Genomic DNA, 71,551 nt, shown 5'->3' with positions numbered 1-71,551 from the left:
AAAATTATGTTTTGCTATGAAACCCTGAGTACAAGCCACTTGCTACAAAATAATCCATAATTTCTCTTAACCTAGTGATATCAGCTTGGAGTTTTCCTTTTCTCCCCCCTTCCTAATTGGGTACAATGTTCCCAATTGTATTAGTTATTTAAAAAAAAAAAAAGAAAAGGAAAAAACCCCACAAAAGCCATGCACAGTCATTTAAAATAATTCTCTTCTTGACCTAGTTGGTTCCATCTGGTGTTCTGGATGAAAGAAGTGCCCTCAAATGAGCTTTATTCTCTGCAGGTTACTTACTCTGATGCCAAAGCCACACATCTGGTGCGTGGCAGACAGGAAAGTTTGCCCCAGGATAAGTCAAGTGGGGACGATTCATATAACCCAAGGGTGATGTCATAGTCCAAGGTCAACTGAAACTTGCTTAGGCAAAGGAGGAATTCATTGTATCTCAGAGTCGAACCATGAGAGGACAGGGATGTGGCTGGACTTTAGGGGTGAAGGGGATGAGGACTCAACCATCATAAACCTCCGTCCCTCCATCCCTGGCCTCTTCTGTTCTCTCCTTTTTGCTTCCATTCTGCCTGACAATGTCCTCCTGACAGCTGGAAATAAGACCAGCAGAAGCAACCAACCCACGCAGCTCATAGCTTAGGTCCAGTGTTCACACCCAAAACTGGTTGACATTGATGGTAGCTATTTTAAACCACATGAATAGAATGGAGGAAGGGATTATCTCCCAAAGATAAGAAATGCTGTTCATAAAAGAAGTGCAGAAAGGAGCTGTGTAGATTCCAAATAAATGATACTATAAATGGTTATGGGAATCACACATAAATGATGGTAAAGCAGGTTATTTATGCATTACATGTATTCTTGAAATATAGTTTTCCAAAAAAATTTGATTTGTAGCATCTAAAATTCCCACTATTTTATATTACTGAAATAGAAATATGAATGAACAGAAAATTTTTATTTTAAATACATAATAAAGCTACACTTAAAGAATTTTGACTCACACATTTTAAAGACTGACAGTTTTCAGATGGCAAATAACTCTAAAAAAGAACTTTTGAAAAATAATAGTAATGAGGAAGAACTCAAGTAATGAAATATTTATTCACCTATCATTTTTCCTTAAGTATATACAATGTAACTGTAAAAGAAGGAAACAAACAAACAAAAAGTGACAGGCACGCTGGAACCTTAAGCCAATAAGTTTAAAATGTAGTCATTTTGTTGATATAATAACAACTAATATTTACTGAATGTTTATTAAGTGTTGGTAACTATTAAAAACTTTTATTGGCATTATCTGAATTAATGCTCAAAACAAGTAGTTGCTAAACTAATGCCTGTGGCCAAATCCAACCTACCATCTGTTTTCGTAGAGAGTTTTATTGGAACACAGCAGCACCCATTCATTTATGCATTGTCTATGGCTACTTTCACACTACAGAACTGAGTAGTTGCAGCAGACTGTGTGGGCTGCCTGAAGAATCCATCAACTGATCCTTTATAGAAAAAGTTGGTGGATTCTTGAAAAACAATCCTAAAAAGTATTCACTACTATTATCCCCACTTGATGCCAAGGTCACATACTGGTATTGTCAGGGTGGTGATTCAGACTCAGTTCTGTCTGAATATAAAGTCTATAATCTTTTTAGATATTTTCACAGCAGAGAACACAGGTCCTAGAGTCAGACTGTTGGGGTTCAAATCATACTCCACCACTTAGTAGCTGCATGTTGGACATTTTGCTTAATGTCCCTGTGTCTCAGATTTCTCCACAGCTCTTCCAGCTGGTAACAGATGTTGCTGGTCATCCTTGACATCAGCAGAGCCCTTGGACCCCAGTGTCTGTTTGCTTTGAAATAACCTCCTCAACATTTTCAAAGTTCCCCTCAGATACCCGGGAACAACTTGTGTAGCAGTGTTATCTGGGCAGGGTGCTGGGACCAATATCCCTCTGGACCCTGGTCCCTATTTTTCCCCTTTGGGGTGTTTTTTGATCTCTACTTCCCATCCACCATGTTGGGCCGACCAGGTGCCCCAAAGAACTCCAGGCCTCATATCTATGGGATCATTTTTGGGCCCCTGTCCTGGCCCTGATTTTAGGAGGGTGACCTGAAAAGCAATTGCTGCTCAGGATAGCTCTGTCTTCTCTAGTGAGATTTTGTGGGACTGAGACACCATACAAGTGCAGACACACTGATTTTTTTTTTAAGATTTATTTATTATTTATTTTATTTATTTTTGGCTGCATCGGTTCTTAGTTGGGTCAACCAGGATCTTCGTTGAGGCACGCAGGATCTTTCGTTGTAGTGCGCGGGCTCTTTGTTGTGGTGTGGGGGCTTCTCTCTAGTTCTGGCGTGCGGGTTTTTTCTCTTCTCTAGTTGTGGTGCATGGGCTCTTTAGTTGTGGCGCACGGTTCCAGAGTGCATGGGCTCTGTAGTTTGCGGCACGCAGCCTCTATAGTTGAGGCACATGGGATCTTAGTTCCCTGATCGAACTGATGTACCCTGCATTGTAAAGCAGATTCTTTACCACTGGACCACCAGGGAAGTCCCGACACATTGATTTTGATGACTCCCACGTAGGAGACACAAGTTCATGGCTCTGGGGTACCCATGGCCCACTGCCAACCCTTGGGCTGCCACGTGTTGGGTTCATTTGTCAGCTCTCACCCCTCCATGTTCCGATATATGGCAATCTCTGGTCTATGTCCCCCCCCCCCGCCCCCCACCGTCCCCCCAGGGCAGCAATGGTGGAATCGTACTTCCTTTACTTTCTGCACCTCCGATCACTGGCACCAGAATGGCCAAACCCCCTCCCTGCCCAGTCCTCCAGAGGTCTTTGACATTCTCTGCAGAGAGCTTTCGAGCTGTTGGCCTGCAATTCCTGTAGACCCTTCTGACTGATGCCCTCACTAGGCTTCAAGTATTTGTCAACATTTGAACTCCATGGTTAAGCCATGTTGGTGAAAGATGGACATTCCTTGCACAAATAGGACCACTCATCTTTGTCTACTCCCAGCGTCTTCCCCTCTCTTCCCACTGATCGTGGTCTGTGGAAGGCAGAGCTGCTGTCAACATTGGAAGAAATCACATTCTAGGAATTCAGTGATTCCCCAAAGGAGTTCAAGAGAAGATATGGTCCAAAAATATGCTCTTCTACGTTTATTCTAGAAAATTTCAAACAGTGAATTTAACATGATCAGAAAGCAAATTAACATTCACATTTTCCTTTATATTCTGGGTAAGGCTTGCCTTTGTGGTCACCATCCACAAAGCAAGTAACAACCCTTGAGAGAGTCATTGGAAGCTGGGATACATGGGTGGCAGGATAGGTGACATAATCAGCATTAAATACGTAAATAGTATCAGGGAAATGCAGAGGCAAGCAGATCTATGTTGTTTGAGTCCAAACATGTTCTGAAGAGCCATGCTGTTGTGGGTAATAACAGCATTGTTAGCCTCTTCTCCCGGGGGAAAGGTGAAATTAGCACCTCTAACAATAAAGAACACAAAGAGATAGTTCTGGCACTTGCACAGGAAGCAATGGTGCCTAGACACCATGAATAATCTTCACTCACACTACTTGCACAGTAAGCAAATGTGAAAATACCTCTTCTCTACCCAATGTTCTGTATTTCCATAAATAAATCATTATGCCCATGCCGGATCATGAATTTTGTAAAACATTTGAAAAATCAAATTGCAGGGACCCTGCAAAAAATACTTGCTAGGGGACACACACCCTAGGGATAGTCTGCCTTGGGGTCACCTTATTTTCATTCCTATTAAGGCACTCTTGCTTTTATTTGTAATTTCTCCTATCTCTTTTTTTTTAACATCTTTATTGGAGTATAATTGCTTTACAATGGTGTGTTAGTTTCTGCTGCATAACAAAGTGAATCAGCTATACATATACATACATCCCCATAACTCCACCCTCTTGCGTCTCCCTCCCACCCTCCCTATCCCACCCCTCTAGGTGAACACAAAGCACCGAGCTGATCTCCCTGTGCTATACAGCTGCTTCCCACTACTTATCTATTTACATTTGAGAGAGTCCATGCCACTCTCTCACTTCATCCCAGCTTACCCTTCCCCCTCCCCATGTCCTCGAACCATTCTCTATGTCCCATGTCCTCAAGTCCATTCTCTATGTCTGCGTCTTTATTCCTGTTCTGCCCCTAGGTTCTTCAGAACGTTTTTTTTTTTTTAGGTTCCATATATATGTTAGCATACGGTATTTGTTTTTCTCTTTCTGACTTACCTCACTCTGTATGATAGTCTCTAGATCCATCCACCTCGCTACAAATAACTCAATTTCATTTCTTTTTATGGCTGAGTAATATTCCATTGTATATATGTGCCACATCTTCTTTATCCATTCATCTGTTAATGGACACCTAAGTTGCTTCCATGTCCTGGCTATTGTAAGTAGAGCTGCAATGAATATTGTGGTACATGACTCTTTTATTTATTTATTTATGGCTGTGTTGGGTCTTCATTTCTGTGCAAGGGCTTTCTCTAGTTGTGGCAAGCGGGGGCCACTCTTCATCGCGGTGCGTGGGCCTCTCACTATCGCGGCCTCTCTTGTTGCGGAGCACAGGCTCCAAACGCGCAGGCTCAGTAATTGTGGCTCACGGGCCCAGATGCTCTGCGGCATGTGGGATCTTCCCAGACCAGGGCTCGAACCTGTGTCCCCTGCATTGGCAGGCAGATTCTCAACCACTGCACCACCAGGGAAGCCCACATGACTCTTTTTGAATTATGGTTTTCTCAGGGTATATGCCCAGTAGTGGGATTGCTGGGTCATATGGTAGTTCTATTTTTAGTTTTTTAAGGAACCTCCATACTGTTCTCCACAGTGGCTGTATCAATTTACATTCCCACCAACAGTGCAAGAGGGTTCCCTTTTCTCCACACCCTCTCCAGCATTTATTGTTTGTAGATTTTTTTTTTTGAGTTGTAATTTTTTTTTAACATCTTTATTGGAGTATAATTGCTTTACAATGGTGTGTTAGTTTCTGCTTTATTATAGTTTGTAGATTTTTTGATGATGGCCATTCTGACCGGTGTGAGGTGATACCTCATTGTAGTTTGATTTGCATTTCTCAATGATTAGTGATGTTGAGCATCCTTTCATGTGTTTGTTGGCAATCTGTACATCATCTTTGGAGAAATGTCTATTTAGGTCTTCTGACCATTTTTGGATTGGGCTGTTTGTTTTTTTGATATTGAGCTGCATGAGCTGCTTGTATATTTTGGAGATTAATCCTTTGTCAGTTGCTTCATTTGCACAAATTTTCTCCCATTCTGAGCGTTGTCTTTTCGTCTTGTTTATGGTTTCCTCTGCTGTGCAAAAGCTTTTAAGTTTCATTAGGTCCCATTTGTTTATTTTTGTTTTTATTTCCATTTCTCTAAGAGGTGGGTCATAAGGATCTTGCTGTGATTTATGTCATAAAGTGTTCTGCCTATGTTTTCCTCTAAGAGTTTTATAGTGTCCGGTCTTACATTAAGGTCTCGAATCCATTTTGAGTTTATTTTTGTGTATGGTGTTAGGGAGTATTCTAATTTCATTCTTTTACATATAGCTGTCCAGTTTTCCCAGCACCACTTACTGAAGAGGCTGTCTTTTCTTCATTGTATATTCTTGCCTCCTTTATCAAAGATAAGGTGACCATATGTGTGTGGGTTTATCTCTGGGCTTTCTATCCTGTTCCATTGATCTATATTTCTGTCTTTGTGCCAGTACCATACTGTCTTGATTACTGTAGCTTTGTAGTATAATCTGAAGTCCGGGAGCCTGATTCCTCTAGCTCCGTTTTTCTTTCTCAAGATTGCTTTGGCAATTCGGGGTCTTTTGTGTTTCCATACAAATTGTGAAATTTTTTGTTCTAGTTCTGTGAAAAATGCCATTGCTAGTTTGAAAGGGATTGCACTGAATTTGTAGATTGCTTTGGGTAGTAGAGTCATTTTCACAATGCTGATTCTTCCAATCCAAGAACATGGTATATCTCTCCATCTGTTTGTATCCTCTTTAATTTCTTTCATCAGTGTCTTATAGTTTTCTGCATACAGGTCTTTTGTCTCCTTAGTTAGGTTTATTCCTAGGTATTTTATTCTTTTTGTTGCAGTGGTAAATGGGAGTGTTTCCTTAATTTCTCTTTCAGATTTTTCATCATTAGTGTATAAGAATGCAAGAGATTTCTGTGCATTAATTTTGTATCCTGCTACTTTACCAAACTCATTGATTAGCTCTAGTAGTTTTCTGGTAGTGTCTTTAGGATTATCTATATATAGTATCATGTCATCTGCACACAGTGACAGCTTTACTTCTTCTTTTCCAATTTGGATTCCTTTTATTTCTTTTTCTTCTCTGATTGCTGTGGCTAAAACTTCCACAACTATGTTGAATAATAGTGGTGAGAGTGGGCAACCATGTCTTGTTCCTGATCTTAGTGGAAGTGGTTTCAGTTTTTCACCATTGAGGACGATGTTGGCCGTGAGTTTGTCATATATGGTCTTTATTATGTTGAGATAAGTTCCCTCTATGACTACTTTCTGGAGGGTTTTTATCATAAATGGGTGTTGAATTTTGTCAAAAGCTTTTTCTACATCATATTGAGATGATCATATGGTTTTTCTCCTTCTCTTTGTTAATACGGTTTATCACATTGATTGATTTGTGTATACTGAAGAATCTTTGCATTCCTGGGATAAACCCCACTTGGTCATGGTGTATGATCCTTTTGATGTGCTATTGAATTCTGTTTGCTAGTATTTTGTTGAGGATTTTTGCATTTATGTTCATCGGTGATACTGGCCTGTAGTTTTCTTTTTTTGTGGCATCTTTTTCTGGTTTTGGTATCAGGGTGATGGTGGCCTTGTAGAATGACTTTGGGAGTGTTCCTCCCTCTGCTGTATTTTGGAAAAATTTGAGAAGGATATGTGTTCGCTCTTCTCTAAATGTTTGATAGAATTCCCCTGTGAAGCCATCTGGTTGGTCCTGGGCTTTTGTTTGTTGGAAGATTTTTTTTTTTAATTTATTTTTGGCTATGTTGGGTCTTTGTTTCTGTGCGAGGGCTTTCTCTAGTCGCAGCGAGTGGGGGCCACTCTTCATCGCGGTGCGCAGGCCTCTCACTGTCGAGGCCTCTCTTGTTGCGGAGCACAGTCTCCAGATGCACAGGCTCTGTAGTTGTGGCTCACGGGCCTAGTTGCTCCGCGGCATGTGGGATCTTCCCAGACCAGGGCTCGAACCTGTGTCCCATGCATTGGCAGGCAGATTCTCAACCATTGCACCACCAGTGAAGCCCTGTTGGAAGATTTTTAATCACAGTTTCAATTTCAGTGCTTGTGATTGGTCTGTTTATATTTTCTGTTTCTTCCTGGTTCAGTCTCAGAAGGTTGTGCTTTTCTAACAATTTGTCCATTTCTTCCAGGTTGTCCATTTTATTGGCATATAGTTGCTTGTAGTAATCTCTCATGAGCCTTTGTATTTCTGCAGTGGCAGTTGTTACTTCTCCTTTTTCATTTCTAATCCTGTTGATTTGAGTCTTCTCCCTTTTTTTCTTGTTGAGTCTGGCTAATGGTTTATCAATTTTGTTTACCTTCTCAAAGAACCAGCTTTTAGTTTTATTGATCTTTGCTATTGTTTCCTTCATTTCTTTTTCATTTATTTCTGATCTGATCTTTATGGTTTCTTTCCTTCTGCTAACTTTGGGGTTTTTTGTTCTTCTTTCTCTAATTGCTTTAGGTGTAAGGTTAGGTTGTTTATTTGAGATGTTTCTTGTTTCTTGAGGTAGGATTGTATTGCTATATACTTCCCTCTTAGAACTGCTTTTGCTGCATCCCATAGGTTTTGGGTCATCGTGTCTTCATTGTCATTTGTTTCTAGGTATTTTTTGATTTCCTCCTTGATTTCTTTAGTGATCTCTTGGTTATTTAGTAGTGTATTGTTTAGCCTCCATGTGTTTGTGTTTTTTACGTTTTTTTCCCTGTAATTGATTTCTAATCTCATAGCATTGTGGTCGGAAACGATGCTTGATATGATTTCAATTTTCTTAAATTTACCAAGGCTTGATTTGTGACACAAGATATGATCTATCCTGGAGAATATTCCATGAGCCCTTGAGAAGAAAGTGTGTTCTGTTGTTTTTGGATGGAATGTCCTGTAAATATCAGTTAAGTCCATCTTGTTTAATGTATCATTTAAAGCTTGTGTTTCCTTATTTATTTTCATTTTGGATGGTCTGTCCATTGGTGAAAGTGGGGTGCTAAAGTCCCTTACTATGATTGTGTTACTGTCGATTTCCCCTTTTATGGCTGTTAACATTTGCCTTATGTATTGAGGTGCTCCTATGTTGGGTGCATAAATATTTACAATTGTTATATCTTCTTCTTGGATTGATCTCTTGATCATTATGTAGTGTGCTTCTTTGTCTCTTGTAATGGTCTTTATTTTAAAGTCTATTTTGTCTGATATGAGAATTGCTACTCCAGCTTTCTTTTGATTTCCCTTTGCATGGAATATCTTTTTCCATCCCCTCACTTTCAGTCTGTATGTGTCCCTAGGTCTGAAGTGGGTCTCTTGTAGACAGCATAAGTATGGCTCTTGTTTCTGTATCCATTCAGCCAGTCTTTGTCTTTTGTTTGGAGCATTTAATCCATTTATGTTTAAGGTAGTTATCGATATGCATGTTCCTATTACCATTTTCTTAATTGTTTTGGGTTTGTTATTGTAGGGCTTTTCCTTCTCTTGTGTTTCCTGCCTAGAGAAGTTCCTTTAGCATTTGTTGTAGAGCTGGTTTGGTGGTGCTGAATTCTCTTAGCTTTTGCTTATCTGTAAAGGTTTTGATTTCTCTGTCTAATCTGAATGAGGTTCTTGCTGGGTAGAGTAATCTTGGTTGTAGGTTTTTCCCTTTCATCATCTTAAATATGTCCTGCCACCCCCTTGTGGCTTGCAGAGTTTCTGCTGAAAGATCAGCTGTTAACCTTATGGGGATTCCCTTGTATGTTATTTGTTGCTTTTCTGTTGCTGCTTTTAATATTTTTTCTTTGTATTTAATTTTTGATAGTTTGATTAATATGTGTCTTGGCGTGTTTCTCCTTGGAGTTATCCTGTCTGGGACTCTCTGTGCTTCCTGGACTTGATTAACTATTTCCTTTCCCATGTTAGGGAAGTTTTCAACTATAATCTCTTCAAATATTTTCTCAGTCCCTTTCTTTTTCTCTTCTTCTTCTGGGACCCCTATAATTTGAATGTTGGTGCATTTAATGTTGTCCCCGAAGTCTCTGAGACTGTTCTCAATTCTTTTCATTCTTTTTTCTTTATTCTGCTCTGTGGTAGTTATTTCCACTATTTTATCTTCCAGGTCACTTATCTGTTCTTCTGCCTCAGTTATTCTGCTACTGATTCCTTCTAGAGAATTTTTAATTTCATTTATTGTGTTGTTCATCATTGCTTTTTGTTCTTTAATTCTTCTAGTTCCTCTTTAAGCGTTCCTTGTATTTCCTCCATTCTATTTCCAAGATTTTGGATCATCTTTATTATCATTACTCTGAATTCTTTTTCAGGTAGACTGCCTATTTCCTCTTCATTTGTTTGGTCTGGTGGGTTTTCACCTTGCTTCTTCATCTGCCGTGTATTTTTCTGTCTTCTCATTTTGGTTGACTTACTGTGTTTGGGGTCTCTGTTTCACAGGCTGCAAGTTCATAGTTCCCGTTCTTTTTGGTCTCTGCCCCCAGTGGCTACGGTTGTTTCAGTGGGTTGTGTAGGCTTCTTGGTGGAGGGGACTGGTGCCTGTGTTCTGGTGGTTGAGGCTGGATCTTGTCTTTCTGGTGGGCAGAACCACATCCGGTGGTGTGTTTTTGGGTGTCTGTGAACTTATTATGATTTTAGGCAGCCTCTCTGCTAATGGGTGGGTTTGTGTTCCTCTCTTGCTAGTTGTTTGGCGTCGGGTGTCCAGCACTGTAGCTTGCTGGTGGTTGAGTGGTGGAGCTGTGTCTTAGCGTTGAGGTGGAGATCTTTGGGAGAGCTTTCACTGTTTGATATTACATGGGGCCGGGAGGTCTCTGGTGGACCAATGTCCTGAACTCTGGTTTCCCACCTCAGAGGCTCAGGCCTGACACCTGGCCAGAGCACCAAGATCCTGTCAGCCACACGGCTCTGAAGAAAAGGGAGAGAAAGAAAGAAAGAGAGAGAGAGAGAGTGAAGGAGGGAGGGGGAGAGAGAGAGAGAGAGAGAGAGGAAGGAAGGAAGAAAGAATAAAATTAAGTTATTAAAATAGAAAAATATTATTAAAAATAAAAAAGTAATAAAAAAAAAAGAGAGAATGAAAGAAGAGAGCAACCAAACCAAGAAACAAATTCTCCAGTGATAACAAGTGCTAAAAACTGTACTAAAAAAAACCCAAAAGACAAAAAACGGACAGTCAGAACCCTAGGACAAATGGCAAAAGCAAAGCTATACAGACAAACTCACACAAAGAAGCGTACACGTACACACTCACAAAAAGAGAAAAAGGGAAAAAAATATATATATATATATAAAAATTAAAAAAGGAAGAGAGCAACCAAATCAATAAACAAATCTACCGATGATAATAAGCTCTAAATACTAAGCTAAGATAAACATAAAACCAAAAACAAATTAGATGCAGAAAGCAAACCCCAAGTCTACAGTTGCTACCAAAGTCCACTGCCTCAATTTTGGGATGATTCGTTGTCTGTTCAGGTCTTCCACCGATGCAGGGTGCATCAAGTTGATTGTGGCAATTTAATCCGCTGCTCCTGAGGCTGCACAGAGTTATTTCCCTTTCTCTTCTTTGTTCGCACAGCTCCTGGGGTTCAGCTTTGGATTTGGCCCCGCCTCTGCCTGTAGGTCACCTGAGGGCATCTGTTCCCCACCCAGACGAGGCAGGGTGAAAGGAGTGGCTTGTTAGGGAGCTCTGGCTCACTCAGGCCAGGAGGAGGGATGGGTATGGAATGTGGGGCGAGCCTGTGGCAGCAGAGTCCAGCGTGACATTGCAACAGCCTGAGGTGCTCCGTGTGTTCTCCCGGGGAAGTTGTCCCTGGATCACGGGACCCTGGCAGTGGCGGGCTGCACAGGCTCCCAGGAGGGGAGGTGTGGATAGTGACCTGTGCTTGCACACAGGCTTCTTGGTGGCTGTAGCAGCAGCCTTAGTGTTTCATGCCCATGTCTGGGGTCCGTGTTGATAGCCACGGCTCACACCTGTCTGTGGAGCTCGTTTAGGGGGTGCTCTGCATCCCCTCTCCTCGCACACCCTGAAACAATGGTCTTTTGCCTCTTAGGCAGGTCCAGAGTTTTTCCCGGACTCCCTCCCGGCTAGCTGTGGCACATTAGCCCCCGTCAGGCTGTGTTCACGCAGCCAACCCCAGTCCTCTCCCTGGGATCTGACCTCCGAAGCCGGAGCCTCAGCTCCCAGCCCCCACCTACCCCGGCAGGTGAGCAGACAAACCTCTCGGGCTGGTGAGTGCTGGTCGGCACCAATCCTCTGTGCGGGAATCTCTCAGCTTTGCACTCTATGCCCCTATTGCTGTGCTCTCCTCTGTGGCTCCAAAGCTTCCCCACTCCGCCACGCCCAGTCTCCGCCAGTGAAGGGGCTTCCTAGTGTGTGGAGACCTTTCCTCCTTCACAGCTCCCTCCCAGTGGTGCAGGTCCCATCCCTATTCTTTTGTCTCTGTTTTTCCTTTTTTCTTTTGCCCTACCCAGGTACGTGGGGAGTTTCTTGCCTTTTGGGAAGTCTGAGGTCTTCTGCCAGCATTCAGTAGGTGTTCTGTAGGAGTTGTTCCACATGTAGATGAAGTTTTGATGTATTTGTGGGGAGGAAGGTGATCTCCACGTCTTACTCCTCCACCATCTTGAAGGCACCCCTCTCCTATCTCTTTTAAGGGTTGTGCTTTCCTGTATGTTTTCTGCTTATTTAGGTTGCTCTTTCTTTCTTGTCTCCTTTTCAAAAATCAACTTATGCTTCATAGTATTGTGTACCCCTCAACTTCTTTTCAAGCAGATAAATATTGCCACCCTTTCTCTTTGTCTCTTTGATCATCTGCCTGTCTTAGTCTGTCATTCTCTTTCTTTCTGTGTCACACACACACTCTCTCTTTCTCTCTTTTTCTCCACATATATACCACACGACAAATAACGCACACACAACTGATGAACATATTGTTTTAATGTATAGGCAGTATGTTTACATAGAATTTGTCCCTTGCTTTAGGAACTTTGAAACTCACGAAACAAAGAGCCCCATATTTGATACAGGAAAGAGAGTCCAGGATTACTTACCCTCATTCTCAGATCTGGCATCCGGACAATCAGGTCATCATATGCTGAGAATGCCAAGATGCCCAGGACGGCACAAGTGGGAATTCTTTTAGATGCCCTGTTGTGTATTCCTGTCTGTGGTTAGAACTTAGCTCTTTCAATCATAACTTGCCTGTGGATCAAGTGTCCTGTGACTTGTGACAGCTGTGGTGTTGGATGAGATAATGGGGTGTTATGTGTAATAATTCAATGGCTGTGGGTCTACATTTTCAATATAGAAAGCTACTAAACTAAAATCACCTTTTCTGTCATTTAAAAATATTTGGATAGCCTAAGATTCAGTTTTTGCTTTCTACCAGGAGACAGTACAGTCAATTTTTACATGTTGTTCTTCTTGGTTATTATGAATAATTTATGTCTTTATTCCTGACATTATTTGGCTGTTCTAGAAATAGCCAGTGCCACCAATTAGGACACAAAATCAGTTACTGCTGACTCCCTGTTCTTCCTGTGTTCCTGTCCTGCATGTGTTCATGCAGCAGCAGGGTAGGGCATTTGAAATGCATTTGCTTGAGCACATTTAGATAATGTATGGTAAAGGTGACAGGATTTTTTTTGTGTGTGTGTGCCAACTTATACATTAGCGTCTCTTAGGTGTCAGCTTAAAAATTTCATAAAGCAGTAACACTGATTAAAAATGTTTGTTTAGGCTTGTTCAGGACTCTGATTGCTTACAGCCCCAAATCACATTCTTGTCCTTCTTTAAACCGACAACATTTAAAAGTTTGCTGTAATGGCTCTATTTTATTGTAGCAAACAATAATAAATTTCTTTAGGGCTATATTCTTCTATAAGGTAAATAATGAAAATGTGTAAATATGTAAAAGAAACCAGATCCATGGAAACATTTGCAAGTATACATATTTTTTAAATGTTTCAATCCTATTAGTTTCTACAGCCTTTGAATACGTTGGAGACATGCATTGTACCTTGTTTTCTTTTCCTCCAAAATGCTTTTTCAGAATTTATGGCATTTTTCTCATCCAGCTGAGGCTCCTGAGAAGTCTTAATTTCTTGTGGAATTTATATCTTACGGACTAATAAAAAGAATTCTTCTGGTGAGCTTTAATTTTACTGTCTACTTTTAATGCATTTATTCATTCTTTCATCTAATAGGATTGAAGCCTTTTAAAAAATCCACCACCAACAAAATGAAACAAAATACATTGGCAGTGGTCATACTGAAGACAGGGAAATCGTTAGGAATCTGTTTCTGTAATAGAAGTGAGGAATGACGAGGATCTGAAAGTTAGTGGCAGTAGGAATGGAGAAAAGAGGTTGGATATGAGGAATATTAAGGGGGTAGAAGCAAAGGGTTGTGGGGTCGGGGAGCAGAGTCAATTCCCAGGTTTTCATCTCAGGCAGCTGGCTGTGGTGTCATTCACTAGGAGAGGAGAAGGAGGATGGAAGCGTATTTATTGGTGATGGTGAGCTCTGTTTGGAATATGGCGAATTGGAGGTTCCTGCAGGACAAACAGGTAGAGAGGTGCAGTCCTTGGTTACACATTCAGGTATGAAGCCCAGGAGTTGAGTTTGGGCAGGAAACACAGATCTGGGAGTCATCAGTAAGTAGCTGGTAGTTAAAGCTATGCAACCAAACTGAGGGACAAAGAGAAGGACAGGGATGATCCCGGGTGCTCAGTAGTGACGGGGCACATAGAAGAAGAGAAACCAGGAAGGATCCAGAGTGGGGTGGTCAGAGGGGGAGGAGGGTGTGAGAGAACAAGCAGTGTCCAGTGGAGTCAAAGCCTGCAGAGAAGGAAGGGAGGTGGGATAGGAGATGTCTGTGACTTTAGGAACAGAGTTCATTGGTGACTCTGCTGAGGGCAGCTTCGGTGGCATGGTGGTGGTGGAAGCCAGTGGCTCAGTGAAGGTGAGGTGGGGGTCTGGGGACCCGGCTGCCAACTAACCTCTGAAGGTCGTGAGATGGGTCAACAGGTTTGAGATGGGCTGTTTGGTTTCCCATGGGAGAGACTTGAGTACATTCTCTGCCCCATGTTCTCCAGGAGTCTATGATGCTGGTAGACCGTTTTGGCCACGGTTGTTCAGAAGCAGTCTCAGTTCTGCTCCTCTTGTCGCATGGAAGGCTTTGCTGTTTAGGTCCCTTTCCCAGCTCACCAGATGGCTCCCGGCCCTCCCAGCCTCCCTGTCCACCGTCACAGGCGAGGGGCTCACTGTGCCCCTGCTGCTGTTGCCCCTGCCACCTGGCAGTCAGGCCTCACCTGTGCCATGTTCAGTATCCCCTCTAGAACCATATGTTTTCCTCACCCACTTGTGCCCATGTGGGTCTCAGGACTCTGAGTCCCAGGAAGAGCCCAGCATGGTCCCATAAGTAGCCAGGTGGCCAGTATGACGACAGGTACTCTGGGCTGGGACTTCCCACAACCCAACTGCTGGGCATCAGGTGCATTACAAGGGCGCTGAGGCATTGACTGTGTAGCAGCTGGGGCAGGTGTGGGAAGGCGCTGCCTCAGCCTAGCAGCCCTCTCATTTCCCCAGGGTGTCCTTCTAACCTCTCCATTTCCTTTGTGAGCTGGGTTGTGGGAAGCACTGCCCTGCAGGGCTCCACCTCCAGCACACTGGCTGTCTTTTTGCCAGTCGGCTCCCTGAAGGGTATCTACAACACCTGTCACATCACTCCTGGGTCTCAGTGATGCCTCTGGCTTCTTTGATTTGCCCTCGCATACTGGGAAGGCCTATTTAACCTTGCCTGGCTTTTGTGTGGGAAGGAACCCTTCTGAGGCAAAGAGCTACTGAAGAATATCTTCCTAGCAATAACTCAGAGCCCCTCTGCTGTCTTCTCTGCTTCCCTTTCGTTGTTATCTGGATGACAGGGATAATCTGGCCCCTGCCCACATCAAATGCTATCTGGGGCTGGGAACAAGCCTCAAAACATGTTTTAAATCCTTTCTTTCCCTCCATCTCCCCCAAGTCTGCCCACCGTGCACACACTTGACTTGTGTTACACCAGCAGCAATCAATTGTGAGTGACAGTGACCCTCCTGAAGGCAGCTGACTCCGCCCCCATGGGCCAAGACATCACACCTGTGTCTGATTAGACTTCGCATTACCCCGTGTAAACATGTGGTGCGTGAAAGCAGCTTTCCCTCGTGCACTTGTAGGGGAAGCTTTCCAGAACTCTTAGTGCGGGCCTCGACTTTGCTCCTGCTGGTCTCCTGCCTGGAATGTTTCCCCCTTCCTTGCCACCACTGACTCAGTATAAATCTTGTCTTACAGGGGAGACTGACATCCAGGGAGGTGGGGTCATCCTGGCTTTATTTCCTTGAAGAACCTAACTCTTAAAGGGAGTCTTCTTTGTTAACTGCTTGAGCTGCCATAACAAAGGACCACACACTGTATGGCTTAAACCACAGAGATTTGTTTTCTCACAGTTCTGAGGGTGCCAGTGAGGCTGGTTTTTCCTGAGGCCTCTCTCCTTGGCTTGCAGATGCCGCCTTCTTGCTGTGTCCCCACATGGCCTTCTCTGTGCATGGAGTGAGAGAGGTAGGGGGAGGGAGGGAGAGAGTTTTCTTTCCCCTCTTCTTATTAGTCCACAAATCCTACTGGATTAGGGTCTACTTTACGACCTCATTTAACCTTAATTACCTCTTTAAATGTTGCCATCTCCAAATACAGTCACATGTGGGATTAGGGCTTCAGCATATGAATCTTAGGGGAACACAATTCAGTTCATAACATTCTATCTTTAACACACTCTATTTTTCTGCATTCTCTCCAGTGCTTGGGTATTGCATTAATTTCCTATGACTGCTTTAACAAATTACTACAAACTTGGTGGCTTAAAACAACAGTAATTTATTCTCTCACAGATCAAGAGGCCAGAAGTCCAAAATCAGTATCACTGGGTTGAAATCAAGCTGTCAGCGGGACCTCACACCCTCTGAAAGCTCTCAACTCTTAAGGCAGAATCTGTTCCTTGTCTCTTCCAGCTTTTGGTGTCTAATAGCATTCCTTGACTTGTGCCCGCATCACACCAGTCTCTGCCCCTGTAGTTGCTTTGTTTCCTCCTCTTCTGTGTATCAAATTTTCCTTTACCTCTCTCTTATGAGGACAATTGAGATGGCATTTAGGGACAACCTGGATAATCAAGGATAACACCCCATCTCAAGATCATTAATTTACTCATATCTGTAAAGATCCTTATTCCAAATAAGGTAACATTTTCAGGTTCCAGGGACTAGGACCTGATATCTTTGGGGGCCATTATTCAGCCTACCACAGGTATATTGTTCATATACTATCATTTCATATTTTGGTAGTGGAGTCAACCTATGTAGGGAAGCCTTGTTGGAAGGGCAGGAGACTTAAGGATGTCTTTCTTGGGCATGTCCAAGCAGTCTCACACCCGCAAACCATCCTCCAGGCAGCTGGCTCTGTGCTTTCCCATGGCCTTCTCCTAGGACCTGAAGGGTGGTCTGGAGGCTGGGAAGCTGAGGAGTCTCCCTGGAGAGAAAATGCTTGGATGATCAGGGGTGGGAAGAAAGAAGAGCATCTTCTATGCATTCCTATTTCACGGCTGGTTAGGGGGGTGGGCATCTCACTCCTGGAAGCCATTTCACTTGCAATACTTTTACTTCTAGTTAGAGCAGTCTCCAGGCTGGGGTCTTGGGTAGTAAGACCCTGCTTCCCCTCCTCTTACACAACAGGGTCTGCCCCTCTTCTGTGTTCTCCTGTCATGACACATTTTTTCCCTCTGGATTACTTAAAGCACCTGATCAATTTTCAATGTGCTTATGAAGTCCAGAGAGGCAACTGTATTGAAAATTAGCAATTTTAATCAACGGTGAAAGCACAACTTTGCTTTTTTTTTTTTTTTAAAAAGAGGAGGGTTACTGCAGAGTGAATCTTCACAAACAGTGCTTTATTTGGTCACAGGACCCATGGTCCACTATGAGGATGGGAGAACTTTATTGGATGCTAATCTAACATCTAAGATTGTATTCATCTGCTCTTCTTTCTTGCCATTTATGGTGAAAAATCTGAAGCCAGAGCACCGCAAGTGTTTTGTTTCTTGTTTCTAGTCCCATCCCAATTTCATTTTCTTGCAATGAGAGGAGGGATTAGAAGATAATTAGCAATGTTCTTCCCTGATATGTCCGAACGTTACCGCTTACTCTGAAAAATTCAATATGTAATTTGAATGTTGTTTCAGGCTTTTCAAAGTTTCATGTGTTTCTGGGGGCATTGCTAATGATTTACCTTAGAATGCAGGAAAACTGTTATAAAGGAGACTTCAGAATAAAAGCATAATCCCCTCTAGGAAACCACGTCACTAAAATGCCATTGCTAAGGGGTGGCGAGGGAGAGGCAGAGGGAAGGTTAGACCGTGATTTAGAAATATCAACATTTGGCGTTAAGGCATTAATGCCTCTATGCCTGGTGGCCTGTAGGGTGAATGGAACCATGTCAATCACTGAGAGCTTTATGTTAATGTTCTCTTGCACTATCTAATTTGCATTGATTCAAAATTAGATTTAATTACAATGTTTGCATTTACTCCTCCGGCACCAGGGACATCAGCCTACGATAACCTTTATTATCACCTCCGGTGGAGGCCGCATTGGTGACAGGTAAATCTTTTAGAAAAACCTGTTTCCCCACCCCCTCTTTTTTGGGGTCCTGGGCAAAATAATGCATTACATGAACTCACTCTTCATGCTTTTCCTGGTCTTGCTTAACTCTCCTTGTCTCCCTTGCCCCAGTCCAGTTGCTAGAGGCTTGTGCTCCTAGAATAGACATCTGATAAGTGAGTTCACATCCTGTTGTTGATGGCTTTAAGATGCCAATAGTCCTGGGAGTGTTTTAAGGGGACTCCATGCCTAGCATAATGCTTTATCCAAAGGAACCAATCTCCAATGGTAGATATTCTGGCTCTGGGGCAGCTACGTAGAGGAGAAATTTTTTTGAGCAGTTTTGTCTTTGCGGGGTCACTCAGGTTCTGCCCATTTCGCTTACAAACAAAGCTGCGCATGGGTATGGGGACAACATCCTTTGGGGATTTTAATAGACATTTCTGGTGACTCCTATTAAAGATGGAATTTTCCATGGAAGCAGTACCTCAAGGGTCTCTTTGTTCAAGACCCAAATGTAATGGAAGGATCTTTCCACTTCTCACTGTGGGTATTTGTGGTGTAAATGCTGGGGAGTTCCCGCTGTGCTGAGATGACCATTTTCCTGATGCGTCTCGTAGGGTAAGGGCTCGTGCTAGGAGAGAATTTGGTCTTTCCTGAGGGGTACACGGCCCAGAAGTCACCCTTGGGAAGATGCACATTCTGAGACAGGAAACCAGGGTTTGGAAGTCCGGACTTCCGTCTCTCTGGGCTTCAGTTTCGTGAGTTTGGACTTCAAGGAGCTGGAGAGCACTTCAGGGGCTGTTTGCTTCTACTCCATTTAGTTGGTTTTTCTACTCAGCCCAGACTCTTCAGTGACATTTGGACTTCCCTTGCTGTTTTCCAAGGCACTTTCTCCCTTAATCTTGGGGCTGCTCAATCAGAAATTACAACCCAGCCTGCAAAAAGATGAGTTGAGAGGGAGTGTGAGGAAACTCCCCCGAGGAACTGCTGGTGGGATAGCTGCCCAAGTGTGTTCAGTCCAGGGGCCGGAATGTGAACTTGTTTCACCTGGTGCTGTTTCAGAAGAAACTGAGCCCCTCTCACTTTTTTTTTTTTTTTTTTTTGGCCACGGCATGCGGGATCCTAGCTCCCCGACCAGGGATCAAACCTGTGCCGCCTGCAGTGAAAGCATGGAGTCTTAACCACTGGACCGCCAGGGAACTCCTACCCCTCTCACTTCTTTCATCATAAATGACTCTCCCTGACATCCGACAGCCTCTGTCTGCCTTCAGGTTACAGTGCAGGCACTGACGGGCATGAGCTTTCACAAGGTGGTGGCTTACTGGATACACATTTCTAACCCTGGGAACCACCTGTTCAGCAGTCTTAGATTCCAGTCTTTTCTTAGTCCATGGGGAGAGACTTCTCAGGCATGGACCCAATCCTTTCAAGCCCGGAACTGAGCATTTTCTGTTTCAATCCCTGTTTCTGAACCATTTTGAGTAGAAACTCTGCTAGGATGTAGTGTATTCTTTTGTTTGCTCAAAACCTTCTTCATCTTGAGTGTGCCCCTCCCCCTAAAAAAAAAAAAATCTCACCAGTCCCTCGAGACCCCATTTGGGTCCTGCTCTTCCATGGAGCCATCCCAGGTCCTTCCTCCCCAGAACTCAAAGTTCTGTTTTCCCAGTGATTTGGCAACAAATCACACACATGCCCGATGACTTACTCCAATAATCATTTAATGGTGAGCATGATACCCACTTCACGTATTCAGCCTCATTAATTTTGATGCCTGGCAGACATCTCTGTCTTCACGATGAGTCTCTGAAAATATTAACTCTATTCTGCCTAGTGGCTTTGATTTGGGCAGATTTTTAAAATCTATCACCTGTGGCAGTCTGTTTCCCATGAAGGAAATCTGGCTGACCTTCAAAGGATGAAGATTATTGACCTCCCTTAGAAGCCAATGGAAGTGAATTCACTGTCAGAGTTTTTAAAGTAAAAATGGAAGATAATTAAATGCAGCACAGCAGTTGTAAAACAGATCTCATTGTGTTGTATATCACTTCATAAAATAAGCATATTTCCCATTCTTCAACATGACTTTCTTTGCACCATTTACCACAGAATAATGACTCCCTGACAACTCAAGTAAGAAATTTTTAGGCCTACTTTTTAATAAGCACTTGCTCTAAGAATAGGGTGAAAATTAAACATTCTCAGACAGAAGCCTGGCTGGATGAAATGGTGTGCCATCAGAATAAAGCATGCGACGTTCCAGGTATCATCAGGTGAAACAAACGTGTCTTAAAAATCTACAAGGGAGACCATCTTCTTTAGAAAATAAATGTATTGCTTAGCCAGAACCAACACGTTGAATATGTGTGAGTATAGTTTTGAGTATTTGTGACATTCTTGAGTCCCATACAGTCAAACCAACCAGAAGGCTACCCGTCTGGGTCAATGGTAGCTTATCACTTGGCATCTGGAAACTTCTTTTATTTTGCTGGATCTGACCCAAAAGTATGGGTAGAGACACAGGGCAGCACCCAGTAACCCTATTTATATGACTTACTGACTTGTGTAAGAAAAAAATGAGTTCATTCATTCATATTGTCTGGTGGACTCACTCTAAAGTCCGAGAATTTATTAGACCTGCTAAATTTGGGAGTAGGTTGGGAACATAATTTCCAAAGGAGAAACTCTTATTGGAGAGAAACCATCATGTTGACTTGTTCAATTGTGTTGACATATTTCACAGTAAAATTGAGTCTCATCAGGCTCCACATTAAGAGGATCAGAGCCATGGCCTAATGTATAATTTTCTTTCCTCTGTTTTACAATATTTATCAAGTTAATTCATGGACTCATGAACTTCCTCCATGCCGTGACTTCAAGTGTTTTTGTGGGGACACTTGAGAAAAAACGGTAACTTTCAGTGACATAAAAAAGGAGTAGACCATGACTCTGGAAACCTGAGTTCTCTTTTATGTTCAACCAGTTTAGTCATTTGTTTGTGACTCTGAGTCCCTGAAATGTGATAACTAATGACATTACACTTACGAAGAGCTGAGTGCCTTGATATTTTGATCTTTTTCAGCAGGTAATTTTAGGTAGAAATTATCTGTCTTATCCTTTGTTAGGCCTCACTGCAAAGGGAAAAGACTACCCACAAGAACCTTGACTGCTACAACACCAAGGGTCTCTACTTATATAAATTGCATGGTCTCTTTTCTGGTTGTTGGGTCACAGGTGGCTCGCATTCTGAATTTCCAAGTAAGTGCATCTTGGTAAATTAGGTTAAAAGTGGCAGAACGGTCACAGGCTGAGAACATCAATTCAGCTCTCAGCAGGTGCAAGCCGGAAGAGCCTTTTTGCAGGAGAAAGCTTCCACCAGCTCTGCACCTGCTCCCTAGAGAAGGAACTGAGTATTAGAAGGGCTGCCACAGGAGAAATGACTCGACAATATCGTTCATAAGCCGGATGTGGCTGTTTCCTTTCTAACAGGGGCATGTTTGTTGCCATCTCAATGATACCTAACCTAATGGGGGGAGGGACTGTATGTGAAAGGGCTCAGAGGAAGTCTAATGGGTAATACCTACAAGGATGCATTATTGCTTAGATTCTATCAAACAAGCCTGATACTGGCAGAGCTGTTCTCCCTACTCGTCACAGAGGGAGCAGAGGAAATGCACAGATGTTCCTCATCATTTCACCTAACAGTTTAATCTTTTCCTTGAGGTCATGCTGCAGATGAAGAGTAAAATGATAATATGATCAACAAAAGTTAAGATGGGGAATGTGTTGAAAGAGTCTGATTAAAAATGATGAGATACATCAGACTCTTCTTCATTCTCAAGATTTAGAAGAGGCTATTTGGAACTGTTAACTGTAAGTGGGTGTCTCGCAGAAGAACAACACTGGAAAATTGTGGGACAGAAATACAACTGGGGAATTAAGGCAGGAACTCAGTGCTCTAAGGGAGCTTGTTGCCTCTTTCTACTTCAAGTCATCCTAACTGCGTTTCACTCGCAGCTCAGATTATTTCAGCTAACCAGATGATGGAATTGCAGCAGCTCCAGACGTGGTGAGAATATCATTGAAACATTTGGAGGAGGCAGTCATTTCAGGGATACATTCTTTTTTTTAATGTAAATTAATACATTTATTTTTGGCTGCGTTGGGTCTTTGCTGTGCACGGGCTTTCTCTAGTTGCGGCGAGCGGGGGCTACTCTTCGTTGTGGTGCATGGGCTTCTCATTGCGGTGGCTTCTCTTGTTGCGGAGCATGGGCTCTAGGCACATGGGCTTCAGTAGTTGTGGCTCACGGGCTCTAGAGCGCAGGCTCAGTAGTTGTGGCGCACGAGCTTCGTTGCTCCACAGCATGTGGGATGTTTCTGGACCAGGACTCGAACCCGTGTCCCCTGCATTGGCAGGTGGATTCTTAACCACTGCGCCACCAGGGAAGTCCCAGGGATATATTTCAAGGAGAAATGAAAGTTTTTGCGTGCAAGTGTTTGTCTTTGAGGGGGAAGGGGTGTTGACAACAGGACAGGAATCGGTGTGTACATTTCCTGTTCCCGTTTCCTTAACCAACATCCTCAAGGCATCTCTGTCTTCTTGGGGGCAAGGTGCTCTGCTGCCCTCTTTTTTGGCCTCCTTAATCTTGTCTATATGGCACCTGCCACATGGAAGCATCTGTCCTGTAGGGACGGGGCTGGGGTTGCATGAGTTTGCCGTGTTAAAGTAAGGGAGGAGATTCACAGAAATGAGTTTTTGAGACGTTGGCATCAGTGCTGACTTAAAAAAAAAATTCTCATCTCACATGTTCATTTTTCCTAAAATTGAGGGGCCTTATTTTTAGAATCTCAAACCTTTGGGCAATAATCAAAATTACTGAGTGGGTGGAAGTCACCTCTTACCTTATTTTAAAGGCTCATGTACACTTTACAGAAGCAATTTTTCTAGCCCTGGACTTAAAGAAAATATAATTACTGTCTTATGTTTTTGTTTATTACTATAACCAAGCAAGTTGATTTTAACATTTACTCTTTATTGTGTTGTATGAAGTACCTATGTAATGCAAGTATGTACTGTACTAAAATACCCATATTTCCAAATAACATTATGTGGTGTAGCCCACAGTCTCTGCAGAAGCATTGTGAGTAACCTGTGCCTTTACACTTTACAATCCATTGTTGGCTGCTGTGAAAAGTATGATAACAGATGAAGAAAAAGAAAGTAAAGCTAAGTATGAATACATTTTTCCAAACATACACATACACAGCTTAGAATGGAATCCCAATGGAAAGTCAAATGACCATATTTGATGTAGTACCTATAAAATGTAGACTCTGCAATAAAGAGCCAAAGGCACATAAAAATATATTTTAACTTTAAAAATAACTTAGTTACAGTAATACTTTGCTTGTGTCTTACCAACATGTAGCTGACAGTCAAAATTTCGCAATATAGATATAATATATAGGGATATATAAGAGCTACAAGCAAATCCCCGAAACCCATAAAGTTGTTCAAATGTGAAAACAGAGAAAAGTTTTAACACTGAAGAATTTGCTATGGTGAGCCCAAACGATATAATATAGAAAAGAGTCTAGAAAAAAGGTGTGGGTGTTAAATAAATTTTGACTTCCTCTTGCTCAGAAAATGCCAGAGTACTGTAAAGGTCCTTAATGTGACTGGCACAGCCCTTCATAAGTAGTGCCAGTCCTGGCCAAGCCAGATTTCTTATGTGTCTGAAAACAAAAAATGTGAGCTGTACATCAGCAATGCCCGCCGAAAATGGGTTCTGACTCACTTCCTCTCTTTGCCAGGATAGGTTTTTTTGTTTTTCACTGTTTTTGCAAACAGGGCATACCAGGTAAAAAAATATTTTGTAGGAAAGTTATTTTAGAAAACCCATCACATGACAGCAAGTATAGCCAGCGAAGCTCTTCTCTTTGTGGTTAGTTTTGTTTTGTTCTGTTTTTTGATACCTTTTACCCCAAAGGAAAAGAGCCGGCGGTGTCCTGTTACTTATTTTTATCCATGACATTCAGCACCTCATCCAGAAATGAGGGCCCAAGATCGAGCTGCAGGGAGAGGAGGGAACCCGTGAGATCAGAGAGGGACTCCTCTGATTTAGTCTTTTCCTTGACGAGCTCGCACGGGGCGGAATGGTCAAACATGTCCTCGGCCGCCCAGTCGGGATACTGTTCGGAGAGGCTGGAGGAGTGGCTGCCCCTGCCCTGGCTGGACTGGGATGCGGACCCGCTGGACCCCCACGAGACGTCCCCCTGGTGGACCGTCCCGTTCTCCAACAGGCCGCTTTCCTCCGGAGCCTTCTCCTCCATGACCGGCTCACAGCTAAGCCGGGGCAGCTTTCCCGGCCCTAAGGACTCCTGTTTGGAACTGAATGTCACCGGTGACAACAAGGGCAACATGAGTGCTTGGGACCCTCCGATGGTTGGGAGGGAGATGGCGTTTTTGAGCACCGGGGAGGGCGTTTCTGTGAACATGGAGTCGGAGGTACTGTTGGCCCGGAAGAACTCGTTATGCCCAGGGAACTGGCCCATGCGTGCTTTCTCCTGGTTTCCAGGTAGAAGCTCATAGTTGCCTTGAAGAAAGGAAATGTCTCCAAAGACGTCGTGCTGGCCCTCTTTGCCGATGTGAATGGTGTGGCGGAAGTCTCCAAGGGGAGGGCTGATCATATCCGGAGACAAGATGTCCCTCAGTTTAAATTTCTTTCCTTTCTTGTTATTGGCAGCTTTCAGGTAAATTGGGGTCTTGGCTGGCATTTTGGAGTTTGAGGATGTCGATTTTGCAAAAGGGAAAAAGGGCGACTTTCTTCACAGATGTTATAGGTTTCCCAGTATCCTTTTTGGTAGGAACTGTCACATCATTTTTCTCAAGTAGCTTCACAAGTGGCTCTGAAACGAGATGGAGGTCTAAGAGGCCTTCCTGGACTTACAGCCAAGCAGGGCTTTCTGGAGAGCCGGTTACATCCGCCAGTCCCTTCCACAGCATGGAGAAACCTGGAAGAGAAACCAAAGCAGGTTATAATTAGCTGACCCTTCAGGGATCACTTGGGCCTGACTTTTACACTTTCTCACTTTTTCAAGAGCCTGTAAATAATGGCAGGACCAGTTCCCATCTGAAGCCAAACTTTGTTTTGTTTCTCTCCGTTAAGCAGGATAAAAACTTTGATCTTAACAAGGGTCCACTAATCTTACTTCAGGGGAAAAAAGAAAAAAGGGAGAGAAAGAGAGATTAAAAAACCCAAATGTATGACATCAGCACTTTTTAAACATGGTCATGGACACAATTTTCTGGATACGTCTGAGATTTTAGTCCTTTTCCTCTGTTATAAGAACTGCTCTCAGCACATGAGCAGAGTGATTTCAGCTCCTTAGACACAACTGAATTTGTTTTAAAATATATTTTCTCTCTTGCTTTGGCGTTCACACTAGCAAGACGAAGAATATTTTGTTGTTGATTGACTTCTTTATATAAATAAAATTAATGCAAAACAATGAAGTCCTATACGGAAAGGAGCTGGAAATATCATTTACTAAGTGACAGTGAAGCTAGTGTCCAACAAAATCTCAGTGAAAATGCGTTCTTACAGTTGAGAAAACTGAGATTCGGAAGTCAAAAAAAAGGAACACCCTTTCTCAGTAACATAAAGCCATTATGGAAGTTGGAGCTGGAATCAAGTTGTGGCAGAGAGGCTGTCAAAAATTTCAGGATTTTTACCTAAATGGGAAAAGAATTTGAAAAAGAATAGATACATATATATGTATAACTGAATCGCTTTGCTGTACACCTGAACCTAACACAACACTGTTAATCAATTATACTCCAATTAAAAAAAAAAAAAAAAAAGATTGTGAAAAGCAAAAAAAAAAAATTCAGGATTTGGCAACATTCTGAAATGGAAGGAAAAGAACAAAACTGCTTCTTTTTCCAAGAAAAAAGTGTGATCATACATAATAGGTTGGGTCTTCACTTGAGAATACTTTTGAAACGTTTGCTGATAAGCTTGTATCCTTTCCCTGTGGTAGGCAGGGTTCTGAGTAAGTGGCCGCCTGGTGTTAATGCCTTTGTGGGCGGAACCTGCGAGTTGCTTCTAAGCAAGGTGATGGGATGTCACAGCCCTGATTAGGTTACATTATAAAAGATTCCGTCTTAGCAGACTGGAGGGAGGCTCCCTTTACTGGTTTTGAAAAAGTAAGCCACTGAGAGAGGGCATATGGAAATGAATTCTGCCAGCAACCTGGGGGAACCTGGAAGTGGATCTTTTCCCAGTTGAGCCTCCGATGAGACCATAACTCTGACCCCTGGTTTACAGCCTGATGCGACTGTGCATCTGAGCGCTGCCTGGACCTCTGACCTGCAGACACTGTGAGACAGAACACAGGTAGGGCTGTAAGCCACTACGTGTGTAATTTGTTACCCGCGTAGAAAGCTAACACACTCTCCCTGCACATGCTGTAGGACACAGTTAGAAGTGATGGGCTACAAGAAGGTTTGGGGCTCTCATCTTACAGATGAGAACCTCTTCATCTCTTGAAAATCCTCCAACTCTTCAGTCACATCAGCTGACATGGAGAAGCTAAAACCTTCGCCACTGTGGGAATTCCTAAAATGGCTCTGCTGTGACCTCTCCCATTTTGGGCTCTCCTCCCCCTGGCCGCAGAGCAAATAAATAAGTAAATATTCCGAGGGCTGGGTTAGATGGTGGCTTGAGAGCCACATTTGCTTTGTAGCAGCTGGAGGCCGTCTACATCTGCCCCATATTTCTTTCCTTTCAGCAAGAGTTTTAAATTCATTTGCCTGTGGCAGATGGCGAGGACTGTGCTCCAGCCGGGTAACAAGTGGCTCTGCTTGGGAAGTGTGCGGGCGCCCAGGCCTGAGAAGGCAGAGAAGGATGAGCTGGAGAGACCACCCTACCCTGGCTCTGGGAGTGGGGAGGAGGCCGAGGTGGCCTGAGGGTTTGCACCCAGAGCAGGCTACCCTGGAAGCTGCCAGATAAGACCACACACTCCCCGAAGGTGCCTGGTGGGTCGGCCTCCCCACTTCAGATTAGGAAGGCACAGAGATACCATGTTACTAAAAGAGACGCTTGATACCAAGTGAGTAGATGGGGAACCCTAGCCTGGGAAGACATGCTTATGAGTCTGACATTCTCATCGTTTTAACTCTAATTTGGGTCTTGTAATAGTAACAGAAGTGGAAGCCCTGGGTCTTCCTGCTGAAACATCAATGTCCTTCCCCTCTAAGTGCACAACAGCCCAGGGCCCCTGCCACCCAGGGTGCCTTGTGTTGCCTCCCTGCCCCTCTAGGCACAGTATGATGACCGCCTGCAGAAGCAGCTAGGGCGCTGGGCCTGCAGAAGGTGGGGGGCAGCCCCGAAGAACAGCTGCCCACTGGAGCCGTGTCCTCAGCACACAAGGCCAGGAGAGCAGCTGCCATGGAAAGATACAGTGTGTCCACTGCAACTCCAAGGCATGCGAGGGCTGCATGTGGTCAGCTGGTGGAGCCAGGGTTATGCAAGGCCAGAACCAAGGCATGGCATTCATTTCAGATTCTTTAGAAGAACCAAGGCATGGCATTCATTTCAGATTCTTTAGAAAAACAAAAATAGCACGAAGATGCAGCCAGAGTGCTTCTCTGCTCCTCTGACTGGGTCACTCACATTCACCCTTTACCTGTACAGCGACTGGGGATATTGGGGAGCAAAAGTGAGGAGAAAAGGTAGAGGGTATGCCTGCTTCACTTGGAAGGCCCAGTCCTCAGTCCCCGCCTGGCCACAGCCATGGCCACGGGCCCTGCAGGCCCCTCGGCAGAGGCTTGCTCGACCTGGTAGAAGCTGGGTTTTATGTCAGTGGAGTGGATGCAAAGGTGGGAGACAAGCAACAAAAAAACAAAGAAAAAAGTAAGAAAAGGGTTGGTGAGCAGAGGCTAGATAAGCTGTAGGCAGTAGATTCTCAAGAGTGGGAAAAGAAGGGAGATACCTTAAAAGGCATTTTTCTTTCTTTCTACAAATATTTACATAGTATTTACTGCATGACAGGGATGGAGGCTTCTAGGACTTTGGAAACAGTAATTTGTATTGAATTTCTATTGTGTGCCAGGGCTAAGAGCCCTCCAATTCATTGGAAGTTTAAGGAAAAAAAAACACAAAACAGGAATTTGGTGCAAAAATGTCAGTTTTACAACTTTAGACAAGTTGATGTTTGTGACATGGTGCTGGTGAAATATCTGAGAGCTCTGACCCATCCATCTATCTTATCTGTTATCCTTCCTCCTCCAGCTCAGGGGCAACCATGCTTGATCCTGGGAGAGACAATCCAATACCCTGACTTTACCCTGACTGCTTCCTCCCCTCCTTTCTGCTTTCTGAATGTTCTGGGCTCCTTGGCTTATCAGTCAGTGGACAGCCATGCCCCAGGCTGACTGCTCAACAACTTTTCTGCTGTTGCTAAAGCAGGAAACTGCAGGGCGGTTTCTTCACTGGGAACAAAGTGCCTGGTCCTGGAGAGGGTATGTGTGCATCTCCTGGGAACCACCAACACGTCATATGACAAGAAATGTTTACTGAGAACGTCTCTATGTGCTAGGCACTGTTCCAGCCTTCGGTGTGTTCTAGCTCACTCACAAGAACCCACGTTAACACCCCCATTTTACTGACGAAGCATCGAGGCACAGGCTTTGCCAAGGCCGCACGGCTACTAGGCACGAAGCCAAGTGGCTGGGCGTGGGCTTCAGACGTTGGGGTCTTGCCATTTAAGGAGCACACTCCTTGGGAAGTCAGTCAGTTCCCAAATGATGAAGGGGGTTCCTTCCAAAGCCTCTTGAAGATACAAATATGTGACAACACGATGGGCTGATAAGGGTGGGGAAGCATGCACAGGTCCAACCTCCGTGGAAGGCAGTATCTATGAAAACTACAAATCACATCCCTTAGGCCCCGGAATTCCACTTAGCAGAGATTTATCCAATTTACGTATACGGGAAATAAGGAAATAATACATATACAGTGTTGTCAGTCCAGCATAGTTTATAACAGCCAAGAGTTGGAAACAACTGAGAATTCCCTGGTGGTCCAGTGGTTAGGACATGGAGCTTTCACTGCTGGGGGCCTGGGTTCAATCCCTGGTCGGGGAACTAAGATTCCACAAGCTACGCGGTACGGCCAAAAAAAAAAAAAATTGGAAACAACCTAACTGTCCACCTTTAGAGGATTGGTTATACAAATTAAGGTGCATCTGTACAAATGAATATTACACAGGCCTAGAAAAGGATGAAGCAGCTCTTTATATGCTGATATAGAAAGAGCTTCAAAGACGTATATCTTCAAAGGAAAAAAAAGAGAGGTGCAAAAGTGTGTAGATAACATCTGTACTGGCTTGTATGTAGATTAGCTTTCTCTGGAAGCATACACAGGAAATAATGGTGAGGTGCCCACGGGGAGAGGAAGTAGATGGAAGGGGATAAGGGTGGAAGAGAAACTTTTCACTGTACATCCTTTCATGATTTTGGATTTCTGAACCACATGAATGAATTAGCTATTTAAAAAAAATAAGTACGAGGGTTGTTTCGGGCTCAGATTGCACTTTCCTGCAGAGACAATTTTATACGTAGGTCCTAAAAAGTATACCAAACCCATGAGTCACTGATCATAATGCAAACATTACTACGGGAAAGTGGGTTCAAAAGCCAAAATCTAAGGCGGAAGGCCTCACGAGAGGGCTGAGCCTCATCTCACCTGAGCTTGTCAAAGGGACAGATCATTCCTTTCTGTGGTGATCAGGCCTTCACCGGAAGAGGCTCCACCAGTCTGTATTTGTAGGATGGAAAAGGTCTCAGAAGAGAAGGTTTTTCGTCAGAAGGAAATGAGAAGAGGGAAGAGACCCAGGATGCTGGGGAAAGTGTGGGTGGCAGGGTACCCATGTGGAGGGAAGCACAGGCAGGTGGAGGTGCTGGGGCTCAGGGGTATAGCTCCTTCTCTGAGAGGTGGTGGTGACGCAGATGAGCATTTTATGGTGGAATGGTCCTAAAGGCCACAACACGAAATCCCGTTCCTCCTCACCATTTTCTGAAAAGGAGACTTGGGCTCCTGGAGGCTGCTGGTGGCTGACCCACGTGGTAGCAGACAGAGCAAGGGATGAATCAGACGGAGAGCCTGAGTCAGGTGGACACCCAGGAGGAGGAAGCGGGAGAAGAAGACAGGAAGAGCTAAACCAGAAGGGCTTACAGGCCTGACTAGAACTGGAGAGCCAGCCCTCCTGGGTGTTCCATGATCCAAATGCAGAGCATTTCCAGCCTTTGCGTATCGGTCAGGACTCTACCACCAATCAATAACTCTCCACACTTGGGACTCTCCTGCTCTCCAGCTTTCCTACATTGCCATCATTCCTCCACTCCCACCGTCTTTGAAAGAGAGGAAGGAAGAAAGGGAGGAAGGGATGAAGGACTGGAGGGAGAAAGGAAGGAAAGAAAGAAAGAGAGAAAAAGAAACCATCCTATGTGTAGACCTTTCTCAAAACCCTGCCCTTGACCCTGAAATCTGAACTCTCCAAGATTGCTAATCCCTTTCTCTGGAAGTTCTTAGATCACTGTTTGCTCCTCTTCCCCCACTTAGATGACATTTGAGGTAATATTCATCTTGGAAATTATAGATTCCTCTGAAAACAAAGGTTCCAGCTCCTGGGCACCGGAGAGGAGAGATTGGCCAACAGAAGGGTTCAACTCCCCAGTAAGTTGCCTGTCACCGTCTATCAAGGTTAGAGAGGATGTCCGGCAGATGTGTGGGCGAGAAGTCCAGCTGCAAAGGCACAGACCCCCACTCACAGGAACTTGTGAGAAGCTCAAGGGTTCCAAGACACAAAAGGACTCAGGAGGAAGTTGAAGGCATGGTTTTGATAAGAAAGGCAGCGTCAGGTGGTCATTCCTGTACCAGGCTAGACAATTCCAGTTTCTTACATGTGACTGATTTAAGCATACGTGACAGTGTTAACAAGAGAAATCAACACAGCAATAATAATTCAATGAAGAAAAAAACTGAAGTGGCCACCCTTCCCTTCATTTCCTTATCATCCTTTTGGTAAAGAGAATGATGCTGAAAAGACCAAAACAGGGCAGCAGCCAGGAGGTGGGGGAGAAAAGCAAAGGGTTATGAAAAAGTCACACACTGAAAAATCAGTCCCTGGATGACCAGAGTTGACAGTACTGGCAACTCACAGGGCTCTGAAAAGAACAAAGGGGTTGAGATTTTTTAAATTTCCATTTATTTTAAGAAAGGAATGTTTGGTTTGTCTACTAATTGTTTTTAGATTAATTCTTAGGGGACAGAGAGGATAAAAAATTTCTTGCATCCTGCACAATAGGTTGCAATGTTAATCTAAAACACGCATGCATAAAAACAGGGCAGGTGGGGGGAGGCATGTGTGCGTGTGGCTGTCCTGGGGGACCTGTGGGCCTTTTCCTTTCTTCAACTTGCAGGAAGTGAGTCTGCACTGGACTTCCCCTTTCTTGCTTAGTTGTCACATCCTTCCAAGACCCCCTAACTTCCGATCACTTTTCGCTTTGTCTCAGTGTTGAATCAGCATGCCCTTCCTCCTAGCACCCAGATGCAGCACCGCTGCACCATCTGGGCCCCAAGCAAAAATACTTGGTTATTCCTCCTGTGTGCCTGAGGCAACAGTCCCAGGGAAGGACGGTGGCGTGGCCAAGAACCCGCCACCCCTTACACCCACAACCATCTTTGGGGTATTGCTCTCCGTTGCCAGCATAGGGGAGACAATTCCACTGCGATGAGCCCTGGAAAAGTGTATTTCACCCTGGGCTTCACACTTTAAAGGGATAAAGGTGACCTGGAACATGTTCCTACAGGTTCCCAGGAGTCCAACGGGGAGACGAAGGGACTCCGTCAGGACATGTGAGAAGGTGAGGTGGAGCAGCTTAAAGAAAACTCAAATACTGAGGGAAAATGAATCTTTAGGGATCTGAAGAATTCACTGAACTGCGATGGAAAAGGGATTAACTCGTTCAGTACGAGAGGCCCTAGGGCTACAAAAGCAGAAGCTACAGGGAAACAGCTTTTGGATCCTCTAAGGGAGAACCCAGGGTTCTGGCAAGATGGAATGGGTTGCTGTGGGAAGGGGGCAGTGTACCGGGCATGCACGGAGGATGTCACCGGGCAGCGGCCTTGCCTCTGAGCGTCTGAGATGTGCACAGTGGGTGGGGTCTCGTCCCTATTCATTTTGAGTCTCCCACAGGGGAAAACTATCACTGCTCATTTCCTTATGGCTCCACATCACACTCACCCATAAAAAACACTCACAGACTTTTCCTAGCAGACTTTCCATTTGAAGACAGCAGTTATTACTAATATAGGGATGACCAGACAACCTTCTGTATCAGAAATACTAAAATATTATGACGATGAGGGCACTCATGCCAGTCCTTTTGCAAACCTCTGTAGGAGTGCGTCTCTGGATCAAAGAATTTTAAAATTCAAGGAGAAAAAAAAAATCATACTACTAGAGATTCAACATTGAACTTACATGAAAATCTAAGACAGAAATAAATGTAACCAGAGAATACCCTGGTAAATGGCATCCTTGAAGGGATGCTTTTCATATTTTTAGTCTGTTTTACTCCACCCACGAGAAGATAAAAAGATGCCTTTTCTATTTTTAGATTCTTATCCTCTCACCATATTATCTGAACTGAGGACATAGCTCTATGCTGCAAGGCTATAAAACGCCATTAGTTTAGTTCCCAGCCGCCTGGCTGTCATTGCAAATGAACCCATAGCCAGACTGAGCAGACTATTTTATAGACCCACTCAGAAAGTCTATGCTACATCTCAACCCTCAATTATTTATAAATGGACTTCTCGTTTATGATTCAGCTACAGCTTGTATTTATTTTTCTTTTACAACCCTGATTATATAGAGACCCACAAATGCCATATGGGAGACTCACTGCTAATGTGCATACACTCCTCACATTTATAGGATCTAATTGTACTGTTTGAAAGGGTTTTTAGAAGCAAAATTGGAAGACAGAACATCCACCTCAAAGTACCAACCCTGCACTTTTGAAGAGAGGCCATTTCGACCTTTCTCCCTATTAAAATGAGTTATTGAGGAGGACTCCAGACGGATGTGGAGCCCTGGCAGTTATAACGAGGCAGGAGAAGGGCCTGGCTCATTTACCATGACAAGTTTTACAAGGGACTCAGCCTCAGGGCTGGGCAGAAGGACCAAGGCAGATGCTCTAGCTGGTGGATATGAATCAAATAAGACCATTCCTGTGAACTGCTCCCATGCTTCTAGAACTAATGGATCTGACTTGGTTTGTGAAGCTGCAAGGACAATATCAATACAGGATGAGAATCTCACCCTGAAGCTGTCAGCAACATTCAGCCGGGAATTGGCTCAAATCTGAAAACTCAGCTCAAATCAAATAACTTGTAAAGTTGCTTAGTTGCTCACCAAAAAAATAAAAAGAAAAAAACCCCTAATATTTAAGTCAGTAACTATTCTATGAAAACTCCAACTATGGCAATAGGAATATCAAGTGATCCAAACAGGTTTGACAGGTGTCCAGAAATTCAGACTATGGTCACTTGACTCATACTACATATGGTATGGTGTTCTTCATCCTTTGTTTTCAGAGCACATCTAATTTAGGTCTCTTGACTACTCTTACTTCCCTAACAGGATGAAGGGACAGATAGGGATTTCCATGCCATCCTCCCATCCTGCTAGGGCCCTTGACAATCATCCACACTCGTTGCATGGGCTGAAACTTGGCTCCTCTGCATCACACCAACACTGGGTATGTTTGGAACCTGGCAGTGGCCAGTGCATTCTCTACCTACTTCCACGGCAAACCCCCCTGTGTTATTTGTACATAAATATCTGTGCACAAATATTTGTTGAATGCATGAATGAATATCCCTTCTGACTAGGCTGAGAGCTTTTCTGTGAGTATGAGCTGGGTCTTATTTATCTTTTTTGTCAACCACAACACGTGGCACACAGTGAACAAATTAAGAAGTGTTATTTAAATCCCTAACCCCTGCTAGACCTTCCATCATGAGAGAGGAGTTGCTTTGCTCTCAGCAACCATCCCCCAGTCCAAGTCTACAAGGGATGCCTCTAGAAAGTAGCAAATTTGAAATGCCGAGTTCTCTAAAGAATTTACATATGTGAATAGCGGTGGCTAGAGTGCATGCTGTGGGCCAGACAGGTGAGTATTAGAACACACCTCTTGGGAACGAGTCTTAGATTAAGCCCATGTCTTAGACCCATCAGCCAAAACATGGAGGAGCCAGGATTTCAGCTATGGCTGGACTCCAGAGTCTGTGCTTTTAACCACTGATTTGATAACTAACGTGACGACTGCCGTGGAAGTGGGTTGAGAATGGGAATGTCTATTCCAGGCTATCTGTCCTGAAATCTGACAGCACCAAGAGGAAATGATACACTATGTTCTCAACATCAATGAGAGGCAGAGATGATAACTTGACCTTGTCATTAACTAAGAATGAATAAAATGGTCCCAGATACCAGCCTCTCCAACTCACTAGGAATTTTCAGTATTTTTGCCCTTGTCAAAGAATCTCAAAAGGGATTTGACTTCATGTGAAATAAAAGCTAAGAGATTAAAAATTTGAGGAAATAAAAGCCCCTGAGTCTCAAGGAGAAAAAAAAAAAATCCTGTTCTTAGAAAAAAGCGTTAAGTGCTGTTAATTATTTTCCCAGAGGAAACACATGCATCGTGGCCATGCATCGGGGCGCCTTGTACACCCACAAGGCTTTCGCTGGGACAATGGCTCCCTTCCCTTGCTATTGACACGTGACTTCCCTCCTGACTTTCTGAAACTAAGAAACCTGTGTTCCTTACGTGAATTGTCCTCCCACCTCTTTACCATCAACCACTATTCATAACATCCTCCAAGACCTGCTTCAGTCACTTCCTTCCTGGAGAAATTCTCAAACTCACCTCACGCAATCCAGGCTCATTACTGCCTTGCTTGGAGGTTTTCTTAGGGCTCCTAAAGAGCTTATATTTGTTTTCTTTCCTGTTCTCTGATTTTGTGATTTTGTGTCTGATATCTTCTGGTAGGTAATAAGCTCAGTAAGAATAAGGTAGGCAAAGTTGCTATAAAAAAGGAGCCGCTGTTGTTAACAGTCTCTTCTTGACGCTGGATCACTTACAGAGCCTCCTCTTGGGCTGCAAACACAAGAGGCCCTTAAATTTTATTGAATAAGCCCTTTTAGTTTTCCCTATGCCCATCCCTTAGATCAAGGGTCTGCAAATTATGGTAGGTGGGTCAAATCCAATCCCGTGTCTGTTTTTGTAAATAAAGTTTTATTGGAACACACCAGTGCTCATTTTTTTATGTACTACCTTCAGCTCAGTAGTTCTCAACTGAGGGTGATTCTGTCCCATTCCCCCCCCCCACCCCCGCCGGTGACATTTGGCAATGTCTAGACATAATTTTGATTCTCATGACTGGGGGTGGTGGCATCTACTGGCATCTAGTAGACAGAGGTCAGAGGCACGGCTAAATGAACATTCTACGACGCACAGGACACTGCCCCCACAGCAAAGAATTTTCCGGCCCCCGTTCCCTGTAGTGCTGAGGGCTGGAAACCCTGGTAGAGCTGCTTTCAAATGACAAGGTCAGAGTTGAGTCGCTGTGACAGGCTGTATGTGGCCGTCGAAACCTAAAACACTAAACTGACGCTTTACGGGAAAAGTTTGAACCCCTGCCTTAGACGTTGGCATTTTCACGGGGGGTTGGATGGTGGTTGTCCATGGCCCAGCCCTCAACAATCTCCCAGCAATCACACCCCTGTCCTTGGCCTCAACTACCTCTAATGCTAACTTCCAAATCTGTGTCTTCAGCCCGTATATACCTTAGTCTAGACCAGTGCTGCTCAAAGTGGATCTGTGGACTAGGCCAGTCCATGATGAGATAAGGAAAGAAATTGAAAGTAAGCTTCTAGAAACTTTATGACATAACCAAGCATGCGGATCTGTGGATTTTTCTCATTGGTCAGACTCTTGGCAAGTTTGGGAGCTGTGTATGTTCAGGTCTGCATGGAAACTGGGTGTGGTCCAAGCAGCTACTCATTGTGCCAGGTATCCTATACAATCCATTGGAAACTGAAACAAAGAAACAAAACACTAAAAAACACTGGTCCTTCACAGAAAGAAGCGCTGGACTTTTATTCCCTAGTCTTTCAGACCTTTCTCTGTTGCTTCCTTCAGGTACTTCCCGTTCAACTTATCCCTGATGGAATCTGCCATCTTTCCTCCTCTTGCCAGCTCCTCAGCATAGGCCTCCTGTACTTTTCCCTCTCGGTAAATGGCAGGAAGTCACCCAAATCCAAAACCCAGTTGTCGCCCCCGACTCCTTGCCCTGCCTCATTCTCCACATCAAGTCCTGTTATTTGTCTCCTCTTGTCCATCCTACTGCCTCATGCCCCAGCCTCACTTGTAGCTTTCACGATCCCTTGCACAAGGGCATTTGCCTTCCCACCTGTCTCCTTGCCTTCAGCCTCATCTCCTTCCACTTTATGTTCCAATCTCTATCAGAATGCACCATCTAGAATGCTCCCTTAACCCTGAGTGGCAGGCCCACCCTTACAGCCTGGAGATACGATAGCCTGTGAGGCCCACTTTAGTGATCAGGGTCTCGCCCAACCCTGCAGCTACACGTCCAGCCGGTCCTCAAGGCCTGTACTACCGTTTTATACCTCAAACCCACCAGCTCTCACACTATACTGCAATTACTAATGTCTCCTCCACTAGGCTGCCTTCTCTTGGGGACAGACTATATTTAATTCACGGCTGGTACTGAACAAACGTTTGTTAAATGAACAAATGAGAAAGTTTGAGATTGCCTTGCCATCTTTCCTCTTCAACCCTGCCCGCCCTGCTGAAAATGCAATCTGAGTCTTTCTGTGACTCCTACAGGAAAATAAAATAAATCTAAAAAAATCATGTAGCAAGGAGCTGTCATCTATTTTCTTGTGGCAAAGGGTTTCTTTCTTTTCCTTTCTCTATCCGTGCAGGGTAAGAATTTAACAGCTTATCAATGTGAGCCACAGTAATTCTACAGGCTCATACAGATTGTTGAGATTAAGGCAAAAAATATTTGTTGACATGCTATTTCAAAGGGAAAAGACTTCCATCCATGACTGCCATGTGCAAATAGAGTCTTAGAGAGACAGGCAAGACTCTAGAAAGATCTGACAATACACTTCCCGGAATGCAGACTTACTAGTTACATTTAAGCCAATCTTAAAGAATGAGGCCCATGAGAAACAATAAGCTTGCTCGCCTGACCTCTCCTTTCAAAAGGAAATGGATTAAGGGGAAACTTGGATTATTTAGCCCAAGATATACAAGGGAACTTGCAAGAAACTGTATAATGGACATTCTACAGAAAAAGATTGTTTTAATATCAGTGTATAACTAGCACAGATCAAGTACTTAAAAAAAAAAAAAACACCTATTAAATGAATGAACCCATGGGCAAGCAAAACAGTAGATAGAGCTCTCACTGCTATTCTAGGCCTTAGGGGAGGAAAGAACTGGGTGAAACTTTGAGCCAGCCCTATAGGATTCTTTTACAACTCCACACCATATGGGGGCCAGTTACCTCCTGTGTAAATGGGATAATCACCCCAAACCCGTCTATCTCTCAGGTGATTACAAGAGCTGAGTGTGAAAATCTTCATAGAGTGCTATGCAAGCACAAAGCATCTTTATCCCAAATGAAAAAGCAGAACATCTACTGAAATACAGTGCTAAGGAGGGGAACCATTCTAGTTGCCAAAATAACCATATCCATTTTCTTCTTAAAATGTCTCTGGCAGTCACCAATATATGATTGCAGATGGGGCTAAAATGGTTTGTGTCTGCCCTGTGAACAACTGGGATTCTTACCTCCAGCTTAATTAGAGAATAATTCTGTCAACAGGACATGGAGCTAACTTTTTTACATGTACATGTATCCTTTATCTCCAAGGGCAATTCCTCCAGCCTTGAGAACTCCTTTGAGTTAGGAAAATTACAGCCAATGATTGGGCAGATGAAGAAAAATTTAAGGGCATACAGTTATTTTCTTTAAATATTTGGTGAGCTGTCAGGTGAGAGGGAATCAGTACCATCCCAAGAAAAGAATTAGGTGTGTGATTAAGGTTCAAGGAGAGGCCAGGTGGGGCTGGACGGGAAGAAGAAGTCTGACCAACTTGAGTTTATCAGCTTAAAGAATGGGAAAGGCCCATCAAAGGAAGTTTTCCAGCTGAGCCTGAGACTGTGGTAGGAATTCCAGAGGGGAGGGAGAGCATTCCTGCACTGGGAGAGGAGTTTGGGGAGATACCCGCTAGTCTGTGTTCCTCATTTCAAGTAAGCAGCCCCCAGTATGTGCATGTAAGCTTCATGTACACACAGACAGGTAACAGAATCATAGATTTGTGTTTGAGATTTATTTATACTTAATAAAGAAAACGGATGTTAGGGTTCTAGCTTCTAGGGAATTTTAAGAAAAAAACATAATGCTTTGTAATGAAGTTAAGACTATCCTTAGAATCCAAATACTTTTTACTAGCTTATAAAATTTTCATTATCTTTTCTCGTCTTTCCTGATATTAAATTAAGGGTACAAAGCAATGCCAATGACTTTCTCTGCAAGCCTCAGCTTGCTCATCTGTAGAGTGGAGATAGTAACGGTGTCTTCTTAGCAGGAGACAACACATACAAAGTAGAAATAGTTGCTAGTGTACAGCAAATTCAGGTTTGCTTTTGGAACTTTTATTTCCCCCCAATGTTTCTGATCTGCTGTTGGCTGAGTCTGCAGATGCAGAACCCACGGATACAGACAGCCAACTGTATAATTCCTCATTCTGCGAAAAAACTGGAATTGGGAAGAAGTCACTGTTTTACTCCCCATGCTGCCCCTGAGATATGTCGGCAGTTGGCACTACCTGCCCTGTCAGGTGAGCCCACAGCTTAAGGACTTAAGAGGAATACAGAACAAAATCCACCCACGAGCATAAACTTCTAAAACTTATGTAAGGCCAAAAATCAACATTAGTTTGGAAAACATTTCACTCTGAAGTCATCTGACAGCAGGAAAAGAGTTTCCAGTTTGGTGCTATGCCGTGCACAGTGGGACATGTGGCTTGAGCTGATTCATTCAGCGAGCAGCAGGCTTTGGAGAGAGCCTTCCATGTGACTTCATCCAGTCCCTGGCTAGTCATTCACCTTCCACAATGTCCATTCAACAACAAACATCTAATAAGGACCTACTGAGTGCCAGGCACTATTCTGGGAACCGAGGCTACAGCAATGATGTGCTCACAGAGCCTACGTCCCAGCATGGAGACAAATGATCAGTAAGCACACCAATGATGAATGGCTCATGCAGGCATGGCTGAGAGGTCTAGGTGAGCATTAGGAAACAACAACCCTCATCCTTCCAGCACCGGGACTGCCCAGTCTGTGCTGTAAGTGGACACATGGTACTGAGCCACCACAGTCACACCTGGGCAGGAGAAAGCCTCAGTGGAGGTTGCAACAGCCCGGCCGAGGAAGACTTTGAGGAAGTTCTGGTGGTGGCCTGATTTTCAGAGTACCTTGGATGATCATTATCACCAAAACCAAAGGACTGGAGGTACCTCCTTTTGAATTTGAACATTTGGTAGCCTGGGAAGGAATAATTTTACTATGGTCAGACTTAAGCTTGGGTAACTGAAAAGGATTTCTGGCTTAGCAATGCTAAGAGAAGATAACACAGGTAGGACTAGATTGCCCATTTTTTCATTAAGTCCTATTGTAAAAAAGATGAATGCCAAGCTAAACTAGGTTCAGTCCCTACTCTCAAAAGAGCCAGTAGTCTAGGCAGCCACAAGGGTCAACAAATGATCATTTAAACACAGTCAGTGTTAAAATAGGAGAAGGTACAAGACACTATGGAAAATGCCTCAGATGCAAGAAAAAAACAAACACAGAAAAACAGAATCACAGCTGTTTAGAGCCAGGAGAGAGCTTGGAGAACTTCCGCCGGCTTCCTCTGCACCCCCATCCTTCCCCATCGACATCTTCACAGGCAGAACCTACCCAGAGATGGGCAAGGATTCGCCTTGTGACATAGCTGGCCAGTCAAGGGCTTAGAACCCTATCTCCTGCTGTGTTAAAAATCAATGTTACGTGTCTGAACTGCTCCTTGGCCAAAAAAAAAAACAGTTTAAAAAATAAAAGGGAAAGAATTCACATATATTCTGAAATGGCAAAGCCACATTTCACCTAAAAACGCCTTTGCTTGTTTAAAAAGTTGTGTGTAGCCTAAATGATTATAATGGATTTGAACAGAACGGGTCTTTTTCAACTAAACACACAGTCATCTATCATTGGCATGATGCGTCTACAAATATGAACTTCAAGTTGTCACCAGAACATGACGGATTCCCAAATGTGTAAGCTGTCTAAATAGAGGCCTGACTTTGAAGTTCTCTGCCCTCCACGCTGGCTTGGGCTGCCCTGCCCGGATTTGCACTAGGTCTGTTTTTCAACACAGGGTTTTACATATTAGTATAGTAGTAAGACTGCTATGCTAATAGGTGTCACTGATCCTGGCTCACTGGATTCTAGAGCTAGAGATGATCTGAAATCATCTAGAACCAAAAGCCTTATCTTAGAGATGAGAATAAGACCCTGAGAGGTCACAGTTCCACAACCTGGGTCAGAGCTAAGACCAGAACCTATGTTTTCTGATCTCCAATCCCTCTGTGATTGTCTCCACTTAATTCTGCATGAGTTTTATCAAATAGTAGAATGGCGGGGTGTTTGCTAGCATCTTCTAGTGTGTTCCTGTGTCTCTGGCCCTGTACACCCTGTGGTTCTCTGAAAGGTTCTTGAGTTCCTTCAGCTCTGTAGGGCAGGCTACAGCGGGTGGTGTCTGCCTCTGGCTCGATGGGTCCCAAAGTGTTTCTTGCTAGACTAGTCCTGGCAGCTGCTCTGTGGGCAAAGTGATTTGATAGACACTATCTCCATGTGGAGATTCACTGTACCAGTGACATTCAATGCTCTGAAAAGTCCTGCAGGGAGGGACCTTCATCAGACTGGTTTCCCAAAGAATCCTCTTCTGATGCTATTCCTGTCTCAGAGTTCACATGAGGTGGTGCTGTATTAGCTAACTGCAGGTGTGTGATCTCTGTAACACTCTAACAAAGAAGCAAAGGCTAGAAGGTTAATGATGACTTTCTCAAATATGCAAATAAAACCCAAACCACTGAAAATCCAGGTTTTAAAAAATTTTAAATTTGAGATTCAAGGATTCTACTATTAATTCATGACTTGATCAAGAAAATACTAATTTGTACCCATCAGCCCTTAAACTCATCAGTTTTCTTGGCTATTCAGAAATAGCAAACTTTCTAATATCAATATGATTTGTATTATAAAAGTGTATGCTTTAATTTAAAAAACTGCTCTTCCACCAGAGGTACTGTCGAACTCAGTCATCACTATGAGACTGGGTGAATCCGGGCACTCAAGAAGTACATTAAGGCTAAGGAAGGCATCTTTTTCTAAAGGAAAGAACATACCTGACTGTTGCTGTAGAACTATCTGGCTACTGATATTATTTATTCTGGTTTGTGGGATGCTGTTTTGGTTTGTAACCTTGAAAGGATGGGGGCAGGAAAAGGGGAGATTCCAAATGGAGGTGAACAGCCCTAACGCTATTGCCCTCGGTTTTGAGACAACTTGGGTTATTTCAAGCCAAGACATCCTTTCCAGAACCCCTACTTCAGTCTGAGCAGCCTCCCACAGCTCATCACAAAACCACAGTATCAAAGGCGTGGAGGCCAGGCAGGCCCCTTGGGTTATCCGGGGCACCCCTCTAGGTTTCAAAGGCCTCCTTGCTCTATCTGTCACACCAGAAGGTTATCTGGCAGGGTCTGGGGCATGTGCAGAACTTAGAACTGTAATGAGGCCCGACTTCTGCCAAGGACAGAACCTTCCAGCACGCCTTGCTCGTGGTTCCTGCATCTTGCTTTAGCTCCTCTTGGGGCAACATCACGAGTGCCAGGGACTGCAGGGCCAGGCACCATGGATGTGGTCACCAGTCTCAAGGAGGTGACCATCCAGATCAGTTACTGGACCCTGCAACACCCTGACCTCTAGAACTTCAAAGTAAGGATGTGTTCCACACGCTACACTCCACTTCATGTTTGGGTCCTGATATTCCTAGTAAATCTCTTTGTTTATGGTATAAATTAAACTGCTCAGGTTACCGCTAGCAGTTTGATGCTGGATCCACTGCAGATGACTACTGGCCATACTTGTGAGTTGAACTATCTTCAATAAATAAAATAATTCACATGGTATTCCCAAAGGCTGGCAATTACTGTCACCTTCCTTTGGGCAGTGGTACTGTGAGATACAGTGTACTGCGAAGTGAGTTCTCTGTCAGAGGCCAAAAACCCTTAAAAGAGTCAGATTTAATAGCTTCCCTGGCCTTCCTCTCTGTTGGTGAGGGTGGGGTATTTATTTAGCATAAGGTCAGACAGACCTGAGTTCAAACCTGATTCTGCTACTTACTTAGCTGTGTGACCATGGCCAAGTTACTAAACCTTTCTGAGCCTGTGTTCTCATCTGGAAAATAAGAACAATACTATCGACCTCAAAGAGCAGTTGTGAATATTAAATGAGACAACTAGTATTAAGCACCTAGGGAAACAACAAAAGCAATAATGAAAGCATCAACTTTTTATTGGGTCTACTCTGGACCTGGCCTGTTCTGAGTGTGTTCTTTTTTAACTCATTTAATCCTCAGAGTAATATTATCCTCATTTTGTAACTGATAAACTGAGGTACACAGGCTAAGTAATTTGCCCCAAGTCACACAAGTATTAAGTGCCAGGGCCAAGATATGAACCCAGACAGCCTGCCTCAGAGGCTCTTAACCTCAGGGTTTTTTCCCCATCTCCTTAAGCAGAAGATGCTGATCTTTGTGGAAAATTAGCCATTCATTCATGCACATACTGGGTTGCCAAACTGCATATGCATGTTTAGGTATGTTCCTTACTGTGTAATTTGGGACAAATTATGTAAGAGGTCTTTCCACACCTGTAAAATGGGGATATTAACAGTGCCTTCTTCATAGAGTGATTATTAGAAATAAATGAGTCACTCAAGGTAAAGGGCTAAGAACAGGGCTTGGCACTTAGGGCAGGCTCCATGTAGGAAGTACCTTTGACATACAAATTCACGGAACAGTGGGATATATTAGGAGAATTATTTGGCTTCGGTGCTTGGTAAAGATTTTGTGGCTGGCTTAATCTAGTAGTTTCAAATGACTATACTGTCCTTGCTCTCTAGCAAACATACTGCATTTAAAAAATAGATTTAAGTTTTTATTCCATCAGTGAATAAACAGGTACACAGGATTCTGGTTAGAAAGAAATTAGGCCCGGCCTAAATAAAATCAGACTGAAAGCAAGAATTTTCATAATTTAAAAAAAAAAAAATCAGAGCAGTCTTCCTAGAGGTTTTTCAGGTTATGAATTGGAAGTCCACTCTCTGGATAAATGTTATGGCTACTGGGCAAAGAGCTTGTGAAAAATTTATGGCCTGGTAAAAGTCTTTCGGTGATGTAGGTTAAAACAACTTTATCCCCAATGCTGTTGAACACCACGAATTTTAGCAGGGAAAAAGGGCAGCTTTTGTGAACATGTTGGACATAAAACACCACTTTAAAGGAAAAGCTGGATAGCAGGTAGGACAAACCAGCTCATGTAAACAGTTCTGCAATGATTTTTATGGCATTGTATTTATTCATATTGCACCACGTTTAAATTTACAATAAAAAGCAAAAAAATGTGCAACACTCATTACTCTGGCTGTCTTTACATGTTCCACTGAGATACAAAACAATTTCACTGCTCAGATCTTAAGGGAAGGGGGAGCTCATCTTATTTCATGTCTGTAGCTGCTGCCATAGTCATAGCACCATGTTCCAATCATGGCATTCATAATGTAAATCTCTTGCAGATGATAACCACTGGAAAACAGGAACTGCCATGGATCCAGAAAGGCTTCCAAATTTCTCCTCTAATGTTCTTATCTGTGAGCCCAGAGGCTGGTACTGAGTGTTTTATTCAATGAGTGATGCCTTTTGGGAAACCTACATTCTTTAGGAGACTTAATGAAGAACTCTCAACCATTCCTTGGCTCTTTGACTATTAGTCTTTATCATTAATTTCACGTGTGACAATGCCAAACATTTCACAACTGCCCTAACTTATCTCTGAGTGTTTCAATCTAATCTGAAAACATACCTGTGTAGCTCATTCTTAACTGTCACAGGAGCTCATAACAGATCTTAGCTGGTATCAAAAAGAGAATCTCTGGAACTGTCCAGAAAAGAAGCTGCATTTCCTGGTCGTTAGATGAAAGACCTTTTCGAAGTTAGAAGGTTATAGGAGTCTTTTAAATTGCCTTAGGGATACCCCTGGGGCATCATCAGGGCTTCTAGGTGAGCCTTTTGTCTCCGCGTGCTTCCCTGGGAAGTCCCCAAGAAAGGCTTTCCTATTCAAATCTGCTGCTCTCCTGATTTGTGTTCTTTTTTAAAGGCAGCACCCCCAAGAAACTCCAGGATACTACTGTGAAGCCTAAGAGCTGGGGGGTGGGGAGGAAACCTTTGTCTCCCTAACACACTCATAAATTCCCTCCCCTTACCCAGCACCTCCCACCCCACCACCTAGCACGCATCAGCGGCGACTCCCCCAAATACACCAGGTCTGGAAAGATTCATGTTGCAATACCCTCTGACATTCCTATTCCCGCCCTCATTTTAATTCACTCACTTCTTTTTTTTTTTTAAACAAAATGTAATTACTTGACTGTCAGCTTGGGCTGCACTCTGGGGCTTTTACTCCTTTCAGCACAGCTGCGCTCCCGGCTTTGATGCTGCTGTCCACGCAGCTTGTCCCAGCCACAGCCTGGCTCTCGGTAATGTAACATTCAAGTGCATATTTATTTTTAAACTGACCTCTCAGACTGTACAGTATAAAGGAGGTCCTGCCAAAAAATATGCTACTTTCTATTTATAAGATGAAACACATGCCTCCCGAAGTCGAGAGGGGGATGGAGTATAATAATCCATAACGAAAAAATGGCCAGATCCATTCGTCCTCACATGTCCGATACTTGTCAAGACACTTAGTTTCAAGGAGAAAGGGGAAAAAAATATTGAAAACACTTCGGTTGTTCAGAAACCACCGTCCAAAAAAAAAAAAAAAAAAATCGACTGCCAGATCTGCAGGTTGGAGCCCCAGGCACAATGCCCCTCGTCAAGTGTGGAGAGGGCACCCAGCGGGTATTGCCACCTCAGATCTGCACCGTGCACCCTGTGCAGCCCTGATGCCAATCCACGGTGGGAGGGGAGCTGTAGCCATGTGCGGCTTGTTCTCAGATGGAAAAATGCAGTACGCGCCCAGAATGGCTGTCAATAGCTCGGAGGGTGCAGTGTAGCCGCGCAGCCTCACCGTGAAAAGTGGTGGGCACAAACGGTGGAGCTCTGCGATCTGGTCGTGCCGCTCGCACCCCTCCCAGTTTGCTTTATGTCCCCTTTGGTCCGTTGGACACCAGCTGGAAGGGGATGCCCTAGGTATCCCCGCTCCCTGTGCATTTCCAAGCCTAGCCCCCCGCGCACGCCGGAAGCGGCCACGGCCGCCGGTTTGGACATACTCACACACGCGCAGAGAAGGAGCCGTGGGCAGGCAGCAACTCACCAGCGGCGCCAAGGATCCCAGCCGCTGACCCCGGGGCCGGGCGCCGCAGTTCCCGAAGGCGCACGCAGTCCCTGCCTGCCACGCGCAGATCCAGCCGGGTCGGCCGGCGCGGCGCCTGCTCACAGCATTATGCGCTCCGAGACGGCGTGAAGGCGCCCAAGGCCGGGGTCTCCGGACTCGCCCCCAGCTCGGGCCCCACCGCTGCGCTCCCCGCCCTCTCGGGCTGCAGCCGGGAGAGAAGGTGCAAGCTAGACTGAGCGCTCCGTAGCCGCCCTCCGGGACTGAACCTGCGAAGGGCGGGGCGGCGCGGGGCGGGGCCGGCGGCGCGCGGGGCGGGTCAGGGCGGGGCGGAGGGCGGGGGCCGTAGGCAGACCCTTCTGGCCGGTGTACCTGAGCCCCGGCCCGGAGCGGGCGGACCGGGTTCACCCGCGGCCCGGCCTGCGGGCCCCCATAGGACAATGGATTTTCATCGTTACCGCCCCAGCGCCACCCCCAGGGATGCGGCTTCCCTGCGAGAAGCTGCGTTCGGCTCCCTCGGCACAAAGAAAGGTCTCGGGACGCTCGGTTCGAAGAGGGAGCCGGGGTGCTAGCTCCAGGGTGCCCGAGGACAAAGGGACTCCGCCCGCACCCCGGACACCTGTACTAAACCTTGTGTGCCCACCTCTCTTCGTCCCAACGATCCGATCTAGCCCGCAAAGCTCCGGCGCGGCGGGCGGGGGGCCCTCGGGGAAGAGAAGCCACCTGACCGCGCCGCCCCGGCCTGGCCTCGGGCCCCCGGGCCACTCGAAGCCCCGGTTGGGAGGGGGGAGGGTCGTGTTCTGACAGTTTCCAGCCTGATCCCCTTGGAGCTGCCGCCAAAACCCGGAGAGTGGATTTGGCGCACCGGAGACGCCAGGGGCTGCTGGCTGAGCAGGGGCAAGCGAACAGCCGACGCTGCAGGTTTTTCCAGTCCAGGGGGAGGCGTTTCCTCTCCCGCGGGGTCCCTAAAAGAGATCTGCCTAAAGCTGGGGCAAGCGGGTGGCGGCCGCCCCCGGACGAGCGACGGGGCGCAAGTGGCGCAGCGGCTGGCCCGGGAGCGTGAAATTCAGCCCTGGGCGGCACCTGCGCCCGCTGCGCGCCCAGCCCCTTCGCCCGGAGGCCGAACGTGGACCCGGTTAATTAATTTTCTTAATCCGTCTCCGTCTCTTCCTCCTCGAGTCTTCGGCCTGGGGAATGAGTAGGCGACAGGAAAGGGCGGTGTTTTCCGGTCGTAAGGTCCCAGCCCGCACGTTCGGCCTGGGGAGGGGACTGGAACCCTGGAGAGTCGGGCTCTCTGGGTCCGACCCCAGCCCCGGGACTCTCAGGTTGAATGGAAATCCTGGCACAAAGAGCGATCCTCCAGGGGGCCTTGACTTTACAGAGCGGTATCAGCTTCAGGTCATCACTGCGACGCCCCTGGGTCTGTCTGAAACCTTAAAGGATGCACATTAAGCCTATGTTGTAAACCTCGTCTGATGTTAAGGTGAAGTGAAAAGGAAACGGACACAACTGTTCTGGAAAGCAAAATACTTGGGTGGAGTGTTACAAGCCTCAAAGAAAATAATAGTTGGCAGGTCAAATGGCCATGAAGTTGGAAGTCAAATACAAAATTCAGCTGAAGTGATGTTAGAAATCTGACAAGCAAAACAGTCCATGAAGATAAGAGACCCAGCATCGTTTCTTTTCTTCAAATGACAACTACTCCGAAGTTTCCTTTGGCAGATACCTGAATTTTACTCCAGATTCCTAAGTTTTACTAGGGGTTCATATTTCAAAATATATGTTCCATTTGGCACTAATGTATATATTTTATGTATGAATTTATTGAAAAATATTAAATGTTACTGGCCTACTTAGATAAAATTATTTTATAAATATTTATGCATAGCTTTCATTGCACATAGTATTTTTATAAGTACAAATAATATGTATATATATTTATTAAATACCACATGAAAAATTCCTTTCGCACACACATTCTTTACACGTGTGTCTTGCGTGTAAAAATTTTTTCATTTGCTGTGTCATTAGATGCTGTTAAAAACACTTTATTTCCACATGACTAAGTAACTTGTTTTACAGCTTATGCAAATATAGAGTGGCAAGTTTTTTGAGGTAGCAATTTTATTCCCAAACCCCATTTTCACTTTTCTACACCATTCCTTAACTTCTAGAGATTTTCCCTCTCTGCCCTTTCTTTATGAGACTTCACTTCTGGGCTCTAAACAGTTCATCCAGAACCTACCCCTTCAAGGGCCTAGTGGTGCTGATTTGATTTATCATGGCTTCTTTGATGTTCCACATTATTTGTTTGCACTGAACATCTTGGTACTGAACATCTCCAGTGAGGGAGAATGCCCTTATATAGTGGATTATCCTTCCAAACGAGGCATTTCCTGTACCATGATGTCTTTTAGGTTTGGTGGATTTTTATTTCAATATGGAAGAGAGAGAAAAACTTTGCTTTAGGAAGATTTTAGGAGTTCTGAGATTCTGCTCTGGGTTACAGAAAAGTTCAGCACCTTGAAAAACAGGTGGTTACCTTAGAAAACTAAGTGAGACTAAGAAAGTGAACATAGAGAGGATATTTTAATTAGTTTCAATTAATGTACTTATATCTGTAGAGCAAGCATCTGTCAGGTCCAACGATGGGCTATTTTTCTAGTCCCTGTTGTGGGAGAAGAGCCAAGAAGTATTAGCAGAAACCTGCAATCTACTTAGGAGGCAGAGAGCAACAAGCCAGTGTATGCAGACAAATGCAGAATAAAATATTCTAGCTCCTTGCCATTAAGTATGGTCCTGGGACCAGCAGCACCAAGCCTCACTCCAGAGCTACTGAACTGGAATCTTCATTTTAATGAAATGTAGATGGTTCATGTGCACATTTGATGTGTGAGAAGCACTGGTCAAAAGGAGTGGATCTCAATCTTTTAAGTCACAGACTCATTTTAAAGTCTCATGGGACTTATGAACACTCTTGTGAAAACACGCACGGAGAATTACACAAACTCTTTCGCATTCAATTTCAGGGTTCCCCTGAACACCAATCTATTGATGACGAGGAAGTCCTAAGTAAAACCTCCGGTCACAGTGTCAGAAGAGCTGCTGAGTGTCATCCAGAAGAGTTAGGGACGGATTCTTACAGGAGGCAGAGCTTAAATTAAGTTTTGAAATATGGGAGAGACTGAACAGGGAGAGGAGTCAAGAAGGGTGTTTCAGGTGGGAGAAATGCATGGGTAAATGGGTCCAGAAGAGACAACAACAGATACCAATTTTTATACGGAGTAAGGTGAAGCTTAATGAGGAGACTGTAGATTGATAGCACCATCTCCTTGCAATTCATTATCACTGTTTGGACCTCCAAAAAATGAAACTGGACTGTGGGTTCAGTGGTTCTTCCACTTTGGGGGGAACCAGGAACCCTCTGACATATGGTTCTATGAAAGACCTCATTTCCAATGACCAGCTCTCTCTCTCTCTCTCTCTCTCTCTCTCTCACTCTGCCCTGGCCACATGGCCTCCAGGCTTTTCCAGGAACTCCAGGAGTGCCTGGGGCACTCCGTATGCCTGGGTACTTCTTCCCGCCCCCGCAACCAAAAGGATCCTTTAAGGTCTTTATTCAAATGAGACTTCAGAGGAGAGGCTATTCCTCTAGAATAGCAGCACCACCCACATTCCCTTTCCCTACTTAAAGCAGGAAGAATTTCTTCATTAACTGACATTATGTTATATTTACTTATAGATTCATTTATGGCCTGTTTCCTCTAATTTGTGGACTTCCTTTGCTGTTGTATCTTGCATACCCAAAGTGGGGGCTGGCACATAGTAGGTACTCAATAAATACATATTGAATAAGTGACCCCTTGACTACAACCAGTGATGAATGTAAAAGCCATGTTCACAAACTCCATAGCTCCAGAAATAGTAACATATTAAACATTCCTGAAATATACTATACATATGCTGAGACTGAATTTTCAACCACTTTTCTTTAGTCTAGCTGAACAAGAAATACTAAACACATGGAACATTTTAAGTCCTGAAATTCAAACATTTAAAAGTAAGGTTTACAAAAAATGTCTTTATAGTCCATGTACAATGCATAACTATTTCTCTTGTAGCAAAGCTGAAACACACTGGTGTGTACTCAGCTGGGGTTTTCCTCCAAAATGCCACATTCAGACTGAATTCTTGTGTGTATGTTCTCGATTATCCCCGCCCCCCCCTGCCCCAAGTTAGATTTAAGGAAAAATGTAAGAGAAACTGGAAGTTGAGAACATTTTGAACAAGAATGTCCTTATAGCTGGAGGATTCCCCTCCTTGCAACCCAAATAGAATTGCACCAGTCCTGGAAATAAAGTTAACCTGTGCTAATGAATTTGGCTGAACAGTTGCCAAAAGCTGAGGAATTTTCTAACCAGTGATCTCCCTGTAAATAAAGAACGTCAGGTCACATCTCTGTTAGGAGATTTCACTTTCGCCTAATCAAATGCAGCAGGAAATAGTATATATGAGATGGTGTGAGCATGCAGACTACAGGCCTAGCATACAGTTCTGAGCAGGTTAGACAGTGAACCACCAAATCCTAGGAGGACTCTTGGCATTTGAATTGGCTTTTGAACTCAGGCAGCACCAATTTTACTTGTGGATAAGGCCTTCAAATATAGTTGCATACTTAGTCTTGAATTTTGACTGGAAACCAGTGACTAATAAATAACATTACCTAATATCAATATTTAAATAGTCTTCCAGCTTAAAAAACCCTTTGACATTCGTCTCATTCTTCCTCATCTTAGGTTGTTTGTCCATGCTGGGTAGGTGAGGCCCTTAGGATTGATTTACAGTTTGTCTCTTTCCAGAAGGGATTTAAGGCAACTTAAAAGGCTTTTGTGTATAGTGAGGAGTCATTCCTATTATATTCTTTGTGATGTTCTCTTTCTCCAGAGAGCTGTATGTCTCCCTCCGTAGATTCTTTCAAGTCTTTGCTTAAATGTTAGCTCACCAGAGACCTTGAACACGTCCTATACGTTGGCCTTGCACCTCCACACATTCTGCATCCGCAGATTCAACTAACTATGGATTGAAAATATTCCCCCCAAAAAATTCCAGAAAGTTCCAAAAAGCAAAACTTGAATTTGCCACACACTGGCAACTATTTACATAGCATTTATATTGTATTAGGTATAACAAGTAATCCAGAGATGATTTAAAATATACAGGAGGATGTATGTAGGTTATATGCAAATACTATGCTATTTTATATAAGGAACTTGAGCGTCCTGGGATTTTGTTATCTATAGGTCATCCTGGAACCAATACCTAGGACTGACTGTATAAAATTTCACTCATCGTCCTTTTTATCTCTTTACCCCCCTTTATTCATAGCACTTACCATTCCACATATTGTATATTTATTTGTTTATTTTCTCCTCTACCCCACATCACTAGAATGTAAGCTCCATAAGAGCAAAAACTTTGCTTGTTTTATTCACAGCTGCATCCCAACAACTTGATCAGTGCTTGGCACATAGTAGGGACTTAATGAATATTTGTCGAGTGAGTAAATGAACATGTTCTCAGAGCTTAGTACAGATACCTGGCACATGATAAATATTTTTGAATCAAAGAATGCTTTATTGAATGAACTAGAGCAAGGTGTGTGATTCATTCAAGGTCATGCAGACAGTGAAAACTTGGTTTGTATAGATTTCAATCCCTGCTAATTCTTTCTCTGATGCGTCTTCATTTGTATACCTGGTAGCAAATCCAGACTGTTGCATTGTCAAAGTTTCTTTACTCATCCAATTTGGTACCTGCCAAAAAGAATATTATAGAACTACGACAGTGATTATAAGATGAGCAGGAAGTAAAATTTTGTCTGTTAATGTTCTGGGCTAGTGAGAAACAAAATGAAAAAAGAGAGGGGAAGAGAGAGGTCTGCAATGATACCCCCATTTCTCCTGCTCTCCTACATTCATTTATGCACTTACATGGAAGGACAGGTACCCATATACCTCCCCCCAACACAGGCACCAAACATACTCCTACCCTGCAGGTACATAATGTCTTCACCATCTCTGCCTTTCTTGTGTCACCTTACTTGTTTTACCCAGTGTCAGAAGTTCCTGTGCACAAAGGACAGACCATCTTCTGAGGGGCTTATTGCAGGTCACTTAATTTGGACTCGCACACAGAAAACCAGGACATGTGCAGTGGGGGACATCCAGGGCAGTCCTTACATTTACTTCACAGAGAACATTTTATAGGGATGTTTGAAAACCACATCTGACAATAATCTCCTGTTAGGGTCCCAAGGCCACTTAGGCTCAGGCTCAGGCCCCTTTGCTGCAGCTCACTCTGCTGATGGACCAGACTCATCAGCACGCCTCCCCCACCTGGCATTGTGGATGCTCTGAAGCCCACTTGTTAGCCTTTGTCCTCAACGCTGTGGAAACAATGGTTGTGGTATTTTCCTCAAGGAGGATAATAGATAGGTAGACGTGTGCCCTTGAGAGTGCTTTGAGCCGCCTGACTGCTGACTGAACTGGAGCAGGAGGGGCGGGGAGCCATTTCACACATTCAACATGAATTTATTGGGGGCCCACACTGTGCCAAGGAATTGGGCCAGTGATGTTGGCACTGCTCTCGGGCTGACCTATGTTTCTCTCATCTTTCCAAACCTACTTGACTCAATATGAAAACTGTGTTCCAGAGGCCTTCATCTTAACCTTCCAGGGACATCTAGATGCTCCTGACTGTGGTCCAGTCACTTGTCTGAGCAGAAGGACATGTTATGCAAATTAGGCACCCACACAAGAATCAACACACGGTAACCCTATGCTTTGTACCTAAGCCCAGAAATGCTGTGAGATTTATCAAGTGAACACTGAATGCTGAGCTTTTTCAAAGGTAGCTGTCTCCTTTGTGGCCCTATATTAAAATCTCTGTTCCTAGAGTGGTCTAAGACTCCTTTTTGGTTTGTAAAGTCCTATCTTTAAATTGTTTCTAATTGTGGATCTGTCTAGAAAGCAAAGATAAGAATTGTGCGCATTCATTCCATTATGCTGTAACTCTCAGGACCTGCTGCATAAATCTGCTTGATAGTGAATGCGACCTAACATTCTTATTGTTATGCAACATATACATGTTGAACACCAGAGTATAAGGCACTGTGACAGGTACTCTAAAGGATGCGAAGAAGAATATACTGCCTACACTTGGGCAGTTTATAATTTGTTGAGGTGATAAAGCAAGCATACAAATAACTATAATCCACGACACTATGTGATAAATGTCATCAGCTCCATGATAGTTTACAAATGCCAAATAGGGACACATGTTCTGATATGTTATCTGACAATGGGACAACATGTATCTCAATTGAGACCATCTGGATTATCTAGGATGGATGGTCCAGTAATACTGCTATTTCACTGTACATTAGTGGTTTTAAAGTTTTTTCCTTTTTAAATGGAATTGTAAGAAGGACCTTGGTATATGTTATAGGCAAAAGTGCAGCTGTTCTGGTTGAGCTGTAGCGGGGAGCCCTTCCCCTCTTAGCCCTCTACCCTTTCACTAAGGAGCTTCTTGAAACTTCCTTCTGACTCTCATGGGCTCCAAGAAACACAGTTGAAACTATGGCAAGATGATGAGCAAGTGGAGAGATTGCTTCTAGTTGGAGTGATCAGGGTGGCCTGATGGAGGAGGTGGCATTTGAAGTTAGTCTTAGTATAGGGTGATCATTGGACTTTGCATTGTATAGGGCTGAAGCATGTGTTCTAAGTGTACCTACACTAGGCACAGATCTTCACAACCTGGTAAATGGCCTCCATAGAGGGTGTCAGGGAGGATCCAGCACTTGGTCCCCTCCCAGTCACGTGGACTTCTCCCCTGACATTGCTGAATTTCATGGTGGTGAAGGATCTGAGGTTCATCTCTGGCCTCCTCTGACCTTCTCTCCCTTGCTCCTCTTCCTCCTCCTCCTCCTCCTCTCTATCCCACTATAAGGAACTTTCTGCTGTCCCTGTGTCTGCTCAAAGGCCCAGCTTCTCTGGATATTTGTCCTTTGCCAGCAGCTACACTTACAGTGGATTCTAACATTTATTTCTTTAGCAGTAGACCCCAGAAGCAGACACCCAAGTCACGGCAACAATGAGTGAACATTACTATCCTCAGAGAATGCTGTGCTTTCTTCCAAGGAGGCCAGGCTTGGGTGGGAGGACCCACTCAGGAGCCATAGAACCAGTGAACTAGAACCCTGGTCCTTCAGCATAGCTAATTCTGGCTAATCAAGGTTTTACAGCACCTTGGAGTATAGTTAACATTGATTGGGAAGTGGGCTTCCTACTCTGAGGTTCATGCTGTCTTGCAATACCCAAATATTAGGATTTTAGATGGAGGAACGAGCAAATCTCAGACACTTATTCTCTTCCTTAATTGCTTTATTATCCCTTGTCAGGCTAAAGACCTAGTTAGCTATAAAAGAAAACAGGGTTTCCACAGAAAGATGAAAGTCATACCCAGACTTACAGACGTGTGAGGGTTGTGCAGAAAATTCAATTTGATTAAAAAATATATTTGTTGAGGTTTTTTTCTTTACTTTTTAAAGCAGTCTTAGGTTCACAGCAAAATCACGCAGAAAGTGCATAGAATTTCCATATACCTTCTGCCCCTACACTCATACAGCCTCCCCCAGTATCAACATCCTGCAGCAGAGTGGTACATTTATTACAATCAATGAACCTGAGTTGACACATCTTTATCAGCAGTCCACAGTTTGTGTTAGAGTTCACTCTTGGTGTTGTACATTCTGTGGGTATGGACAAATACATAATGACCTGAATCCACCATTATAGTATCATACAGAATAGTTTTACTGCCTTAAAAATCAGCTGTACTTCACCTATTCATCCATCCCTTCCCCCTTATTCCTGGCAACAACTGATCTTTTTACTCTCTCCATAGTTTTGCCTTTTCCAGAATGTTATATAGTTGGAAGTGTATAGTAGGTAGCATTTTCAGATTGGCTTCTTTCACTTAGTAATACACATTTAAGTTTTCTCCATGTCTTTTCATGGCTTGATAGCTCATGTCCTTTTAGCACTAAATAATATTCCATTGTCTGGATGTACCACAGTTTATCAATTCTCCTACTGAATTTTTGTTGAGTTTTTACTCTGAATAAAGCATTAAACTATATGCAATTAGGGGATATAATAACATAAGACATAGTTTATAAAACAAGACATTGTTCTGTTGTTCAAGGAGCTTACACTCCACTAGGGCCTTTTGTTAAGGGGCGGACTGGAGCAAAGCTGTTACAAGGAAGGAGAGGTTCCAACTGGTTAAATTCCAGGCCTCTTGAAGAGAAAACACATGAGGAGGGATGAGAAGAATGGGTAGGATTCCAGCGTAGTTATGGGCTGAATTGTGTCACCTCAAAATCCATATCTTGAAGTCCTAGCCCCCAATACCTCAGAATGTGTCAATACTTGGAGCTGGGGCCTTTAAAGAGGTAATTAAGACTAAATGAGGTCTTATGGGTGGACCCTAAGCCAATATGACTGGTGTACTTATCAGAAAAGGAAAAGACATCAGGGATCATGCACAGAGAAAAGGCCCTCTGATGACACAGCAGGAGAGTAGCCATCTGCAAAACGAGGAGAGAGGCCTTAGGAGAAAGCGACCCTGCCTGCATCTTGATCTCGGACTTCCGGCCTCTAAAATGTGAGAAGACAGTTGCGTGTTGTTTAAGCCACCCAGATTTTTGTATAGCAGCCCTAACAAACTAATACAAACGTGAAGATGGGAAGGTGGGTAATTCGACGGTGAGAATGGCCTGAGGAATGTGCAGAGCCTGGGAAACATGGCTGAGCTCAAGAACACGACAGAGCCGAGGTTGGCTGGTTGTTGGGGCCATGTTACCAGGCTGTGCTTGGCCTCGGGGTAGCCAGCAGAGGGGAGTTCATGAAGGTGCCGCGGTGGGATGGGTCCCGGGATTTCCCTTGTGAGTTCAGCCACCATGGCAGCGGTGCCTTGGTCTTCGTAGGTGTTTGTATTCTACAAATGTCTTTAAAAAACATTGGCTTGCTTCTATTTTACCCTTGGTGCCGGCACACAGTGGTTTTAATAGGCTGAATCTGCAACACTAAAAAACATGTTTTGACAGAGAAACACTAGCTAAGAAGATTCTGTGGTGTTTCTTGTCACCGGGCAAGCACCAGGCCTTTCCTGGCTTTCCTTCTCAATCTCAAAGCAAACAGTTCTCCAAAATGGTGCTGCAGACATGTCTGACTGATTAAAAGAACATCAGAGCTTAATGGGACCTTAGAAGTCACTAATTCTGCCCCCCCCCCATTTTATAGCAGAGGAAATGGAAGCCTAGAAAAAGTTAGTGACTTTCTCAAGATCATCCAGTTAGTTAGTAGCAAAGGCTTCTAAGTCTAGAAAGTTGTTGTTATTATTATTATTACTTTTTGCTAAATAATTTTGATTTTATTTGGAAAAAGAGGCTCATCCCTGCAAGGATTAGGATGGGAAAGTGCTATGAATAATGTCTCTGGAGGGACCCATGGCATCAAGGTGAAAATTGTGTACTCTGGAGTCAGACACCAGGGTTCAAATCCCAGCTCTCCACTGGCTAGTTGTGTGACCTTGGGGTTCCTGCTTAAGCTCTCTAAGACTTAGTGCTTTATCTGTAAGAATGGTGTTGTTGAGGGGAGGTTATCATGGAACTCATCTTGAGAGAGGGTATCAAGATTAAGTGAAATAGGGACTTCCCTGGCAGTCCGGTGGTTAAGACTCTGAGCTCCCAATGCAGGGGGCATGGGTTTGATCCCTGTTCAGGGAACTAAGATCCCACATGCCACATGGCGTGGCCCCCCATAAAGAAAAACAAGCAAAAAAAACACAATAGGAAGATTAAGTGAAACAGTTCTTATGAATGTGACTGGCACATTATCAAACCTCAAAAAAAGTATAAACCTCAAAAAGAAAAAAACCTCAAAGTGTTTTTCCTACCCCACAAGGATAGTCTTGTTTGTCTCTGTGTCCCTAGGACCTGGAACAAGCCCTGTCACAGAGTCCATGTGCAATAAATGTGTGTTGAATGAATAAAACATCAGAAGTGGCCCAGGAGGAACAATAGCACATACAGCTGGGAAAAGAAAAAGGAAAACAGATGATAAAAAATGGATAAGGGAGATCTGCAAATACTGAGATTCTTAGGCAAGTGGAAAGATTTGAGAAATGTTCAATGGGAGTAAATGGGAAAGAAGAATCTCTCACCTCCAGGGGGTTGCATGGGACCATACAACAGGTGCGCTTGACATGCCTTGCAAAGCATGAAGTACAAAACAGGTGTGCAGGAGCCATCAATACCAGAAGCAGCCTCATCTTACTAGGATTTGAAGGAGAGGTTACCCCAAGCATCCTGAGAGGCATACACTGTTTAGACCTCAGGAAGCAGGGAGGTCAAGGGGGAAGAGACTGAGGACAGTCTCAGGCAGCACCAGTAAAAATAGACCCAACAATAAAGACTTTGCAAGGTGGAGTGTATTAAGCATATCTTTTTATTCTGATGCTTTGACATCTTGGGGCCATGCGGATACTGGAAGGGGCTGCCCCTCTCAGGGTTAGGCTAATTCCCAGAGACAGCAAACAGCTTGCATTTATTTTTTTATTTTCTTTTTTTTTTTTTTTTGGATCTTAGTTCCCCAGGGATCGAACTTGTGCCCCCTGCAGTGGAAGCGCAGAGTCCTAACCACTGGACCGCCAGGGAAGTCCTGGGAACATGTCTTTTATATGCACACCAACCAATCCAAAGGCCATACCCCAGCCACCCCATTTAGATCAGGCTCACAAAGGGCTCTCAGTGGGAACCCACCATCCCCCTGCCCCAATAAGCTGAAGACCTGATACCAGACAACAAGAGACCTCCCACCCCCAACCCAGAGCCCACTGAAATTACTCAAACTAGCCGATCCTAAACCTGCTTACCCTGTCTTGCCTTGCCTTTCCCATGGAAGTCATGATACAGTTTTTCACTCATGTTTTTCCCCCTTGTTCCTCTTCCTTCTGTTAGGCCCTGGTGCTTCCCCATGTGGTCTGCATGGTGTGCCATGGCTCCTGTGTCTAGGGATCTATGACTATAAAAACCTTCAGGACAGTTTTTTCCATGTCTGCGTGTCTTACCACACCTGACTAAAACACACCCCAGGTACCCTTACAAAAAGGAGCCATCCGTGTTTCTAGGATTGTCCTCTCTACCCAGATGACAGCCCTCTCTTCCCTTATTGAGCATGTTTTTCACTTTGGTTTGGAGTTGATATTCTCCTGTGTTCTGAGAAGTTACTTTCTGCATCTCTCTCTCTCTCACTGTCTCTGTCAGTCTTTCTGTCTCTCTCATTTATCTTATTAGCCCACACATCTTTTTTGCTCTCTTGTTTGAGGTTGGAGGACAGAGGAGCTAAAGCTGAATGGAGGAAACAAGTTGATGGTTTCTACACCCATTTCTTTTTTTTTTTTTAATTATTTCTACTGGATTTATTTTTTTTCTTTTAAATATTTATGTATTTATTTGGTTGCATCGGGTCTTAGTTGCAGCTCGTGGGCTCCTTAGTTGTGGCATGCGAACTCTTAGTTGCAGCCTGCAGGTGGGCTCTAGTTCCCTGACCAGGGGTTGAACCCGGGCACCCTGCATTGGGAGCACGGAGTCTTATCCACTGCACCACCAAGGAAGTCCCCTCTACAGCCATTTCTAACATGACCCCAAAGAAGTACACCTCTTCTCCTGTAGCCTGAGCTATTTCAAAACTGCTCTCAATGCCAGTGACTCAGATTTCTTGTTTAGTTTTTAACTTTTATTCCCCACTCCTGACAAGCTTTTAATATTTTTAAAAAGTAGCCAAACAGCAATGTGATATTATCATTCACCTATTAGAATGGCTAAAGTTTAGAAAACTGACAATACCATTTGCTGGCAAGGATGTGGAGCAACAGGAACTCTCATTCATTGCTGGTGTGAATTCAAAATGGTAACAGCCACTTTGGAAAACAGTTTGGCAGTTTCTCACAAAGTTAAACATAGTCCTTCCATAGGACCTAGCAATCACACTCCTACATATTTACCCAACTGAGTTGAAAACTTATGTCCACATGAAAACCAGCATGGGAATATTTATAGCAGCTTTATTCATAAATGCCTAAAACTAGGAGCAACCTTCAGTAGATGAATGGCTAAACGAATGATGGTATAGTCATACAACTGAAAGAGCAATCAAACCACACAAAGATACGGATGAATCTTAAATGCATGTTGCTAAGTGAAAGAGGCTAGTCTTCAAAGGCTACATTGCTATATAATTCCACTTATATGACATCTTGGAAAAGGTAAAACTCTTATAGAGATGGTGGATAGAGTAGTGGTTGCCAGGGACTTGGAGTGAGAGAAGAGTTGAATAGGTAAACCACTGGGGATTTTTTTAGCATGGTGAAACTATTTTTATGATGCTGTAAAAATGGTAGGTACATGAAACTATGCATTTGTCAAAACCCATAGAACTTTACAGCACAAAGGGTGAACCTTAATTGTGCAAATTAAAAAAAACCATTTAGGAGGTTGTAGGATCCCAGAATGGAATACAAAATATGAGGAAAGAATCTAACTGTATTATAAATGCATGAACAATTTCACTGAAGGGGGTGGGGGAAAAGTGCTGACCTAAGTACATTTTGAAATAAGTGGAGTCTGTAAAGTTAAAGGCAAAAGGAATTATACAGAAGCACTCTAGTTTATAAAGTCATTTTCTACAAGGTTACGGGCTAGCAATTATGTAAGTTCTCTACAGTGCACTGGAATTGAGCAATTAAGTAATGGATGGCTGAGGGTGGGAGCCAGGTTTCTCACTATAGGGAAGAGGATCTAGACAAGCAAGGGGAGAAGGCTAGGATGATCCATGTGGTACTGGGTTACAGTTGGAGACATCAGTATGAACCTATATTTAGCTTAATATAGAGATAGACAGTTAGATAAAAATTTATAGATATATGTGTATATATACATGTTAACATGCATACATACACATTCTTTCTCTGTTAGCTGAGAGGGCCTACAAGTGACAACACCCCAGTAGCTCCCAGCACACCCAGATTATGGTCTCTAATACCATTCTCCCATAAAAGAACTAGGGCTCCATGGAGAAATCTCTGACTCTAGAACTAGGGCAGGAAATATACAAGACGAGCCTGGAGCATCTTGTAGTCCCAGAAAGTAAGGAAGTGCTCAAGAGAACCCCACAATGACTGGAGTATTTTAAGGGACACAGGAGCCAACTGAAAGAGCTCTGGATGGCCAAAGCGGGAACGATTTGAGCAACAAAATAATGTTGGGTTATAACTCAAAGCATAAATATCCATGAATCCATGATGATATAAATAAGTGATTGAATAAATAAATAAATAGGAGACAATAGATACATCTCCCCTGCAGATGAATTCCAAATAATTTATGTAAATATTTCTCTGTGAAAGAGTAGAGTATAACTCCCCACTCAATTGTGGGCTGCATATAGTGACTTCCTTCCAAAGAATACAGTATGAAAAGATAGGGGAAAAGTAACTTGACAGTGGAGAAACCTGACACACACAACCTCAGCCAGGTGATCAAGGCCAACGTCAACTGTCATACATCATACTGATAATAATATCAATATGTAGCCTTCACATGATTTGATGAGAATGGCACTTTATCTCTGTGGTCTTCCTCTCAAAAACTCATAGCCACAGTCTAATCAAGAGAAAACATCAGACAATTCCTAACTGAGGAACATTCTACAAAATACTTGACCAATTCTCCTCTAAACTGTCAAAGTTATCAAAAACAAGGAAAGCCTTTGAAACTGTCACAGCAAAGAAGAGCCTAAGGAGACATGACAATTACATGTAATGTGTTGTGCTGAATGGGATCCTGGAACAGAAAAAGAATATTAGGTAAAAACTGCAGAAATCTGAATAAAGTATTTTATTCAGACTTTAGTTAAAAATAATGTATCAATATTAGTTCACAAACAGTTACAAATGTACCATATTAATGTAAGATGTTAATAACAGGGAAACGGTATATGGTAACTCTATTATCGTTGCAATTTTTCTGTAAGTCTAAAACTATTTTAAAATAAAAAAAGTTTATTTTTAAAAAAGTGCTGGGAAGAGGATCTGGGCTTAATTATTTTGTTTACAGCTGGCTTCTGTCTTTAACTCTTTCCTCTATAATTTAGAGCTTAGAAATTTAACTTTTTAAATAATAAAATGAATAATTTTTTTTTTTTTTTTTGGCTGCATTGGGGCTTCATTGCGGTGCACAGGCTTCACATTGCGGTGGCTTCTCTTGTTGCAGAGCACGGGCTCTGGGTACGCGGGCTTCAGTAGTTGCAGCACACAGGCTCAGTAGTTGCAGCACGTAGGCCCTAGAGCGCACAGGCTTCAGTAGTTGAGGTGCATGGGCTCAGTATGTGAGCATGTGGCTCACAGGCTCTAGAGCACAGGCTCAGTAGTTGTGGTGCACGGGCTTTGTTGCTCTGCGGCATGTGGGATCTTCCCAGACCAGGGATCGAACCTGTGTCCCCTGCACTGGCAGGTGGATTCTTAACCACTGCACCACCAGGGAAGTCCATAAAATGAATAAAGTTTAACTCATCATAAATAAAGAGCTTTCTCTCAGAAAATTGGAAGTAAACAATTAAACCAGCCAAAAACGGGGTTGATATGTGTATAAAATATAGGACTCTATGTTTTTTTCCATACTAATAAGGGTTGATGATTGCACTATTGATGTGCATTACTGAAAGGCAACTATGAAAGTTCCATGACAAACATAAATTTTAAATTTAGTTATAGTCTATATTGATGCATACCTTCAGTATACAAAATACTGCCGGCACTGGATGTGGTTTGAAAATGGATGACTTGAGAGAATCCTGGTGAACTTGAACCCTTAAGTATCAATAAATAGGTAAGTGGATATTTTGAAATTTTGACAAGAAACTCCTGCTCACATTTGCCCTGCACTGGCAAGTATATGTCTGGCAGTCTTTGGAATCCTCTAGAAATTGTGTAGACTCTAGTGGCCATCATCCCTAAGAAGATGGGCAGCTCTGAAATCTTCTCTGAAGGTCTCTGGTGGCCACAATTCTCTTGAGAAAGTGCAGGAAGACAGAGAAAGTAACCTCTCTGCAAAGCAAGTAGTTAAAGGACTTTCTCTTGGTTTAAATACTGACCCTGGCACCACCTCTACTCTCCCCCCAGATCCAATTTGTCACCGAGTCAGATAGATTGGACTACCTCATGTGGCTTCTCATAGCCATCAGGGTAAAATACAAAGTACATAGCTGGCTAAAAATAACTTCTGTTGTGCCCTGGCTCTTGCCTACTTCTCCAAACTCATCTTCCAAACCCTCCTCAGTTTCTAAGCACACTGAGTTACTTGTGGGATTCAAAACTGCCACGTTCTTTCACTGCTCTGTGTGTGTAGTGCTGCCTCTTCTTCCTAGAATACCCCTCCCCCACCCTCCATCTGACTACCACTTCCCTGTCCTTCAAGGCTCCCTGCCTCTGTCAAGTGCTCTGGGGTCCTGTCGGCTGGGCTACTGTCCCTCCTCTGTATTATTAGAGCTCCTTGCCCATGGCTCTGTCCCATTTCTTATCTCCTGGAATGTACCTCACCCCTCCTTCATATTCTCTTACTCATCCTTCAAGACTCCCCTTTGGTAGCCCTCCTCCCATTAGTCAGAGTTAATCTTCCCCTGCTCCGGTGAGTCATTAAGATTTTTTCCCTCTCTCATAGTCCTGAGCTGCATCTGACTTGTGTTAGTTGTTGGCATACATATTTTTCTGGATTTTTCACCTCATTGCTGTTTCAGAACAGGCAGCTTATCTGCACCTTTTATTTTAGCACAATGTCTGGCCCAACACCTGCTGATTAAGGTAATTGCCCTCTCTGTGGTTACAGTGGCCTCTAGGCAACTAAACATCTCAAGGCAGATGCTTGAGGCTGCCCCAGTTGGCCCCATTTCTGGACAGGCTATGCCAGTCTTTATATGACTCAATGAGCTTCAAACAACAAGGAAATGGAACTTACAGCATGTTTATTTCTCCTCTCTAGATACCTGTTCTGCAATCATGACCAGACAGAAGGATTAAACCCAGACCAGAATCTGAAACATAAAAGGCCTTGTCAATTACACCATTGTTTCCTGCTAGAGCAAGCAGAGAGGCCTCTGCTGCACATTCCTGGGACATGAATAATATCAGTTGTGATTACACTTCAGTATCTCATCCATCACCAGCCTGTGAACATTGACTATAACCTAATTAGGAAATGTGAAGGTCCCTTTGCTGGGGATGAGTGCCCCGGAAACACAGGTCCACTTGCCTCTCCCCATGGTAGGAACCCTTGAGGCTCACACACAGGTTTGCAGGGTTCTAGGACAGACCTCACCCGTCTAGTCTGCATTCCTCACATAACCACCAGTAAGCCGAGATCACAACACCTTGGATTCCATCCTATATTACACTCCTCAAATGCATTGCAAAGGAGATATATCAGGACTGACACAACAGTCACTTTCAAATGGATGTTAAAGTATTAACTAAGTGATTAACTCGCTTTGCCTAATGCATTTTTTGTTTACTGCTTTTGACTGGCTTCAATCAGGAATGCTGAATTTGTCGACAATTGGCTTCTCATCTTTTACTGAATTCTTCTAAACCTGTTTGTCTTTTCCTACACAGCTCTTAAAACGCATTCAGAGGGCTGCATTCTATCTTCCAAAGTGCAGAGACCAGAGGACTAAGGATGTCTGCAGGCTTAATTACAGGCGATGAGACACCTTCCTTAAAATTCCTTTGCAGGAGTAAAAATGTACAGGCTCTTCTCTGTACAAAACGCTCACTGAATCCTCACTTCTCATTCACGGACTTTAACTTGTGGCATTCATTATTCAGTCCTCTGTCCACGCACTTTTCCGACACTCGTTGAGCATCAGCTGTGGTGCCAATCCGCTTCACCCCCACCGTGCCCCAGCATCCAGCATTTACAGAGTAATTAGCAGGGGCAAAGAAGAGGCCTATGGGCACAGGCAGTGAGAGGAACTCACCTATTCCAGCGCCCAGCCAAGCACACAAAGCCCCAAGCCACTGAGCAAACTGATAAGTCAACTTTAATTCTACTGGAAGATGTTTTTTGTCAAACCACCCTCTGCCTACTTAGTGTACATTCCTATAAACTATACCTTGCCCTGATAATGTGTGAGCTTCGGTGTCATGATCCAAGGTTCTTTTGCTGTTGGGCATGGCGTCTCAGGGATGATCCCTAGAATCCTTTATCTTGAATCCTGGTTAAGCCACTCTACAGTGTCATGATAGTTTGCCACCTGTTTCCAAGAGTCATCTGTCCCTCTTGTTTTATAGAATGGGGCTTCCCTTGGATTCACATTCTGGGTATCTAGTCTATCTCCCTATAATTTTAAATGCTGGGTTCTCTTCCCAAGGGATGGAACCAAGCTTTGGTAAAGACCTCCATGAAATACTGGGATGGTGAATACCACCCACTCAATCTTGGTCACCAGATTTTGACTACAAGTGAAGACATCCTGCAACTTCTGCCTTCTAACTTGGTGTTTGCCTGTGTTATGTCTGGACACTCCTTCATTCCCTTCATTGCTATGCCCTATCTGTTTGTTTGAATTTCTGTGGTCACCCTAGCCCCTACCTGTCCCAGCAGCTCCACCCCTGTTCACAACTTGTCCTGATGCCATGCCTTACTGAAAAATCATGATATTTGTTTAAAAATTTTATCTATTTATTTTTTGGCTGCGTTGGGTCTTTGTTGCTGCGCGTGGGCTTTCTCTAGTTGTGGTGAGAGGGGGCTACTCTTCATTGCAGTGCATGGGCTTTCATTGTGGTGGCTTCTCTTGTTGCGGAGCATGGGCTCTAGGTGCGGGGGCTTCACTAGTTGTGGCTCACGGGCTCAGTAGTTGTGGTGCACAGGCTCAGAAGTTGTGGCTTGAGGGCTCTAGAGCTCAGGCTCAGTAGTTGTGGCACACAGGCTTAGTTGTTCCACAGCATGTGGGATCTTCCCGGACCAGGGCTTGAACCTGTGTCCCCTGCATTGTCAGGCGGATTCTTAACCACTGCACCACCAGGGAAGTCCCAGAATCAGCGTATTTGATAGGGAGAATATTGTTGTTACTACTGTTGCTTTACTGTTAAGGGAACTGAGGCTCAGAAGGATTAAGTGACTTGGCCAACTAGATGTCTAGTACACAGTAGAGTCAGGCCTTAACCTAGGTCCCCATCTCCAAACAGTTTGCTCTTTGCTCAAATCTGTGCTTTTTGCTCTAAAAATCTTAAGGATGGTTTTAAAAATTAGATGTGATTAAAAGGTAAAAATATACAGAAATAAATGTTTTACTGTTATCGTCATCAGCAGGTGGGATTCCTCCAATCTGCAGCAATGCATTTCTTCTGGGTCTATCCAGGTCTTTGAAACAGAAAATCTGCTGCTTCCTGCATCAGATGAAGCTTGCACATGGATGGCAAATTACAACAGTGTCCACAGATGCCAGGTGTGAACCAGTCATGTTTCAAAAATTCATTTGTGGTTAATTTAAAATGGAGGCCTCGGGACTTCCCTGGTGGCACAGTGGTTAAGAATCCGTCTGCCAATGCAGGGAACATGGGTTCAACCTCTGGTCCGGGAAGATCCCACATGCCTCAGAGCAACTAAGCCCGTGCACCACAACTACTGAGCCTGTGCTCTAGAGCCCGTGCTCACAACAAGAGAAGCCACTGCAATGAGAAGCCCGCATACTGCAACGAAGAGTAGCCCCCGCTCGCCGCAACTAGAGAAAGCCCGTGTGCAGCAACGAAGATCCAACACAGCCAAAAATAAATTAAGTAAATAGTTTTTTAAAAATAAAAAATAAAATAAAATGGAGGCCTCATTTTCCCAAACAGTTAACGTTATAAATGGTGGTTAGATTCTTGGGTTATCCCACAAGGCTGTTTAATTAATAATGTTGCTGGAGTACATTTCTAGTTCTTAAGGTGGCTAAAGTAATGCATATATTATGCCATTGCAACATAATCATCAAGGCCCTGATCAATTAAGGAATGCTTATTTTGAGCCCTGTAGAACTGTCTTCTGACAGCAGTAGTGAGTCTGTCACTATAGGTTCTAGAGTACATAGGGGCTGTTGGGAAATTTCCCATATTTTAATAGCTGAGAGAACTGGTTTGTCAGATGAGAAGTGAGGAGGTATTCTCGTGAGGGGTCAGGTGGCTTGAAAAATATGTGCAGATATGGAGTAGAAAAAGGGCAAGAAAAGAGAAATCCCAAGAACAAAAAAAAGATGTGAGTAGAGGGGTTGGAAGAAATCAGATTTCTCTGAAGATGAGAAGTAAAATCTGACAAGGAAATGGAAACTAATAAAGAGATTTAGAGAATGTGGATTTAGAAGGTTAGGGATTTATAATGTGAGACACAGAAGATGACTTTGGCAGAAGATGATTTTGAATGGCTTTTGATAGAGCAACTTCAGTTTTAGAGAAATGTACTAAAGAAAAAGCTATACTAATAAAGCTTATGTAACTTAACTCTAACTAGGAGTAACCAGTGGGCTGACAGATTAGCCACGGATTCTCACGGATGAGGGACAGGGTACAACCCAGGAAGGACACGAGGTCTGAGGACTAATGGGAAAGAGCCTTGCAGAGAAGCTAAATGTTATCCCATCCCAGTAAAATAAGGAAAAAGCAGCCCTGCAGAGTAAAAGTAGATGGCTTGGGTGGAAAATGCATCTCCATGTTAGTCTTTGCCCTATTTTAATACAGCTGACCCTCCATATCTGTGAGTTCTGCCTCCATGGATTCAACCAATCACAGATCAAAAATATTAGAAAAAAAATTTCACAAAGTTCCAAAAAGCAAAATTTGAATTTGCTGCCCTGGCAACTATTTACATAACATTTTTTTTAGGGGGGGTTTGCTGTGTGGCAAGTGGGATCTTAGTTCCCCGACCAGGGATCGAACCTGCACCCCCTGCATTGGAAGCTTGGAGTCTTAACCACTGGACCACCAGGAAAGTCCCTATGTAACATTTACATTGTATTAGGTATTACAAGTAATCTAGTGATGACTTAAAGTATACGGGAGGATGTGTGTAGCTTATATGCAAATACTACACCATTTTATATGTGGGGCTTGAGCATGTGTGGATTTTGGTCTCTGCAGGGAGGGGGCCTGGAACCAATCCCCTGAGGATACCAAGGAACATGGTACTAGAATGGGGGGAAGTCTTGGCTAGAATAGGATTTGGTCCAAGGTAAAGAAAGCTACAGAGTCACGATTAAGTGGATGGCGCTATTCTCAAAGGTGCTGTCATGGACTCCTTGGTTGGTTGATTGGTTTACAAAGGGAAAAAGCCTGGACAAGGTCTGGAAACAGGAGACTGAGAAAGGAGGATTGATATCTCTTTGTCAAGAGCGTGAAAATGCTATCTCCTTCGTGACCTGGAGCAAGCTCTGCAGATCTTGTTGCCTTGAGGGAAGTGTTTCTCTTCTTTAAAAGGGATTTTGATTATACTCGTTCTGGGACGGATGAGCATGTGTGTTATTTGGCTGAAAGTCCAAAGTGTTGCTCCAGATTGAACAACTCAGTCTTTGGGGAGAGATCTTACTTTGAGCTATTATGTCTCATGGGTTGCCCTAATTGGAAGTGGAGGATCATATTTTAGGATGAGATTAGCCTCCTTAGGTAGAGGGATAAAGTTTCCCAGAGGAAGGGAGAAATTTGCAACATGATGGATTTAACAATGTTCTTTCTCTGTTGCTGAGGAGGGACAGGGGAGCAAGGCTAGGAACCAGGTGAGCCAACGAGAGGATCTATGTGACGAATTTAACTTGCTCTTTAATATTTTTCATACACTCTGGGAATGGTGATGTTTAGGGTCATTTAAAAATTTTTTTTCATTGGAGTATAGTTGATTTATAACGTTGTGTTAGTTTCTGTTGTACAGCAAAATGAATCAGTTATAGGGTCATTTTTAATATTAAAAATTATCATCTTGTCTATCTCCCAACCCTCAGTCAAGTCCAACAGCTTTGTGTTGTTGATGGAATGGGGTGAATTCAGGATGTGATAGTAGAGGGAAATGTTACCTTCTGCTGAGGTCAGTGTGCCAGCATCCCCTCTAGGAGGGGACAGTGCCCCTGGAGATCAAAGTGGTGAACTAGCAGTGAGTAGCCAGAGGTGGAGCTGGGAGAGGCAAGCCACAGTGCTGGACCACTTCGAAAGCAGATGAGGGAATTCCCTGGCAGTCCAGTGGTTAAGACTTCACCTTCCAATGCAGGGGGTATGGGTTCGATCCCTGGTCGGGGAGCTAAGATCCCACATGCCTTGGGGCCAAAAAACCAAAACATAAAGCAATATTGTAACAAATTCAATAAAGACTTTAAAAATGGTCTGTATCAAAAAAATCTTTAAAAAAAAAAAGAAAAAGCAGATGAGAATTGGAATGAATTTTAATGAAGTGTCCACTGGGATTACATAAATCAAAGAATGGAGGCTTTCCATCTGCCCTTCCTAAGATGTTGGAAGAGCAGATTTCTCAGGATGCTAAGTAGCTGAGTACCTGTGTGGCTGAGGCTTTCTCGGAAATGCTATATCTGTATTCTAGAAAGGTTGAAGATGAGAGGAGGAGGTGGGAGCCAGGAGGGGTCCATCAGAGGAAACCTACAGAAGCCAATGGAGAAGCCAAGTCAGGAAATCTTTCCACCTCATCAGTCACTATGATGAAGTGGAAAAAAAATGCATCTATAAAGATGTAAGATTTTGGCAGGATTGGGAATTGCCATTTCCATTTGCCATTTATAGATACTAGTTATTGTGTTTTGCTTTCTATTAATTAAGTTATGTTAAAATGATCTTGTGGTGAGAGTGTTGGCAAGAGAAACACCTGTTCTTTATTTCATTACTAGGCAACTTGGGGTTGTTGGCAGAATATTCCAGCAAAAGCAGAATTCTATGAAACTAATTATCTAGAGAACCTGTGGAAGGATTTGCTGTAGTAGGTGTTACATTTAGATGAGAAATTTTTCAGTAGCTATGGAGGTCTCAAAGGATCTATTTTTGAGATGGGATAGCTGAAGAAGTAAGAGTTAATAGTTTTGGGTGTAGGGAGAGGAAGCAGAGCCTGAGATAGTGTTGTCATTGCAAAATTAGAACAAGGCTTTGGCAGTGCTTCCAACTGTATCGTATAATTAGGCAGGAGACTTGGTGAGGGGAAGGATGGGGAATTTGGCCTCAATTGCATTGCCTTTGAAACCCTGATTTAAGTTTCTGTTGGATTTTGCTCCGTCTATTCCTCTAGCCTTTGAAAATGAAGTAACTTATCTTCACATGTGAGTTCAGCTCCATCAAAATCTTCTCTTCTCGTTGGGTAGGGGAACTGAACCCCAATCCAGTCTCACAGACCCCATATCTAGGACGATGGATGATTCATTGCTTTGGGAGCTTTTCCTCACGTCTAGCACCCACTAATACCACTGTTTAAGTGGCTTTTATCTCATGCCCCCTCTCTAACCCTGTGTCTCTATTTGTCTGCAGGACAATATTATTTGAATGTCTTTACACATTATATTTAATTTAATAAATAAATTCAGATAGTTCTAACAGTCACCTTTCAGAGACTTTTTTCATTACTGTCAAGAGAACCACTTAGCTTTTCCTGGTACCCTAAATAAAAACTTAGAGACTTTTTTTTTTTTTAAACTAGGTTTTTTTTTTTTTTGTTTATTTATTTATTTATCCATGGCTGTGTTGGGTCCCCGTAACTTAGAGACTTTTTGACATCGAATCCCTTATTAATTTTGCTAGTACTTTTTTATGTAAAGTCCTACATATTTACCCCCATTCAGACCTTCATTACCCCTAATTAGACTTTAATAAAAACCTTGATCATTTTTATGTTTTCTGTCTCAGCTTTATGTATTACATATTACAGTCAGCCACTAGAGGAATCTTCTTCAAACATGATTTTCCAATTTCATCCACATACCTCTGGCTTCAGTTCATTCATTCGTTCAGATTTTTCCCCCAAATACTGTTTCCTTACTTTATGCCAGCATAGTCTCTTGGAAATAAAGAAATACAGTCCCTTGTAACAACACATTTCTGTAATGAAAGTTAGCTTATATATGAATGGTAAATAGAAGAATGATATCAGAATGAATGCAGAATTCACGTTGGTTTATGTGTTTTCCATATATTAGTATTTTGTGCCGCTAAATAATAGTACTGAACACTTGGAACACAAAGGACATCATCACAGCTGAATGTGACAAGCCAGTATAGTGCACAATGCCCAGTCGCTGAGTGTTTGCTCTTCCCATATTTGGCTACATGCTCTGACTTGGAAGGGCTTATCTTGGAAGGTAAATATTGGAAGGGTTCTTGATCTTTGTGTATTTGCTTTTTTTTTTTAACATGCAACTGTAGAGATAATACAGAAAGATTCCTTGTGCCATTTACCTAGTTTCCCCCAGTGGTAATATCTTGCAAAAACTATAGTACAATATCTCAGCTGGGATTTTGATGTTAACAGAGTGAAGATACATAGCATTTCCATCAGCACAAGGATCCCTCATGTGGCCCTTTTATAGTCACACCCACTTCCTTCCCCACTCCCCCCTTAATCCTTGTAAACACTAATCTGTTCTCTATTTCTGTAATTTTGTCATTATAAGAACTTTACACAGGGATTTCCCTGGTGGTGCAGTGGTTAAGAATCCGCCTGCCAATGCAGGGGACACAGGTTCGAGTCCTGGTCCAGGAAGATCCGCCTGCCAATGCAGGGGACACAGGTTCGAGCCCTGGTGCAGGAAGATCCCAAATGCCGGGGAGCAACTGAGCCCGTGTGCCTAGAGCCCATGCTCCACAACAAGAGAAGCCACCGCAATGAGAAGCCTGCGCACCGCAACGAAGAGTAACGAAGACCCAATGCAGCCAAAAATAAATTAATTAATTAATTTAAAAAAAACAGTGACTATTTAAAAAAAAAAAAAGAACGTTACACAGATGGACACATACAGTATGCAACCTTTTGGGATTGACTTTTTTCATACAACATAATTTTCTGGATATTCATCCAAGTTGTATGTATGATACTAGTTCACTCCTTTAATTGCTGAATCCATGGTATGGATGTACCACAGTTTGTTTAACCAGTCAGCTGTTGAAAGACACCTGGGTTGTTTCCAGTTTTTGACTATTTTGACTGAAGCTGCTATAAACATTTGTGTACAGGCTTTTATGTGAACATAAGTCTTCATTTCTCTGGGATAAATGTCCAGGACTGCAATTGCTGGCTTGTATGAGGGTGGCATGTTTGGCTAAAAAAACAAAAACCAAAAAACTGCCAAATAGTTTCAGAGTGGTTTTACCATTTCATATTCCCATCAGCAATCCAGTTTTGCTGCATCCTTGCTGATATTTGGTGTTGTCACTATTTTTTATTTCAGTCATTCTGATAGGTGTCCACTGGTATCTCATTAAGGTTTTAATTTGAATTTCCCTAATGTCTAGTGATATTGAACATCTTTTCATCTGCTTATTTGCCATATGTATGTCTTCAGTGAAATTACTCGTCATGTCTTTTGCCCATTTTCTAATTGGATTGGTTTTTATGTTTATCCCCATCTGTAGTTTGTAGTTTTTTC

At 43.5% G+C, this 71,551-nt stretch overlaps 2 protein-coding genes across 4 annotated transcripts; both read right to left on the bottom strand.

The window, feature by feature from the left end:
• Positions 1–22,960: 22,960 nt before the first annotated feature.
• Positions 22,961–47,586, bottom strand: CDC42EP3 (CDC42 effector protein 3). 3 transcript variants are annotated; one of them, XM_036873549.1, is made up of 2 exons: positions 46,423–47,586; positions 22,961–24,962 (listed from the first exon to the last, which is right to left on the bottom strand). In XM_036873549.1, the coding sequence occupies exon 2, from the start codon at positions 24,723–24,725 to the stop codon at positions 23,961–23,963; it is 765 nt and encodes a 254-aa protein (XP_036729444.1). In that variant the 5' UTR covers positions 24,726–24,962; positions 46,423–47,586; the 3' UTR covers positions 22,961–23,960. The 3 variants fall into 3 exon arrangements, with proteins under 3 accessions (XP_036729444.1, XP_036729443.1, XP_036729442.1); XM_036873548.1 differs by lacking the exon at positions 46,423–47,586 and adding an exon at positions 45,762–46,051; XM_036873547.1 differs by lacking the exon at positions 46,423–47,586 and adding an exon at positions 45,722–45,854.
• LOC118905777 (translation initiation factor IF-2-like) lies at positions 44,851–64,127 on the bottom strand. The gene is made up of 3 exons (XM_036872575.1): positions 64,067–64,127; positions 63,739–63,901; positions 44,851–46,398 (listed from the first exon to the last, which is right to left on the bottom strand). The coding sequence occupies exons 1-3, from the start codon at positions 64,125–64,127 to the stop codon at positions 45,321–45,323; spliced, it is 1,302 nt and encodes a 433-aa protein (XP_036728470.1). The 3' UTR covers positions 44,851–45,320.
• Between the last annotated feature and the right edge of the window lie 7,424 nt (positions 64,128–71,551).

This window comes from Balaenoptera musculus, chromosome 13 (assembly GCF_009873245.2).
Source record: "Balaenoptera musculus isolate JJ_BM4_2016_0621 chromosome 13, mBalMus1.pri.v3, whole genome shotgun sequence".
NCBI lineage: Eukaryota > Metazoa > Chordata > Mammalia > Artiodactyla > Balaenopteridae > Balaenoptera > Balaenoptera musculus.
This window is presented reverse-complemented; position numbering and strand designations above follow the sequence as displayed.

What these genes read in the sequence shown, in the direction of transcription:
- CDC42EP3 (XM_036873549.1), bottom strand. Translation starts at nt 24,725, where the DNA reads ATGCCAGCCAAGACCCCAATTTACCTGAAAGCTGCCAATAACAAGAAA.
- LOC118905777 (XM_036872575.1), bottom strand. Translation starts at nt 64,127, where the DNA reads ATGCCCAACAGCAAAAGAACCTTGGATCATGACACCGAAGCTCACACA. An exon ending in TCACACATTATCAGGGCAAG is followed by an intron (nt 63,902 to 64,066) that starts GTATAGTTTATA and finishes CTGTGCCCATAG; the next exon opens with GCCTCTTCTTTGCCCCTGCT. An exon ending in TTAAAGTCCGTGAATGAGAA is followed by an intron (nt 46,399 to 63,738) that starts GTGAGGATTCAG and finishes GGTTTAGTACAG; the next exon opens with GTGTCCGGGGTGCGGGCGGA.